This window comes from Passer montanus, unplaced genomic scaffold (genome assembly GCF_014805655.1).
Source record: "Passer montanus isolate IOZ18808 unplaced genomic scaffold, ASM1480565v1 scaffold34, whole genome shotgun sequence".
Lineage (NCBI taxonomy): Eukaryota > Metazoa > Chordata > Aves > Passeriformes > Passeridae > Passer > Passer montanus.
Genome location: NW_024368152.1, coordinates 5870332 through 5942420, shown reverse-complemented (window position 1 = coordinate 5942420; position 72089 = coordinate 5870332). Strand labels below are relative to the sequence as shown.

At 38.6% G+C, this 72089-nt stretch overlaps 1 protein-coding gene across 1 annotated transcript; it reads right to left on the bottom strand.

Annotated features, from left to right (window-relative positions):
- Positions 1–40303: 40303 nt before the first annotated feature.
- Positions 40304–43011, bottom strand: SOX11 (SRY-box transcription factor 11). Its single transcript, XM_039715613.1, has one exon. The coding sequence runs from the start codon at positions 42694–42696 to the stop codon at positions 41485–41487; it is 1212 nt and encodes a 403-aa protein (XP_039571547.1). The 5' UTR covers positions 42697–43011; the 3' UTR covers positions 40304–41484.
- Positions 43012–72089: the final 29078 nt, after the last annotated feature.

The window sequence follows — 72089 nt, the reverse complement described above, 5'->3', positions numbered from 1 at the left end:
TTAGTAGGGGAAAAAAAAAAAAAAAGTAATTAAAAAAAAAAAGTAATATCCAGGTTTTCACAATGTATAGGAAAGGAAGATCTATCTGACCTGGTCAAATATCTTTTTGATATCCAAGAAGCAGTTCAGAGACTTTAACTGCATGAAGATGGACAAGTGGATTTCATTACATTTTGCTTTCATCATTATCAGAAAAGTTTCACCATTTAATAAAAACACTGTGATCTCATTTTATTATTTCCAGGAGCTACTCCTTATCTAATGGCCAAATTTAGGGGCTGAATTTGAAGTCTGCTTTCAAGTGAAAAATTTGGCTAGCATATCTAGCTGCACAGAATGTTTGCAAGTGTTCATATATATCCTGGGCTTCCTGGCTGTCGTCTAGGAAATGCTGTCATTATTTGGCTGTTTTATCTGTGCCTACAGATGCTCTGAGTGGTGGAGTGTTACTACGTTCTGAAGAAGGGATTTTTAGGAAGTGCAACCAATGTAACATGACTTGGAGGGCTATTGTAGTTTTTAAAAATGGAGGATATTGTACTTGTAGGAAAAATAAACTACCAAAAAATCCAATTGAACTGAAAAAAATAAAAAGAAACATCACCAAAGAAACTTTAAGGACTAAATGATCACTGTTTATTTTGTTTCCTGATGTTAGATCATTCTAGCAGCCCATCCATACATATCTGCTCTTTAGCATAGTGGCTGCATTTATTGTTTTGCCTGTTACTGTGTTGTTGTTTTCAACTAGAATTGTAATCCAAAGCTCCATAACAAATGCAAGTTCTAGAGAAGCCTGCAGTTATTTGTACGTTTTCTGAACTTATTATTGTTTGTAACAAAGTAGAACAGTCCAGCTTTCTGTCATAGTCCAGTATCTTAGCAGCAGTATCTTAGAAAACAAAAAAAATGTGGCTTAAAATAATTTCTCTACCGAAGATATGAATGTGGGTCTCCAGGTGGATGTTTTAAACAGTGTAGCTGGAAGGGCCAGTCCATCTCCTTGTTTCACTCTGAGCATAAGTGATGGTGTTCAGTTGCTTATTGCCAAAGGCTCTGAAACCAAAGAGACACCAGATTGTCTCCCTGTTGCTCAGAGTTATCCAAGTATTTCTTACATTTGTTTTAGTGGCAAAAGGTTGTACTAATAAAAATCCACAGAAATGATCCAGTCTGCCTGTCCTGCTTCAGGAATATTGCAGACTGTCCCCACTGGACAAGTGACTGGTTTAGTTCTGGTGGTTCGTAACAACTTCAGGAGCATCAAGTAAAAGTACCTCACAGATACAGATGTAGATATGCTTATATATGCATATGTATACGGACACACACTTTGTATAAACACATACATATACATCTATCTATCTATCTATCTGTCTATCATTGATTTGTATCTATCTATCTAATCTATCTATCTGTCTTAAAGGAGGGAGCACTAATTACCTCTGATAATCCGGCTGGAGAGCATCCCCACAATGTTCAGCTGTGTTCTGTGCCTGATCCAGATGTACTGTGCTCAAGCTCCCTTTCCAGGACTACAGCAATTTTGCACATTCGGTTCAGAATGCAGCAGGAATAACTTCCATCCTGTTGGATGTTCCTGTCCATGGCAGGGGGTTAGATGAGAGGATCTACAAAGGTCCCTTCCAGTTCAAGCTATTCGATGATTGATCTTATTATCCACGCATTATGTAATCTGAAATGTGAAAGTAAGGGCTAAAACAGAAAAATTGAGAAAGTTTGCATCTCCTGCCAAGATGTTAAATCAGTTACCCAAATCTGGTTCATATTGAATTCAAGGATCTTCTCCCTACACAGGATGTGATAGCACTGTAATGCTGCCTGATACACAATACCATATCTTAATGCCAAGGCATTCATGCCAGTAATCTTTGCTTCACATGAGAGCTCTCTTACCTTTCTGACACACACAGTTCCTCCAAGTGAATTAAATCAGGGTTGTGGATGCCTCACAGGGGACACACTCTCCTCACACCAGAAACTAGATTTGCAAACTTGGGCTGGAGATTCCCAGGAGCACCACTTTTTTCCATATCAATATATAAGTAAAATTCTCTTTGTGGGTCTAAAGGAAGATTTTCAAAGGTGAAAACGTCAATTATTTATGTAACTCCATGTGAACATCTGCCTTGAAATGACCTGTTTTGTAACATTTTCCATTAACAAAATAAAAAAGACCACATAAAACATTTTATTTCTTGTAGTTGATTTGATATACTGAATGTGTTAAGGCACTTTTATCAGTGGGAATTATTTCTAATGGTCTTATAAGGAATAATTAAGTGACCATTAAGACCAAAGCAGAGACATCCTAAATAATCTTAATCTTCTGCATAGTCTTATGGGATGCCAGCACTTTGGTTTCAAGAGTGAGGACCACTGTCAGACTAAGAGAAGAGTTTGACAGCAAATTGATAGATCATCACAGTTGCACAGTCTGTTCTCCCTGTTGACAGAAGTATTTTAGTCTTCCGAGGTGCTGCTATATAATGCAACTCTCTTGCTGCTGAATATACCAGCAATTCTACACTCATTTTCTGAATTTCAATATTTCAGCAATATTTCCAAAGAGTTAATGTTACATGCACTGTAAGCCACAAGTGTTCTATAATTTTATGAGCTACTTGAGGAATGTTAGTCCCTACATGTTCATACACAACTTACTAATCTTTGCCCTTGCATGTCTTTGTGTTTTGATATAGAAAGCATTTCGTCTCTGAGTAAACAAGTTATGGAATTAGGATAATGCTTACCATTTCAGATGCTATTATAGTCAGTTTTCCAAAGAAGAATAAGGTCCCAAAAGATGCTATTGGCTTCACGACTATATTTTTATGCTGCTTGGATATTGCTTTGTGGAATAAAAGTTGCTGCTAATAACAAACCAGTATTTCTTCTCAGCCTTTAGTGATTCTTCAAAAGCATATAGGAAAAAGCCTGGGGAACATATTTGCCATTTTTGAGGCTTGTGTATAAAATAAAAAATATTGTGGTGATAGTTCTTTTTTGTCTTTGTTCAATGAGCACCTTGTGACTCACTGAATACATTCACTAATCCCAGCAAATGACAAAGCAGCTCAATCACCTCCATAGTCTCTTGCTTTGTAATTATCCTTCCATGACTTACTTCAGCTCAAAAGGGGAGACACACAGGAAAAGATTCTCGTCTGTCATTCATCTGTCAATATAAGGAATGTACAATAGCAAGGAAGTATTAAATATATTAAACAGTGCAGTCTTCAAAAGTGACAACAGAGTCACCTTGACAGCACAATTCTGAAACTAGCCTTTTGCATTAAGGGATCATCTACAGCAAAGGTTTCTCTTTGAATACTCTGCATTGGTTTTCCTATTGCCAACAACAAATGCTGCTACTTAGTGCTTATACATGTGTGCCTTTGACTTCTGCCTTCATCCCATTTAACTGGAAAACTATTCCAGGCCAACAGTTGGCAGCCAGCTCCTCATTCAGGTTGTGTGGTGCTTTCTGATGTTATGTACTAGTGCTGAATTGCTTTTTCTTTCATGTTAAGCCTTGTGTCTTTATCTGTTATATATTGGCATTAGGATCCAATTCTATAAGAATGATGAAATTTAGTGTTAGATTTAAGAGAGTGTTTAAGACCTCACCTAACTTTAAGCTCATTAGTTCTAAGCATTAAAGTGTTCATCAATGCTGTAATGATAAGGAGTAATAGGTGCAAACTGAAAGAAGGGGAATTTACATTAGATATGTGGAAGAAATTCATTAGTCTGAGGGTTGTAAAATACTGAAACAACCCAGGGATGGCCCAACTCCAGCAGCATTCAAAGTCATGTTGGATAAGGCCTTGAGCAACCTGGTCTAGTGGGAGGTGTCCCTGCCCATGGCAGAGCGGGTTGGGTTTAGATGGTCTTTAAGGTCACTTCCAACCCTGAACATTCTGCAAGTCTATGATCCTTTAAGGAGAGCTAAGATTATATATATATAATATATTATATATTTGTATAATATGTACCTCACTCAGTATGTGTAATTAAATCAATAACACATATGATTAATCCCCTGTTGTATTAAGCAGAAGCAAATCCGATGAGAAGCATATATCTCTGAGACTAAAATGAGTTGTTCTTCCATTTGTTATATGTTATTGATAAAATACAGTTTTTTCCACACTAACATAAGGATTTTATGTAGATGGTGAAGAATATTAAAATTATGGATAATAATTAGAACTGGCATTTTACCGTTCAATCTGGCAGAAGAAATTTGAAGTGCAGTTATCACAAAGGAATTTAGCAGCAAGAAATAAATATTTGAGACCATGAAATACATCAGTTGATCTTGTGCAGAAAATCACACTAGGAAAAGTCAGTGTCCATAAAGGAGACAGTGGAGTCCTGGAATTTTATTTGACTAAAGGGTGAGATAGTCCATACCCTCGAGGGGTTTCTCCCTAGAGATTCTGCAGGACGAAGCCTCCTTTTATCCTAAACTCTGGGCTGCATATTACCCTCTTCCTTTCCCCGTTTGCTGAGGTACTAGGAAGGTACAGATTTCTGAACTGTTTACCACATATTCCTCTCTTGAACCCGTCATTTTCCTCCAAAGTTCAGAAGTTCAGGCTCTCTGCGTTCTGAATAGACTTCTTACAGACCCGTTGGTCTATTACCTAAAGTTCAGGAGTCGAACTCAGGGTTCTGTAACAAACTTGTGCAGCCTCAGGTTGGTAGAGACGTTAAGACCCGTTTCAAAAACATTAACACGCGTTTCTCCTAAAGACCTCCCATGGAAGTGTTTATAAAGACATTAGCACCATTCTTTCTTGTCAGTCTTGAGTCACGTACCAAATCTTGGAACATTACAGACAAAATCACAGTTGCAGTTCATGTCCCTCTGCTAGATAAATGAGCTGAAATTTCATTCATATTATTTTATTTAGTGAGATTTGTTTTTCAGGAATCTAATTCAAACAGAAATGGACATTTGAAATGTGCCCTTCTTTCCCACTCTTATGACTATAATTGATGTAGACTGAATTAGAGCTCCAGTCTTATCAAAACACTCAGCGGCTCCTGTTGTGATACGAACATTCCTCTTGGAATCATTGCCTCTTGGCAGGAATATTAAAAATAAATCTGTTATTTTTGTTAAGTGAGACCTTGATATAAAACAATGAAAATGTGGTAAGTGACTGACCAGAACAGCAGTTCTCATAGCAATAAAATCTTAGCAATAATATAATAGGGACAGAAAAATATTTCTGCCTCTGTACCAAGGGATTTTTAACTACTTCCAAATCAAACGAGATAATGGTTGAGGTGCCCGAAGTTGTGATATAAGAGCACAGATACAGCAAGCACAGAAAATGCAGTACTAATAATTGTATTATGGTGGCCAAAATATTATTTAGAAGAGACAGAAGCAAAAGTTCTATAAGAACACTCAGAAGACCTTAGCTACTTCACTTGAAGCCAGAACAATATTCAACTTAAGAAATAAGAGTAGAATGTATTTCTCATTGTGATCACAAGTACTGAGGGTACAGCCCAGGATTCAAGGTACGTGTTTGTCATGATTTAACGTAAAATAACCCACATTAGGCTCATATGAATAGCAAGAGGAAAATGAACTCCCTTTGTTGTTTTGAAAGTTGCTGTTGGGTCACTCTCCAACATTGTATACTGTTATTTTCTTCCTCTTTGATCTAGATTCAGCTTCTCTTAAAGATAACAGAAAGCAGTGAAAACTGGATCAGGCCAGGGTGTTATTAGCACCAAATTTCCTCCTTCATTTGCAGCTTCCATCATGTGCATACTGAATATCTCCTCATCACTTTGCAATTTGAGGGCACCCGTATGTTAATTTGCTCTCCAGACGCTGTTTCAGGATGTTTTTGCTATTTCATGCAGCCTATCATTTCAGAGATGCTCAGACTTCATTTTGGCCTCTTAGGAGCTGAAGGAGCCTCTGGAAGCTGTGGAGGAGGTTCAGAAAGAGAAGAAAGCCTGAGGGCAGGGAGCGTGGTTTCTGGGCAAGCTGGAGGCAGTCAAAGGATGTGGTTTTGAGGATGGAATACGAGCTGGATGGAGTTCAGGAGATGGTCTGTCATAAAGAGGTCAGGCAAGACCCAGGGCTATGGCTAGTGATAGTGCTCTAGTTTTGATGCTCTTGCAAATGTAGCCATATATGTTGCTGGTGTTGTACCAAAGGAGCTGTTTAGTAAAAAAAAAAGGAAGAAATAGCAAAGGAATCCTTTCATGAAATAATGAGAATAAGGCCAAAATATTTATGAAACAAAAAATCAAACTTTTTGTGATCTTAGAAGAAAATGCAGTACTAATAATTGTATTATGGTGGCCAAAATATTATTTAGAAAAGACAGAAGCAAAAGTTCTATAAGAAAACTCAGACTTTTTGTGATCTTAGGAAGTAGAATAAAATCACTGTTTGAATTTGTATTGCAATGGAAGCAATACAAAGTGGAAAGAATCCTATGCAGGGACTGTAATAGAACTTAAAAAATTCACAGATGTCTAAAAAATGCCATATCAAAAGCAAGCTCTTTCAACAAGAGGACAACTTCCCTACACCTTGGCTTAAGCAATAAACACACATTTTCTCCCTCCTTTTCATATAGTGAAGCTGTCTGGCTGTCCTAAAGTTCTGGTTTCAACAAGAGTTTAAACCACAGAACAATACATTTTCTTTAGAGAAGACATGGAACTTAAAAATTAAATTAAAGCAGTAAAAAATGAACAGGATTTGTAGCGTCCACTTTTGGCCATCTGCATTAATTGCATGTGTGTGTATTAAAATCAATTAAATGAAGGCATGCCTTCCTTCCAACACAAAAAATAATTAGGTAATATATTAAAAGCAGATAACCTTGTTTGCCTCCCACTCAACCCTTCTTCATCATTCTTAATAGCAAACATCTAGCTATTGATCGGTTCATTTTAAATGCTACCAAGGTAAATGCTGTACTACTTTGAACTGATGAAAGAACTGAACAAAGACAATCATAGTAATTGTGGCATCTTGAGGAATGTAGATTGCAAGAACTGAATACAAAAATTCCTAATGCAAAATTTTCTATCTTGTAAAATATTACAAAAGAAAGAAAACACAAATATAGGACAGTAGAGAAATTTAGTTTAACTCAAGGCAGATCACTCTCATCTCTTTCATTCTGCCTTTGTAGTAAAGACTGCAATTTCATTCTAAATCAATACATTTTCTCAGGCAACATGATTCTATTATAAATCATCATTTGTACGATGTGTTTCTGTGAATAAATCTGCAGCTAGAAGGGATAAAAAGGAAACTGGTTAACAATAAACTGTGCTGTTAAACTAGGACAGAAACAATTTAAAACACAAGGTTATCACTGAAGCCTGTATCAACAATATGCTGTCAATGTCAACTGTTGTGGAATTAAATATAGCAAATAGCTGTCTATAAAGTTAAAGTTGATGCTCAATACAATGAAAATGCCGAACTTAAACTATTCATGAAAAGATGAGGTTTAGTGTGTATAATTTAGCTGCAAACCTGACCAACAGCATTTTGAGAAGATTTTTCAACAACTTCATGTAGCAAGGCAAAATTGGACAAATACATATTTTGTGGCTTGGATGTAAACCCTTAGGTTTAGGAACTGATTACCCAATAGACTAAAAATTTCTTTTCAAACTTCAAATGCATGCTCAATATAATCTGTTCAAAAGCTAAAAAACCAAACTGGGTAAAAAAGAAAAAAAAAAAGGCTGATGCTAGTATAAACTATTGAAAATCCGTGGATTCTGGAAATTTGGGGATTATACATTTCTATTTGAAACAGAAGTACTTTTAAGTATGTTTCCATCCTGACAATTTTCTCTGTGTTTCATCATCATACTCCATCCCCACAAATTAGGAACCTAAAATAAAATTGCTAAATCCTAATTTAATAAAAGGTTTACAAAAGCATGACTGAAAACTGTCTTTTAGTGACATCTGAACTCCAGTTTTCAGTCAAGAGCAGAAAGAAATATCTGCTATTGACAGGAAGGCTCAGAAACCCCCCAGATTGGAAGAGATTGATACAAGTCATCAGTTCTTGTCTTTGAAAACCATTCTTGTGGGCTAATGCATCCCAAACAACTTTGTTCTATGCCTTCTCTCCAAAATAAGTTCCCTTTTTGACACTTCCCTTCCTGATTATTATTACCCTCACATTTTCATACTTCCAGAACTGTGAGCAAAGTTATACAATAACCATATCCAAAATGTCAGAATATGTAACTCCTGAATAAATAGGCCCATTTTCTATCAATTTCAGCATATTTCAACCTTAAATTAGTAGAGACATTTCTTGCTTATGAATCTGAATAAACTTGGGAGGTTGTGGTTTTTTTAAATCTTAAATAAAGTCTCCTGTCTTGGTCTTGGGATCCATCAGTAATACAACTGTGCATATTATAAAGTGGATATTATTTAAGAAAAGAACAGATTCTGCTAAATTTATCCACATAAGGGAAAGGTATTGTGCAAGTAAACAGAATGTATTCAGTTTTTTTCATTAAGACTTCTTCTATGGTAGTCAATGAACAGAGCTCCTAGATTAATTTATTAGTGTTAACATATCTATTCACATTTCTAGTTTGTTCAGACATTATGAGCGCTCTGATACTTTTGTGTCTAATGTCACCATGTCTGCCTGAAAAATCTCTGTGTCAAGGAAGTTCTGTGCAGCCCCTACAAACACTTTCTATTTCCTTATTCAGGAACTGAACAACAGAAGTCCAGTCCTGGGCCAAATATTGCCCTTGCTTGATAAATTTGTTAATCACCTCTCACATCTCGTTGATTCAGTGTCAATCAAAGGCAATGCTACTGCTCACATACTTGCAGCTGAATTGTAGCTCTAAGCGTACGCATTAAGTGCTTTTTTGGATAGATGCCAGAGTTGCTTGGGTCCTTGCCATGTCAGGCCCCTCGTGAATACATTTTTCTCACATGAACAGTGCTTTCAGGATCAGACTTGCATCTTTCAGCACATTGACAGCTATGCAACTCGGCACAGGTGAGTGGGAGCTCTCCTGTGATGAGAACATTTGACTTCTTGCTGTGTGCAACATTTGAGACTGGACCTACAGAAATTTCAGGATTCAAAGGTCAGTGAGACTGGAGAATCTATCCTCAAGTGAATACAGCTGTCTGTGTTACCACTAAATACCTTACAGACACAAAAGACAAAGTATTTGATCACTTAGAGGAAGAAGCAAGGCATAGAAATATAAAAATGAAGAAAGAATGTGCAAAAAATACTCAAATGAATAATTTTAAAATTGTCTGGGTAAGATAATTTTTTTAGGCTAATATCTGATTAAATATTTTCCTTAGACTATCCTACTGTGCCTGTTTTGGCAGTAAATTAAAAATGTATCAATTATCCACAACCTTAGATGTATTACCTTGTATTTTCTAAATAATTTTTGAGGGTCTGGCAGCTTTGTGTGAGCTTCTGAGCAAAGCAGCCCAGATCACTTCTGCACCATATGTGCAATGGGACTGCATTGGACTCCTTGTGCATGTGCTGTACTAGTCTGATACACCACAGAACTGATCTACACGTGCTCCTCAGAGGTACCCAGGACACAGCAGATTGATTTAGTGTCATGGCAGACATTTATCCATGTCAGGTACACCCAGCCACTAGCTCTGTATACATTGGGAATTGCATCCATGGCAATGCTGTGTAAATAATGCATAAATAATAGAACAATTAAATCTAAGGTTTCAGATCTGGACCCTGAGGAACAGGGTCTTTGAGCTTCTAGCAAAATATTCTTTCATGTATATATTCCCCTAATGCAATCTGTGAACTTAAGGCTGTTTTATATGGACAAAGGTAGGGAGATTGCCTTCGGTGCTGTAGTGGGTAGTACAAGCCATTCACTCTGTTGGTGGAAGAAGAGCTCAGCTTAGGCTCCACCTGAGGCATGCATATTATGCTCTCTTGGAGGGAAGGCCCATGTGACATGAAAAATGCAGAAGAAATGCCTTTGGGGTTTGAATGATTACTGAAGAAAAAGAATATTACCATCTTACCAAATATCCTCCTCTTAGTATGCTCAGCTGCTAGTCAAAATAGAATGTTCTGTAAAATATTTAAACTGCTTCCTTCAGCTGGGGGAGTGATGCTTTATAATAATGCATTAATTAATATACAGGAATGGCATGGCAATAACTTAAGCAAATAACATTTATTTTTAGAAAAGGTCAGTATAACTAAAGCAGTGACATATCTTACAGTGTAGGAAGATAAATTTATGCAAATATTACTATAATTTTTATAAACCATGAAGTATATATTAAGTTATTTTGCCTACAAATTTGTAAGCATTTTTTTAAGCCAAGTCTCCTCAGTGTGCTTTTGACTGATAGGATTCCCTGTTTGTTCCACTTGCTCATGAAATGTTAACAGTGCTAGTGCATAATGTTTATTCTTTACAACAGAACAGCATCAAGGAAGCAAAAGCTTTGGAAGGCTCTGAAGCTAGAAAAATAAATTACAGTGATGTAAGGAATGTCATATATATATATACACACAGGATAGAAAAGAGGACTGAATACAGTACATTTCTTTTTCAGAACAGCAAATTATTCACTAGCTTCAATGTGCTGTTGCAAAGGTACAAAAAAGACATATGTATTATAAGTGCACCTGTGTGTTCACAGGGTGCAGTGTATAAAAGTTATTGCTTCAGACACCATCCTGATATGCAGTGGTGACATTTCCTTCTCCCAGAGGTAAATGCAACTACCATGTGAATGAGGGGAAGGCAGGAAGTCAGGAATGAGAGGAAGTCACAGGCCACCCAGTAAACGTGCCACTTTGAAGTTCACCTAAGCCTCCTTCCTCGCTGTATCTGTATCTCACAACAATGAATCTGCTCAAGTGGGTGCTTAACAGACTGTGAATCCTGGGAGTGAAGACTTAACTAAAAAAAAAAACAAACCAAAACCAGCAAACAAGGGTTAAGGTACATTACTAGCATGTGTTAGATATCAGCAACTTATTTAGGAGTCTGAGCTCTGAGTCCATGTCCTTTGTGCTAGGAAACTGCTGTTCCTTCACAACTGGAGCTAATACCTTTGTCAGTGCAGCAGCAACTTGAATGGATGTGAAATACTCAGGCCCTCTTTCTGGCATTCTTTCACCAGGACAGAAACCTGTTGGGAAGATCATGTGGTAAAGTCTACCCTCTTCTCTTCCTGGTGTTTAGGGAGCACTGATATATCATTCACGTCAACTAGGTGACCCTTCTGAAGGTCTGATCTGAAATTTGTGTTTGATCTTTGATGATAATTTCATCTGATTTCTGAAAACACTGGTCACACAACATTAATCAAGATGGGGAGAGGGAGGAGCTTTAACTGTCAAAAAAACCCCTTATATTTGAAACCCCTCAAAATTGTTTCAGCATTTTAAGCAACTCCATTTTATCCTGGTCATCCCTAAAATCAAAGCTGCTTTCCAGGAATTCTCTGCTTTACCAAAAATGACATCCCACATACTTTTAATCAACTTCCAAGGTCAAAATTGATGTAGAAAAAGCTTCAACAAGCATTAATGAAATATTATGAATTTATTTAAATTTGATATACATCTGCTAAATGAAATAGAAAAAAATTCTCATTTCTGTTTTAACAGTAGGAGAAAAACTAAGACAATATGGGATTTAACAGTGTTCATTTGAGACAATGAAATATATGGTTAATATATTTCTCTGAGCTTTTATGCATTTTTCATTGTTCTGCTGGACTGTAATAGGGATTTTCTTTCCTTGCCTCTTGTACTGGACAGTAATATGCAGCATATAACCTCATTCAGTAAGCCAATGATTCATTATGATTAAGATTTATCTTACAATTGCATTAGATTAGATAATGAATTTTAGCTCCTTGTATATTTTCTTCATTTTGAATAGCTCTTCACTTTTTAACTTTGCTATGCAGGAGGATTCCACAAAAACTGGTCTCTAGTTTCATGCAGATTAACCCCAATGAAAGAGCCTCCCTGACAGGCACTGCCCCGCTACCCTATTCAGAAAGTTATTTTCTCTTTCTATTATAACATACCCATAGAGAGGGGTCTAAGCCACAATCATGAATTTAAACACTCCCTAGTTTGGGGTGATCTTGGATCCAAACCAAGATTTGCAGCTGGGACCCATCTGTAGTTAAAATACAATATCAAATAAGTCTGCAGTGGTGTAAATTGGCACAGATTCACGGACTTCAAAGGAAGCATGCCAGCTTGCAGGAGCAGAGAGTATGGATAATCCTACCTCTGTGACAAAAGCAATAAAAGGGTTTGGGGAAATCAAAGTAGATAGAATAATTATGAAAAATGCAGATGAAACTGAGAAACAAAATGCCTTGAAAGTTAGAAGTGTAGTGTTATACATACATGTTTGAGATACTTTACAAGGATACTTGGCCTTGTCTGCCATTATTTTTGTTGCATTTTATGTCCTCAGGAAGCAAAGAACCTGACATCACTTATACTGAATTTCTCACAAAATTATTGCTTTAACCATTATATTTCTTTGAGTAAGACAAAAATGGTCCAAAGCTTTGAGAATCCATCAACAGTATTCCCTCTCCAGATAATAATTTGGTCACTGTTTAATTCTCAGAGCTGGAGTGCATGTCACTCCCTCTGACCCACTCCTGCCATAGGGCACCACAACACTCAGCAACTCTCATGCTTCAAGAACTCTTGGAAATATTAACTAAATTCCTATGAATTCTTATGAAGAAGATGGGTTGTCATATCCACGTTTTTGTAGTCACCAATCCCAAACAAGGTGAAATAACTTGAATGAATATAGAGAAACAAAAAGACTTTCATCAGGTATGAAATTCAGATGTTTTGTCTTACCTTTTCTGACATCACTGAAATATTATTTTCTTATTGAAGATGGAGATATTTAATTATTTGATCTTAACATCCTGCATTTAGATTTGGAACATTAAAAATATTTACCAGGATTTTATGATTTTTTTATAACAGAACTCAGTCTAAAGGAGACTGTGTATAATCTTCACTAATGATATTTTGCCATATTGTTTATCATGTGTTGTTTGAAAGGAAGACATGCCATGATTATCTCACTTATCCCTTAGAACATGCTTGCATAAAAGTATTTTATTTCTGCAGAGGTCCCTTAGTAAAATTCATTCATATAAATTAAGTTACTTTATATAAACAAGCCACTGTATTTTTAACAGTCTTCTTAAAGTTCTGTAAAACACTTTAATTGCATCTTAATTTTTTTTTGTTATTTTGTAAATTGTAATTTCAATTAAGATAAGAAAAAACAAACAAACAAACAAATAAATAATAAATTTTAAAGAAACATAAAAGCCAAAGGGTCCTTTGGAGTCCCATTAAATCAGCAAGCAAGGGGCATAGAGTGCACATATAAGAAGTAGCTATATTAAGTCTGACAGATTCTTTTTTTTCTCAAGTGTTTTTTTAGAGCTTTGTTGAATATGAGCTCTCTTATTTCCTCAGTTAAATACTGCCAGCTTGGTTCTTCCCATTACCTTTGTCCTGTAAATTCCACCTGGCTGCCATCCTCCTGCCTGGACCACTGCATGTGCTCTGCTGCACAGCAAAGCTCACATGCAGCAGGGATGCCTTGAAAAAGACTCATGCCTGCTGCTCCACAGCATCAGCCCCACAGCACAGCTTCCACACACTCATTTCCTTCAGGATGATACCAGCCACCACACGAATGCAGCAGCATTTTGGAAATAAAACTGTGTGAACAGCAAGGTGATCTGTGCTCAGGTGCCTGCGCACTCACAGCTGAGAGGGGGAGATGTCTAGAGAATTATTTAAAGTTAGGCTTGGATTAAAGGTTTCACCCAATCACTGCACAGTAATACTTAGAAGACACTGCCAGGAGATCACAGAGCTGTGTGCTGGTGAGCATCAGTGAAAGCGGGCAAAAATAAGCATTTTGTACAAGTCAGTTATAACCTTTCCATTGTCATAGAACTGCCAGTTGATCTAATTAAGCAGAGACAATGAAAATGCAAAGCTGGCACCACAAATCTATGACAATATATACCATAGCCTATGTGTCATCTCCTCTGACTATAAAGGTTTGATCTGAACCATTAAAGCCTTAAAAAAGGACTGGTTTGAGCAAAGAGTAAGATAATATTTTATGCTTCTTGAAATATCAGTTTGCTGTGAATAAAATAAATTTTAAAAAAAATAAATGATGCATTCTTATTCTCTATATGATTTAAGAAAAATAAAAAAGTTTCTGTTGAACTATTGAAATGTGTCCCAAACACTCCTTGAAATATGGAGATTACTTCCATTCCTATTAAGTATATCCACCTGGCAGCATAGATAACCTCTGTGCACCTGCTCAAAGTGTAGCTTTTTAGGTTACTCTTTGCATTCTGTTTTCCTTGGTATGTGCCTGAGCAGTGTGCAATGCATGCAAGGGCATGAAAAAAGGCTCCAGGCAGCAGCCCTGTGACACAAGTCTGCCCTCAATAAGTAAGAAAAAGAAGCATTTCTTCATTTGTGGCTTAAAGCAAACTGCACAGGGCACAGCCCATGGAGGCAAGGCTGGGTAGAGAAAGGTGAACTGGGCTTCTTCCCTTGTTGTATGCCATCTAGCAAGGGCTGGATACACACACACACAGAGGAAAAAAAAGGCTGGAGAGATTAATAACCCATAGCTGGAACAACTTTAGGTGCTAAATTTTAGGTTCTAAAAATTCTGTTTAGAAATACAGGATTTTTAGATTTCCAAAAAAGACTTAGATATCTACTTCTTTATCTGCTGTTAGAAGTGCAGACCCTTAGAAATTCTCATATAAGCCTGCCTGCAAATATGTGAGCAAGGTACAGACAGCAGACTAGAGTCTGTTCTAGAAGCAGAACTCTCACTATGCTCCATTGAGGCTGTTCCAGCATCCCCAGGTCTGAAGATTGTCCAGGTGAATTTATTTTAAGGATTCTTTGTAGCTGGGACTTGGTGCAGAGATAAACATGTAAGAAGCTGTTAAGTGAAATGGGTGTTTTGTAAGAACATGGCCCTGCAGAAAATGGGACTGCCCAATGGAAGGAAATGGGTAATTCTGGAAGACTACTGGATTCACTGAGAGCACAATCACAAAATAATTCCAATCTTTTTGGCAAATTATCTAGTTAAAGCAGAAGTGGTGCCATATGAATGTTGTATTAAGGAGGAGAAAAATTGATGTACTGCAGGACTTGCTAGCCACCCAAATGATAGGCAGGGTTTAAGAAAACAAGCATTAAGAAAGCAAGGAAAAAAATAAATTCTCTATGGATATGTAGAGGTAGGTGATAGATAATTGCTAGATAAATAGCAGTATACATTTAGATTGAAATATCTGTTAATTTTGTATATGTATTCTGCCTTTGAAAAGACAACTTTCCTAGGAAACTGTCATGTGTCACAGCTACTTCTTCTTGATCTCAGTTAAGCATGTGACACTGTAATCTTCTGTGTGATACTATCAGGCTTTTTTGTTAAACTGGAGAAAATAGGGATCACAACAGGACAAGGGCATAAAAGAGGACTAGCCAACTTTTAGTGCTGATGTAAGAAATAAGCATTGGGTGTAAAGTATTTTACATCAGGGAGGTTCCTACTCTTCTTCCCAGGCATGGATTCTTAGTGCTGATTTAGTGTGCATTTTTTAATGCACTTGGTAAAAAATAGTTGGTGTGGTACTGATATGTCCTAGAGATACCGGGTTGGGAGGGAATATGACTCTAAAGGATGGCTGGGATGGAACACACAGGAAGAACCGTGTGACGTTGTAGGCTGGAGTAATTGAAATTCAATACTGTAAAATGCAAGGTCATGCACTTACGGACTAATAACAAAAGCCTCTGCTACAGGCTAAGAGCTCATTTGTTAGAAATGACTGAGGAAGAGAAAAACCTGGGCATATTAACAAGTCACAGGATAACTATTAACTATTGAAGTAATGTACTTGCAAAAAACCAATGCTGACAGGAGCAGTATTTCCAGTGTGGATGAGGAAGCAGGTTCATGCAGTAGAACCCAGCTCCAGCTCAAAGACAGTGACAATATAAAAAAAAAACAGTAGCACCCATAATTTTAGGTTAAAATTCAAATATATGTGAAATCAGTAGCGCAGTGAAGTAGTCAAACAATTTCTGTCAGTAACAGGATCTGCTGAGATGGAAATTGACCAAATAATGAAAACACTTATGTAATATGTATATATAAGGTCGTTTGTAATACGAGGAACTAGACCTGATAGCCCAGCAAGACTATTCCAGCCTTCAGCTCAGAAGGATTTCTTTTTCTGGCCTCATGAGACCTGCAGTAGCTGCTTCCCTTCCTGTGCTCCCCAGAAGGGCTCACTGAGAAGCAGTGCTGGTGTAACATGATGCAGACCTCCATGGCTCTGTGCCCAGCACTCTCCCAGGACAAGCCCACGAGTTCTCTCTGGTAGCTGTAGCCAGGAGGCTCAGTGCCACAGAGGCACAGAATCCCAATGTGACAGGGAGGGAAGGGTGCTAATGCAGGAGGAATCCTCTGCATGTCGGATGCAGATGGAGAGACTTCCCCCACAGCTGGAAAAAAATATTCTCTTTTGCAAAGTGCTTGCAAAGGTGTGAATCAGAAATCTCTGCTGGCTACTTTACATATATACATAATTTCCAAGTAATTTATAGCATCAAAATAATTATAATTGTATATTAATAGGATTTTGGTCCCTGACCAATTATTTTCAGAGCAACACTTTAGTGCTGCTTTCAGTTTCCGTTCCTTCTTCATATTTACCATGATATATATATTATTTTTCCTTTTATCACAAGCAGCTCATTTGAAATTTGTTAGTATATAAGATTGGATATGTTGCTGAAGATATTTATTTTTTTTTGCAAAGTAATAAGTATTCATTGGATATGAGTATGCAGACCTAACAGACTTGGAAAAGTAATGAGTTTTCTTGGTATTAAATGTATAAGAAAGTACTGTTCAAAGTAGGAGACTTAAAATCATGATGTGAAGATTTACAAACACCAACAAAATAAAAGCGATTCCTCTGGTATGGGGGAATGTTAGTTGTTAGACATTGTGAAACAGGAATGTACTGCCAAGGAGTTCAGTGTGAGGTTTGGTTTATATGTCTCTAAAGACACTTTGTTAGGAAGTGACTGGGGGGGATTAGTGAAAGGATATGAAACATTTTAGCTGTAAGTCCCTAGTTCAAATCCTCTCGATGCCAAAGTGAATAAGGACCTAAAGCACTGGAATTGATGGAGTTGGTGCTATGGCTGATCTTAAAGTTATGTATGTGCTTAACAGCTTTGTTGGACAGAGGCTGCAAAGTCAATGTTATTTGTTGGCCCATGTGAATAAGTTGGTGTCCCTGATTCAATCCCACTAAGTCAGCACCAAAGGATTAAACAGCAATGAAGTGCTTTTGCACATCTGGTGCTTCTCCCACTGGAGCATGGCTGAGTGACAGACAGGGGAAAGCCATACCTGCCTTGGGTAGAGAGGATTTTAGTCTCTAGTACTGTAAATCTGGCACCTGTCACAAGCACTAAAGCTCACATTACATAGGACAAACCTGGGGCTTTGTTTTTTCTTAAATGTTTTCACAGCTACATCTAATCAATATAGCTTTCTCTTTGTTCTAGGAAGAAGTAGTAATTAACTTTCTGTCTAACACAAGCACCCTTCCAAGATGCCATAGAATTCTGAAGAAGAAAAACAGTTGTGCCTAAACTAATCAGTGTCTTTTGCCAAACTCATACAATTATTGAGAGTAAAAAAAAATAAAAATCAATGCTGCATATCTTCATTTTATTACAGGGAAACACTAAGGCAGACACAGAAAGTCCAGAGAGACCCTGGTCAAGCATTCATCAAGGTAACACTTTCAGGATTACATGGGTGGAAATAGGTACTCATTGTAGGATTAAACAGCAATGTCACAGTTTTGTGATTTGCCTCTGGAGAAGGAAAAGAGATCAAGAGCTTTTATCGTGTTCAGGTGCAAGCCACAGGAAATTAGGCTTGCTTTATAGACCATGATTTCCTGACTACACAAGCATAACAATAATTAGAAATCTTGCAGAGGAGATTATATACTGCAAATGCAGTTGTTTACCTCTAGGTTCCTCTTGTGAGATGAGTTTTCCAATACCATTAGTTATACTGTATATTTTCCTTAGCTGAAACAAGTAGAAAAAAGTCTACATATTATGAGACTTCTAAAGCTGTATGACTCATGAAGTCAAGTAGATGTCATAGAGCAATAAAAAAAATTAATTACAATAGAGGAGGTGGCAAAATCAGAAAATAATGTCATTTTATGGCCATGACAGTGGTATCCATCTCTCTACACGTGTGTATTTGTCTATCTCTATGCCACTTCTACCTATATTCTATTTTCTGTAGCTTTTTGATTGTAAAGTTCATGCAGATCAGAGCCACCGTAAGATCTCAAACTTGTGCTGTCTTTGGAAGAAAAATCCAGAGAAATTTGAAAAAAAAACCCCACTCAACATAAAGAAGATAAATATGCAAAATTATACTTGGTTTATAAAAAGACTGGACATATAATGGATTCTAAGGTGATGTTGTCTGACTTTGAAACATCTGAAATGCTTTTTATTGACAACTAGAAATATTATTTAGAAGATAATCCACCTTGAGATCTTGTGTTAATCATTCACAGATAAGTGAAAGGTAGAAATGCCAAAGGCACATCTCCTGTTTAAATGGAAGCTATCAAAAGTTTATTGATGACCACAACATTTATTTGCTGTACCCACCACACATGGATGTTATCAGTTTTTCAACCACCACGTGCTATTGTGTTTAGAAAATGCACAAACTTAAAATCTCATTACTGCAACATATCATGTCCAGCACACTTAAGACAGCCTGTCAGCTTTCCAAGTGTTGTGTTGCAAGCTCGTTTTAGTTCAGCTGAGCCATTAGATTGTTTCAGAAACACATTGTGTGTATTATTTAGACACATGCCAACAGCAATAAGACACTTAGGCATAACTGACAGCTGCCTTATCATGCAATGAATGGCAAGGTGTATGTCAGAGACAGACAGTCTTCAACAAACAGAAGCCATTGTACACAGTAATGATAAGATTTCCACAGAATAAATGACACAGTTGCATTAAAATTCTATCTGATTAGATTAATCAGTGAGTTTGAATTGAGAAGGTAAGTTCTAACAGCTTTCCTTTCTTTGATTAATATAGTGTTAGTTATTTATCAGCCTTTGTTTAATATTTCACAATACAGATTTCATTGCTCACTATATTTTTCTTGGTTTTAATATTAATTATGAGCTAATCATGATATATATATAAGATGGGATTAATTTCACCTTCTTTAATGATGTAATATCTAGATATCCACTCATGTCACCTCAGAGTTCATTATCACTCTCTGGAGGACAATTCAGACTCTCTGCTTTAGGTACCATTTTCTCAGGTGCAGCAACCTGAATGATGCACTTTGCTAAAGTGAGATGAATGCTACCCATAGGGACAGTCCTCTCATCCTTTAAAGGTGAAGATGAGATGACCTCTAGAAAAGAACTCATTTAAACTCAGGTTTATAGAATAAGGATAAAATAAATACTGGTGCCTTCCAAACCACTGAGAGTTTCAGTACCATCCTCACTGGAGCCAGGAGGTCACCCTGGGTCTTGGTATGAAAGGCCACCACACACTGCCATCTTCCTGTTGGCAACATCAGATATGAAGAGAACTGTGACTATTGTATCCATTACATTATCATGGAATCAAATTTTTTATGCCTTTTTGGCAACAAAAAATGACAATCAATATGGAAGTGAGACTGCATGGTGGAATTAGCAGTGGAAAGGACCAAGACCGCCCTGAGCTTAATTGCTTTCATGTGCAGTGCATCTACAGACAACAATACATTACTGATATTTAAAACTACCTAGAAAATATGCTGAATGTTGCATTACTGGAAGACAATGAGAGAAAAGCACAAGCTCTTACAATGGGAGTTAGTATATGACATAAAGTTTCATGCTGGACTTGATTTAGACTTCAGTTGTGAGGGGTGGTGATATGGTGAAGAGTGAAAATGATGCATCATGAACTCATAATTGAGATATGTAAATTAATATATCCTGTATAGTGGAATTACATTTTTAGTCTTCTTTTGATAGCTCCAAAAGCAGTTTTGTGTGCTTCTCAACTGACAAAATTATTTTTACATTGGTCAATACTGCAAGGTGAGAGGCTCAAAATTACTCTGGTGCATGTGCCTGTTCTGTCTGCTGGAAGGAGATCTCTTTCAGTAACAAATTAAAAGAATTTATCTGATTTTTTTTTTTTCTAGGAGTACTAAAATGATCTATGGCAGTACTGTTGTTGTGGAGATGGTAATCTTCAGGTGACTAACAGTAGGCAGCAGCCAGGTCAACTTTTAACAGTTGCAAACAGATCCACAGTGGTACTTTCTTTGTGACTTGGATTCCCAGAGGAGATATTCAGCTGCCAAGTGAACAAGTCTTGGAAATATTGCACATTCAGACTTGTTTTCCTGAGAAGCCTTCAATGGAAGATTCAAAAGTCATATGAACAGGACCCTCTCATTTTGGCTCTGCACTATGGAACACTCAGCACCTAGAAAAAGCTATTTACCCTTATGTCTAGGGAAATAATTCCTTTATAAGGAAAATTGTACATCAAATTCATTTTATGAAAATGAATGTGAAAATCTGAAAATTGTTATTTAAAATTTCTCTCTCTCTTTCACTTGTGTCAGTAGTTTTGTACCAGGAGTTCTGTGGCTTAGGAAAAAAAATAAGCATGACCATCGTAAACAACTCAGTTAACCTGAGGTCTGAAGCATAATTATTGTCTTACATGTGGTTTATTGATATTTGTTTAAATTATTTTAATTAATTTCCATTCAGGTACAGTATATCAAATTCTGAATAGATTAATTCTCAGCTAAGAGAGAAGGATAAAATGATCAAAAGGAAGGAAGGATTATTCTCTTGTCATCACTATTAGTGGGTTTATTCACTAGACAAATTTTGTATCTTACAGTTTGTTTTATGTAGAAAGAGAAATAAATTATGAAAAAAATAACAGTTAAAAAAGCTGTACATAATCTGTTTCCTCGAGCATGACAAATCTGAACACAAAATTTCACCATTCACAGTCATCATGGTTTTTAGATAGCTTTCTACTTTAAAAACCTTATGCTTCATCCTATCACTGTAAACATGGCCCGAGAGCCACACAGCAGTTTCCTTCCAGCTGTGCCAACTCTCTTCCCTTCCTCTGTCTGGGGACTTCTCTTTACTTTTCAAAATTCAAACACGCCTATTCAGGTAAGGATGATCCCTGAGCCACCTTACATTTGTCTCCAGATTGAACAGTATTTTGTGTTTATGTTTTGTTGTTTGAGATTTCTACTGCTTCAGCTTCCTTCTCCTTTAACAGAGGTTAATGACTTTTCAAAGTTATCTTAAATGAAAGGTAGTGGTTAAGCCTAATAGTTCCACTGAATTTTAATCAAAGCTATAAGAATGTTTTAAGACTTTCTGAAAGTAAGTTTAAAGTTTTACAGGGCTATTAAATGTTAACCTGGCCTTTGACAGCAATAGTGTGGTTTCATCAGCTCACACTGCAAAGAATTAAGGAAGCTGGAGTACAGAATGAACTTCCCATTCCCACTCCCATCCACCAGTACTCATTTAGGTTTTAAATACTACTTACATATTACTGTGAGATCACTGGAAACCACAGAGAATTCTACTAGTAATCCTGCTGACCTCCATCACTTCTTCCCGTGCTCTAAAAAAAAAATTGGCAGCAAATGTTTCTCTGTCTTTCTGATAAGTTCGACAGGTTCATTACTGCTCTTTAGTTTACTAAAGCTCAGAATAAAAGTAGTAATAAAATTCTTAAGCAGACATTCAATTTCATTCATACTTCTTGATAGTACTGTGTTAACACACATACCATTGCACAAATATGCTAGCAGTTTTTCAACTTGAACTATTGAAATTAAAGCAAAGAGAGGTGTATTTGGACATGCTTTATGCCAGTAGAGAATGCTTTCCTAGAATAGTTCTTTGTCAAAACCAGCTTTTAATAGAAGTGGTTGTAGAGCTCCCTTCATCTAGTAGGCTGACAGGTCTGGTGTTAAGTTTCATCCTGTCATGCTTACTTATAATCCTTGTGCCAAAATAAACCATTCCTTTCAGTCATGGCATTTCCGGTTTGCAAATAATTATGATGTTACCATACCCATCTTAAGTCTCGTTTGGTCAATCTAAAACCATGTAGAATTCTTTCCCTCTTTTCTTGTAAAGCAAATTTTCCAGTGTCTTTTCCCTCTACATTATATTATTTCTGAATTATTTCAAATTAATCAGCATTATTCCAATATTCATTTTACCCCAAGTTTTACACAGTCTTTATTAATGCAGTGAGAATTGTTTATATGAGGAAGATGTGTACAGTACAAACCATCACAGAAAAGAACTAAATTTTATCCCCGCTAAATAATTTATCCCAGAATACAGAGATAAGCCCTGTTTCTTGAGTAAGATACAAGAAAAATGTTTGTCTGCCCAAGTCAGCAATTCCCAAACTCTAGGTCACAGCTGTGAGCAATTAAGGTTAGTGGGTTCAGGAGCCCCACAGATATGTGGCAGGGAGTAGGGAGGGTGGTGGGTCAAGGAAAAAAAAAACAGTTTTAGGAGTCATTGATGTAACCTATGCCTACCATGCCTTCCAGACTCCAAGGAGCACTGCCATGAGCAGGGAGTGTTTCTGAAGGCTCTCTGCTCCCCATCAAACCCCAGCCTGAGTTCAGACAGCTGAGTCTGGTCCAGCTCATTCCTGGTATCTGTATTACTTGGAGAACAGAAAGAACATGAGGATCATATCAATCATCTTCCACTTCTTACATGCCTTCATCCATTCCTTTCTAACCCTTTCCCTCAGATATTTCCACAGAAGGACAGGTTACTGATTTTTCAGGAGCAACCTACTTGGTGTCTACTCTGAGTCAGAGAAGGGACAACAGGATAAATACATGTGTGACACATGGGAAGGACATTAAGTCTCAGTGTGCCTCATTCTAGTTGTTTCTAGGTACACAGAAAAAAATCTGCAGGGCATTTATATCACTTTTCATGATATCCATTGGGGAACAGGCTCTGTTAACCATGTCAATTTTTTGCCTGTATAATGGTTTTTCAAGTCCTGCCCAAGCAAGTGGCAGCATGCATTCTCTTTTACTTTTCTATCCTTGTGATTCACATGAGCTCTGAAATCTACCAAAACTTGAGATATTTTAATTTTCTTTGAAAATTAACAGGGGTCCTCTGTAGGAAAGATCCTTTGACTTTGGAGAAATTGAGCTCCTGTTCCTGCATAGCACTATCACAGCCTTACATGAGTTCATATAACCATGATTTCTCTAGCAAGACCACATGTAGGGCAAGCACACAAACTCCTTATCTTCATCCTTCTCCTTCTGCCAGACTCTTTCTCCAAATGTCCTGATTCCTGACTGTACAGGAATGTTGTTTTAGAACCACTAAACCTTCTGTTTAGTTGTTCATGCTTTAAAAAAGACTAGTACATTTTAAGTGGAATCAGGAGCATTTGGAAAAGGCTGGAGAAGAATCAAAACCCCTAAGAATCTCTTTTTCTTCAATCTTTGTCCTCAACTTTGCTGCAATCCTAGCCCAATCCCGGCCCTTGTCTTTGTTCTTCGCTTGCTGACTCTTGCAGCTTTGCTTTGTTGTTATACATGCATTTCATCTAGTCTTTAAATAAATGATATTACTCCCCTGATTCCTTTTCTTTTATAATATAATAGTTTACTTCCCAGTCATCTTATATGTCAGGTTCATTCTTCTTTTCACTACTTTTAAATTTACATGCAAGACTGCCTCGTATTCATCCTTCTGTTTAGTTCTAGCTATGCTTAAGAAGGAAAGAAAAACTGGCACATTTTAAGTGAAATTAAGAGCCTGGAAAAGGCTGGAAGAGAAGAATCAAATAATATAAGAAAATAATAGAACCATAGAATTTTTAAAGCAAGAAAAGACCTCTAAAATAATGGAGTCCAACTATCACCCAGCACTGCCAAGTCTACCACCAAACCATGCTCCTAAGTGCCACATTCATAGTTTTTTTAATTACTTCCAGGGATGGTGACTCCGCTACTTCCCTGGGCAGTCTTTTCCAGTGCTTGACAACTCTTTTGAGGAAGAAATTTTTCCTAATATCCAAACTAAATCTCCCATGGCACAACCTTGAGGTCATTTCCTCTTGTGCTATCACTTTTTACCTGCAGAAGCTAATCCCTACCTGGCTGCAACCCGCTTTCAGGTCTCTCTTGAGCCTCCTCTTCTCACACTAAACAATTCCATCTTCCTCAGTCACCTCACATGACTTGTGCTCCAGGTCCTTCGTTGGCTCTGTTGCCCATCTCTGGACTCACTCCAGCACCTCAATGCCTTTCTTGCAGTGAGGGGCCCAGAACTGGACACAGGACTGGAGTTGTGGCCTCACCAGCACCAAGTACAGGGGACAATTCTTGCCCTGGTCCTGCTAGCCACACTACTGCTAATTCAGGCCAGGATGCCATTGGCCTTCTTGGCCACCTGAGCTCACCCTGGCTCATGTTCAGCTGCTGTCACCAGCATCTCCGGTTGCTTTTGCACCAGGCAAAAGCCCCAGCCTGTAATTGCAGGGCTTTGCTGTGAGCCAAAGGCAGGACCCAGTGCTTGGCCTTGTTGAACTTCCCACCACTGGCCTTGGCCCATCGATCCAGCCTGTTCAGATCCCTCTGCAGAGCCTTCCTGGCCCCTGGCTGATCGATGCTTCTGTCCAATGTGGTGCCATTTGGAACCCACTGAGGATGAACTCAATCCCCTTGTCCGGAGAATTGATAAAGATATTGGTATCTTTACAACCCAAAGGACACCATTTCTTTGTCAGAGAGATCTGTGTTTCACATGAGCATTGCCTAGCACAACAGAGATCACTTAAACCTTGACAAGTATTTTAATTTAACCATTTCACAGTGAAAAGAACTATTGGTTTTTAAAATAAAACTTTTGTACTGTTTCTATGCTTTTATTTGTCCAGATTCTTTAACAACTTTTTTTTTGTCTCTTCCCTGATTTTTTTTTTTTTTTAATCTGAGAAAATGAGCAAATGAAAGTGGTCTGGGATATTTTCTTACATTTTGAATTTTGTTTCTGACACTTTGTAACTTTTCAAAACTTCCTCAACTTTGGAAGAACTAAAGATCAAACAAGTAAACTGAAATTCTGTAACTTTGTCACTTTACAACTTTTAAAAAAAGTGGAAAAGGTATTTAAAATGTAACAGAAAGAATTACAGAGTTTCAGTTTTCTATTGCTGTACACTTTTCCAGCGCTAAAAAGGTTTTTTTTAAATGTGCAGAGGTGCAAAAAGGAAAATGTAAAAAATAAGGAATAGAGGTCACAGTTTTTAATGCACATTTTATAGAATGGGGAAACTTTGGGGCAAAAACACAGGACAAAGAAAAAACAAAAGTCAGATCTGAAGCTATGCAAAGAAAATTGCATCATTTGATACAATATAAAATAAAATATTATTTCCATTTACTATTCATGCATTTTCTTAATAAATGCATTCTACCTTATGACTAGGATCTGTGGATCAACTCAAAAGCATTCTACAAGTCCCCAGTTCAAAGAAACGCATATCCATATTTATCTGTACCTTTACCAGGTTGCAGTGTCTGGCACTTGGTTGGAGGCTGAAAATAGCAGTGAAGCTCGTTTGTGAAGGAGACAGAGCATTCTCAGAGGTCTCTGCTGTGAACTCACTTCCCCAGGCACTAAATCTAAACAGGAATCCCATCACCCCCTACATTTCTTTGATGCTGCCATGATTTATACAAATAACTGTAGGACAGTAAATATCACTGTGCATATTTTTGCTTTGTCTGCCTCCATGAATCTTGTGCTGAGTGCTCATGGTCCAGCTCCAGCAGCAGAGACGTGGATCTGCCCAAGCCCCAGGCAGGTCCCAAAAGCCCAAGATCTGCAGCCTCAGAAAGGTGCCAGAGACAGATCTCTCATAGAAAAGCAATTTTTCTAGGAAGAAACTATACAAATTTTGTAACTTTATGCTAATCATAGTGATCCAATTGATGTAGAGCCCCTCTCCTGTAACCTTCCTGAATTACTAGAAAGCCAAGACATCTGCTCTTCATGGTGCTCACAGCTGGGCAGGTTGTGCAGCCATCCCCTCCAGTGCTGGGGGAATGTTCTGTCCCTGCACAGAAACCTTCCTGAATTACTAGAAAGCCAAGACATCTGCTCTTCATGGTGCTCACTTAGCCACAGCTGGGCAGGTTGTGCAGCCAAGCCCTCCAGTGCTGGGGTAATGTTCTGTACGGGCACAGGATTTTAACCACCTGCAGTGTTAGGCAGTGATGAGCTTCCTGACACCAAAAGCACTTTACCTCCTCAACAGGGATCTAGTTGTGTAGATACTCTGAATAACACCTGAAATCTGGAAAGTCCAAGAGATGTAGGCATCTAAATCCCAAAGTAATTTTTGAGACTTGCATCAGGGGAGTTTTCAATGGGCAGGAAGGTTCCCTGGGGCTCACTCTGTGGCCTGGGGGCTTGGGAGTGGTGGCCTTGTCTCCCCAGCCACACAGAGCCTCTGTGCACTGGGTCCTTACAGCCCACACTATCCCATGCCCCTGGGACTGGAGGACTCTTTCCATCTTGCTCTTGAAAACAAACTCAAAACTGTAGTCACATATGGTTCCATAAAAATGACAAGTGACTACGTAGAGCTGGATTTATTCAAATGAATTCTGTACACATTAGCTGCAAACATAAAGAAACAAATACAAATAGGGGGCACAGCGTGTGTGTTTGTTTTTCAGATGACAATGCTTATTGTATTTACCTGTGAAACTGGAAAGACCATAGGAGATGATTCAGATTATTGGGTAAATAATGCATGTTTAAGAATATGACCCTGACTGTCCCTTTTGCTGTTTCTTCATTTTGTTGAATGATTTATTTATAGCATGTCTGTGAATCCAGTCCCTTCAGTGGGTGATGTCATCTTTCTCATGTATTACACATGCTGCACCCCAGGGGAAAAGACAGCAACATGATTCAACAGTTTACTCTTTCTCCTTCCTCTTGATACATATACTTTATATACACATTTGTTTCAAATGTCACTGAAGCATCTATTTAAAAATATACATTTATAGAAAGAGAGGAAAAAAATTACAGATGCCTGTTCAAGTTCATTTTCTCAGTTACTGATGTCTCAGATAGAAGGCAAACTATTCTGTTTGTGCCATTCACTTAAGCCTCATTAGTAAAGAATTCCCATAGTACTTTAAGTGTCTGATGGCTAACACTTAGCTTTGGAGAGATTAATGAAGCCAAGGTGAAATGGTGATAGGGTGAAATGGTAGCAGAAAGGCTGTAAAAGAGAAACAAGTTCAACACCTATCCTCAACAAAAAACAAATGAAAAAAACCCCCACCAAACAAAAAAACCCAAGCCCAAGCTGCTGCTATTTTCCTAAAAATAATAAAAAAAAAGTTCTTAAATATTGATATTTTCTCAGTAAGAGGTTATTTTTAAGGTTTTTTATTTACATTTGTTTGTATTTATTACATATATGGAATATGCAAATCTTTAAATCACATCCAAAATTTACTGGAAAGGAGGATGACAAAAACTGATTAGAATAACTTTCTGCATTTTGGAGGTAACCTATTTTTCTGCAGTGCACTGGGAAATCTATCCCACACATCAACCTCTCAGCTGAGTACAATATAAGCGGCTCTCAGGAGGCAATGAAAATTTCCAGTCCCTGACAACTTTTATGAGCTGGGATTTGGTGTTTGCCCTTTAGTAAAAAGCTGTGGCTTCCCTTGAAGAAAACATTTCTATTCTATTGCTACCCTGTCAGTCCTTGCCAGATACTCCCTCTGTTTAAAAGCTTGTCAAAACTTACAACGAAATCAAACTTCTTTTTTTCTGCAACTGTAATATTCAAGTCAGCTTATATAGATAGAACTAAGTGCCTGCTTCTAACCACAATCCATGTAAATTAAATTGAAAATAACTTTTATAATAATGTATTTATGCGTGGTATTTTGAGCACTTGCTTTATGTTTCACACAAAAGAAAAAAATTCTGAATTCTGGGAATCGTTTCTCAAAAAGCCTTTTTGCTGTATATCACCTCAAACATCCCAGTTCTTTTACATGCAAAAAGGACATTAATATGAATGAAAGTGATTTGTACGGCAAGGAGACTCGGAATCAAGATGCATTAAAATGTTCTTAGAGGAGGATTTTAGATAGAGGGAAAAAATCATGGAATTATTCAGTTCATATGCATTTGACTAGTGTATCCTAATAGAAAGTATACAGTAAGTAGTTTCTGACTCTTAATGCAATATTCTAAACCAGTGGCTGTTGGACCAAGTAGTGAATATCTCTTTTAAATCATCTGTGCCTGAAAATACTTAAGTTAAAATTGATTAGTGCTTTATTTCTTATATATTTATAATGTTATAGATATGTATGTGTATACATATATATATATATATAGATAGATATGTATGTATATCTGTGTATATGTGTATAGATACACTTCAAATTTTATAGAGTAAAAATATATTTGGCCAAAAAATTTATGTATCATCACTGAGGAAAATAGCGAGCTTCAGATAAATGTATAAGGTTCTGTCTGGAAAGACTGAATCCATTAGTGAACTGAACTAATAGGTCAAGAAAAGTAATAGCCAAATAAATATTTTATTAGCATTTCGTGAAACTTGCTAATGGTTAAGGCTACTAATCCTGCACTAGTGGGAATCTTTATTCAATATCAGGTTATTATTCAATACATATTGTCTCCAGTTTCATACCAAGTGACTTTCTGAGTGTGACTGGAGGAAGGTATTTTCACATTAATTGAATACTCTAGGATACAATGGATGAAATCTGCTGCTCTTCTAACATTTTGCTGGTTAAATGACTGGGGGAATCAAACAGAGCTGTATGAAGATACATTAAAAAAAAGTCAGTTTTATTTGCTATAAATTTTCATAACTGATTTTTTTCTTGAAATCATAAGTTATGAAAAGGCTGGTGTCAGGCAGTGGGAACATTCCTTAGCTCAGGATCTCATTTTCCACAAGTGCAGTGTGGAGAGCAGCCCTCCAAATACCTCCAGTCAGTTAGGACAGGAGTTGTTTGTGAATGCCAGCATGGATGGGGAATTAGCACCCATGTGGGATTGCACATCTCACCCTACCCTCACAACTTGTAAATCCAAGTTTTGCCATTTACTTTTTGTCTTTCCCTTGGAGTCAAGTCTCTCACCATGAGAATCTGGTGGAGGTGGGAGTTGCCTTGTGCCCCGTACAAAGCCGGAGGTTGCACAAGGCAGCCGCAGTATCTCTTGCTGAGTAGTGCTCTGGGCACACACATTTCTCAGAAATTGTTTAACTAGGACAGATCCTGATGGTTCAAGCACCAGAAGCAGCTTCTCTGTGTTCAGGGCACACTGGAAATTATGCTGTTGAGGCAGCCCTCTCATAGTGGTGCTAAAAACCAGAAAACACAGAGCTCAGTGGGCAGCCCATGACACTGTCTTGTCTTTCTCTTTTAATTTTTTTAGTTTTCTTCCTGTTGTTTCCAAGGCAAGCCTACTCTACACTGTTTTTCTTGCCTGTGTTTAAGTTTACTTAGATGGTATTTATTCTGTCAAAACCACCATTATCACCAGTGGGACATTTTTAGATTAAGAAACCCTTGAATATCAGAAAAAAGAAAGATCTGTTGCAGTGCAGATGCACTATTTCGATTCAATACCAGTAAAACAATCCAAATGAGTCTGAGATTTCTATCATCCTTTATGCTTTTCAAGCTTTAGTTTAATACCTTATCCTTAGCATTTGCAAAAAGGAGAAAATAATGCAAAAACTTTCATGTTTGAAGATAGCACTTTTTATGATTCAGTAATGACTGAAGTTAGACCATGACACAGATATACTGACCAAGGGAGCATTCCTTTCTCAGGACATTAAATCAGTTTTACTAATTTATGTTAATATCTTTGAGAAGGGAAAAGACTTAATGATTCTCTCTTATCTAGTCCAGATAGATTGATTTCTTTTCCTAAGAGTGCAGTTTATGAAAATATTGTCTAAACTAGCTGTGAAGTGCTAGAAGAACATAAACTGCATGATTCTTATGTATAATTTAAAAAGCAATTTCAAGGCTCCAGTTCTATAGCTGTTCAACATATAAAATTCTCACTCAGCTCTGCAGTTGGAGGAGATTCAATAGAAGTGATTTTACAATTGATTTCAGTAGGTGTTTTGACTACAAGGGAAGAACAAAATTGGCCAACAATATTTGTAAAGTGATTTTGGATTCTTGGGAGTGAAGGCACTACAGTGTAAATTGTTATAATTTTTATGAGCTAGAGCACTCATCCTATCTGAAATTCTCTAAGAAATTCCTGAGTTTTAAAGAATTTGCATCCACAATCTTTGCTCCCCCCGTTAAGAATGATCACCCATCTGAGCAGGAATGCCACAGCTGTAGAACTGACACTGTATATAATGAGAAGTAGTACATGTCAGTAATAGAGCAGAAGAGGTTTTAGGGCAAATTCCTTCTTGCCTTGCCTTTAACCTCATGATTTTTGCATTCCAATCATACACAGTGGTGACAGCTTTTCTCTGGGACTATTCCATAGATTGAGGTTTAGGTATTCTCTGAAATTACAGAGGATTTATGGTCAAAATCCTCCAGAAATAGGGTTTGTAACCTGTAGCTGTAGTAAATTAAACCAAGGTCTGTTCCCTAGCTTGGAAGCCAGCTGGCATGGTCTGCCCACATCTATGCTATTAAACTCTCTTTCCAAAACAGAGTGTCTGAATCCAAACTGCCTGTTGGGAATGATCTTTGGCCCATGTTAATTTCCAAATTGTTCCAGTGATTTTTTGGAAGAGTGCTAGCATTCACCAGCCAAAACCATGTCAGGGATTTTGTCTTCTAGCAATGTAACAATACAGACAGCTGAGTTCCAGCGCCTGGACTATGTGCTGACTCTGCTTTAAGTCTAGATGTGCTTTCTATCTGCTATCTATTCCTGGTGCTTTCTATTTTGCGAGCACATGCTCTACTACAGGATAACATATCAATAGAAAGTGTTTGTGATCTGTCATCAGAATAAAACTATTAACTCCTTGAGCCCTGGAATGGACAGAGATATCTAATATGAAATCCTGAGCTAGATGCTGGGGACACCAAACGTGCCATTTTTCAGTGAAGCTGCAGGCAGCTGCTCACCCAGCACAAAGGGTGAGTTCAGAAATCTACCATGGAAGGCCAGCTGATGCCAGGTGTCTAACTTATAGGTGCTGTACCATTTGAGACACTTGCTCTCATGACAGTATATGTACTTAAGAGGATTTCAGTAAAGTTGCAGTTTTTCCTTAACTTTGCATGACTGATACAGCAGCTTTAGTAATGTTTGCTTAATTTCATTTGTGCATGAAAGACTGTGATACCTATCAATATTTATATCTATTCATTTATGTAAAAAAAAATACATGCTCAGGAAAAGGCTAGTGGGAGAACATGTGTGCAAGAGATTGATATGGGAAAAGCAAAAATAAATATTTTTAGAAAACTACTGCCATGGTTGCTCAAATGCCTTTAGCATTATTGTAAATATTTTCCATTTGTATATGACTTTGTATATATTTTTTCTTGTCTTCCAAATGAAAATTACATTTGCAAAAACGTGATATTTTACATCCGACTGACTAATATAGTAGAAATATACAAAAATGTCTATTAACAAAAAGTTCTTTGGTGCTGGAAAAGTCTCAGGTCATCATAGCTACATCAGGATTCAGATTTCAAACAGGCAGTTATCTGGAGGAGGTGGTGATGGTATTTTTGCTGTGATTTTCCCCTTTACAGACAATAACACTTCACCATTCTCTCTGTGGAACGATTCACATCAACTTCAAGCAAAATGAGGATGGGTAGTTTTAGCAGTATAAGTAAAAGTTTTTCAGAAATCTAGTTGAATTCAATTAATCTTTTGCAACACTACCAGCTTTGATAACCCATAATTGAAGAATGACCAAAAACAGATGAGGAAAACAAAACTGTTTTCATGTTATGGCTGCCCATAGCCCAAAAGAGAGATGGTAGTCGAAGTTTCCAAGGGCAAAAACAGGTGGGCATTTCTCACTGATTTGCTACCCTTTTGTACTCTTAGGAAGAGTACTGTCAGAGAAGCATTTTTCTTCTGATTCCTGAAGAGTATGAGCACTACAACTCAAAGAAAAAGGTGAATGAAATTAGGTGAACGAAAGGCAGTCTATAAAGAGATTTTGGGAAAATTATCACAATAAGATTACTCAGACAAAATAAGTTTCATCAAGTAAAGGCTAGGCTCAAGTGTAAGCTACTTTACAGACACAAAATCAAAGTTCTTATAATACTGACTTGAGAAAGCAATCTCAAGATAAATTTGTTGCATATTTATTTATGCATATTTGGTGTCTTAGAGAAAGAAAAAACCCACCTAGCTTTACATGTGAAATGCCAAAATATCACATCAGTATCAAGCTTAGTAGGAAAATTATAACTGAGATCTAGATTTTCTTTTTCACTATGCCTTTCTTGGACTATCTTGTTCTTGTGTACAGATGAATCCCACTTCATTCCCTGTGTACACTTCAGTATTTGTTAACACTATATTTTGAGAAAGTGTGACTTGTATTTTAAAGTATATATGTGAGTTGATTTTGCTTGAAGATAATAATCTTTAAATTGAATTGGCAGAGTTATAGAAAAAACTGATCCATCATAGATATGCAAAAATCACAATAATGCCAATAAATGTAACGTGGGATTTCACGGGAAAGAGCCAAGATCTTTTTATTCTTACTGTTGCGGGAATTATTTCTAGAACTGGAGATATTTTTTGAGGGTGGTTTGCTTGTTTGGTTTTGTATGATTTCATTCTGGTTTGGTTTTGCTATACATTTGGGTGAGGGGTTTTGGGGGATTTTTTACTATTCTATCAAAATGTTAATATGCTATAAAAAGATTGTCTTAAAACTTACAAAACTCCAGGGACAACGCTTTAAGACAAATAGATGAAAATGTCATGAAATTCTCAGGACTTAAAGGATTTTAATGGACATTACATGTTAGCCATTTAGAGTGGTCAAGCCAGCAAGTAATTTTAGTACATTTGTATGTGTCTGTGTTAAGTCTGTAATGATGCAAATGTGTGTAGGTAACTGTGTGGGTCTGTGTTACCTGCAGTCCATGTTTTCACACATTTCTTCTAGGGTTAGATCTAACATTCAAACTTGTATCCAAAATTAAATACCAAGGTTTTTTTTTCTCCCCAACCATGTGCTTCTAGCCTTTCTTCCATAACAAATTGAGCCAACACCCAGGCTGCTCCATACCTCTACAGTGATAGTTTTAAGATATGATGACTTGTGGTTACCAATCCAAAAACACTTTCAAACACTAGATATGGAAAATTCCTGATATGTTATGCAGAAATTCCCTCTGGAATTAAGACCTGACATAAAACTGAAGCTTGACTTTCCAAAGCAGTAATAACTGTTCTCACTCAAGAGGAACCAAAGACTTCAGCTAGACACATTTGAGACACCATGGAGGTGACTTTAGTCTGTTCTAAGATTTCTACTTTGTCTTTGGTTAACTTTGATAGGACTTGAATAAAAAAAACTCTATATGAATTAAAAGAAACAAACAACCTCCACCTCCCAACCCCCGAACAAAAAAAACCCCCAAAGTATCATGGAATACTCTCAGAGCATTGTTTCAATACTTTCTAAAATACCTCAAAATGCTTTTTGAAACTTCTTTGATATTTACAGAAAGAATAGTGGTATGGTGGCTGTATATAAAGATTTTATTTCATTGATTTACAATGATCAGCTTAAACTTCCTATGTTTACTATGACATGTCACATTCAAACCCTTATTTCACATCAGTTACACATCTCCATTCACACAAAAACATTCTACTACAACAGACTCCTGAAATTATATAGATTGCTTTCAGTGTTCTTAATAGGTCTGATAAGTTAAACAGAAGACCTGTCATCCAAGAATTGCTTTTTGAAGAAATTAGTTATTCTGCTAACTGTTGGGATAAGGAAGGAACGGGAAAGTGGGAAGAGCTGTGCTCAAGAGTCATACAAAATTATCTGGAATTTTTTTATTTATTGAGATGACTCTCTCCAGGTATAAAGATTTCTATCAGGTACAGTTGAAGCTGATTAGAATTTTTCTATTATTTCCTAGGTATTAAGGGTAACCAACAACCTCCACCCCCTCCCAGCAGAAAGGAAGGAATTATCAGTGGATATTTTCAACCCTGTGTAAAAGCTTGCGGAAGTACAGACATTAAATAGAGTTAAGAGAAGTGTCTTGTATATTTCCTGGGATATGGGCATATGTCTAATGTCAGGAGGTCTAGAAGGTTAATTTCTGCAATAGATGGCTTGTATTAATTACAAATTTTGAATTTGTAACAATATAACTCCATCATTTCTATAAAACAATATTTAATATACAACAAACTTTCACCACATAAACACATTAAAAACACCTTTTTATAGTTTAAAGAATTGATTACAGGTTTCTCATAAAAACATTTTCATAACTAGAATCTTAATACAGAATGATTTTTTCTATGCCAAAATACATTTAGATGGTAAATTGTTTGTAGAAAAGATACAGAGAGAAATGGGGTTTGCTGGCATGTAATCCATTTTATTTCATTCTTTCATGGTCAACTTTAAAGCAAAGTTAAAAATGTTTGTCATAAAATATTTTATTGTTTTATCCAGAGTCTTAACCAGAAAAGAAGGAAGTTAATTGACTTATTCTGCGTTTCAGTGTCTCTCAGGCATGCCCAGAACAGCATTTAGTACACACTACCTGGACCATAACTACCTGTCAAGGGTTTTTTTGAAAGGTATAACATTCCTATTAATTTTCAGCTTTAGGCACCCACAGAATGAGGAGTGGATTCACTGTCATAGCTGAATTGCATTTACCAAATGCAACACCAGAAAAAGAAAAATCCACGTAAAACCACATAGGAAGATTGATCACACATTTTTATTAGAGTCTTTTGAACAATTGCATTATGTTGTTCCTTTATTTAAAAACTCTTGCAAAAAAAGACATTGGAGTGGACTGGTTTCAACCCTGAGCATTAACACTGCATATCAAGTACTGTAGTAAAGAAGCTGGTTAAGTTTGTAGCACTAGCACAAGTCACTGATATTAATCCTCTAGGTGATCAGGTTTTTACAAAAAAAATACATAGTTTTCAATAAATAATGCTTAATTTTACAACTTTGATACAGCAATGTCATACACTGTTTTGACACATACTAAACTCTGCATGCTATATAGTCTACTAGAAGACAAAACTTTGCCATGCATTTTCTTTTTCTAGTGCTAGAAAACACTTTGTCCTCCAGTGCATTGCCTCAAGCAGCCTTACCATCTTCTTCCTCTCACAGCAATAGGCCGTGCACTGGCATGCAAAAACCTCAAGAAAAGGTTTCCCCCCCACCATCACTCAGACTTCTAAACAAAAGTACTTTTCAGCTTTTCCCCCCAAGACCTGGAGTGGCTATGAAAACTAATTTCATGTGGCCTTGAAAAGTCTTTGAAATTACATATTTTAAAAGTGTCATGCTTGAAAAACTGCTCTAAAACATTCAATTTCCCCCACCTGTGGCCATCATGCAACATCATTGAAATGTTGTAACCATCAAAAGTCCCACACTGGAAAACAGGCCTCCATTTTAAAACAGCCCACCAAAAACCAAAAGGAAATAAGAAAAAAAGTATCACAGCATTTATGTAAAGACTCCAAAACGCCAACATATATACAAGAGCAAAACCAGATACAAATTGTAAATGAACTAACAATGGCATATAACTCTTCTCCCTGGCTTTGCCAGGAGTTGAGGCAAATTGGTTTTGGAGATAAGCAGGATGATGGAAACAAAAACAAATTGTGACAATGGGAGTTCCCGGATTAATCATTATTACTTGATCAAATTTCTTCAAGCAGTAAATCAATGTCTTGATTTTACTGGAAGTGTGAATTACCAAAATCTAAATCCTTATTCAATAATTCTAAATCAAACCTGCTTCTGAACTTTCACAAGTCTTAGAATTTTGGCACCCTTGCACTTTTTCATCCTGCAAGATTGCACTTCACAGAAAATCCAGATGTAACTAACCACAAAAGAAGAAATTTGATTAATTAATAAGGATTGAAACCTCCATTCTCACACTTCCAGGTTGTTGTTCATCATTGAAAACCATTCACCCCTTCTTATCCATATTGCTTTAGGGGTTTCCTTGTATCTACAGAAGTCATTCCTTTTAAATTGCTGTCAATCACAATTTTTTTCTAAGAGTTTTTAAAATATTCCTATCTTTGCACTGGCATAAGTATTGGGTTTTCTAAGAGAATCTCACCCCAAAGAAGGTATTACTTTTATACATGAAATATTACGAACTTTTGCTTCCCTTTTTGTAAGTCATTCTACATTTTCTGCACATTTGTGCTTTATATTGAATATAAAAATAGGTCTTTAAAACTCTATTTACTTTAAACTCACTAAAAAACTACTTGCATGTGAAATTCTCTTACAAATTCACTGCATCCATGTAGAGAAGATAAAACTAATTAGGCAGTTAATTGGTATAGGTAGTGTGCAAAAAAATTTAAAAAAAAAACAATCACAGCCTTGGATGTGAGTGAGGGGAAAGGAAATTAATCAAAGAAATACAACTGTATAGTAGGGGAAATGTAAGGCAACTCATTGTATTAAGTTTTTGTTGTTTATTTTTTCCTGGCCATTCTTACAAATGAAGGTTAGGAGGAGATAAGACACCTATCCTGCCAGCAGCCCTTGTGGCAAAAACTCCCATTAAGCTCAATGAGAATTTTTTTTTTTTTTTAACCAGAGCAGGTTTAAGGCCTTACTAGGCAACAATTGTGAAGATGTAAAACAGAATCCATGAACTGTCTTGATTATCAAACACCTAAAACTTATATGGCCCTGACTTTGACCCCACATCAGTTTCCCCTGGGTAACAACAGAGTTGCACTTTCCTCAAAAAGGCAGGAGTGCAGGATCATACTGCACGCATGCAAATCACATTCAATAGACTTGAAGTTTCATCTGAATGTCAGTGAATGCCTAAAGAGCACAAAGCACTTAAAGGATGCTTGGAATGAGCTTTTCTACCACATTTGTAAAAGACTGCACTTAAAGAAAATATTTCTTAATTGTGGTTATTTTAAAAGGAAGGGAAAAAACAGAATAAAAACATCAAAAGGGGGAAAAAAAGCTTGCAAAAAACGTTCACCTTAAAGATAGAAAGAATCAGCATGTTTGATTAGGTTTTACATTGAGTTGACATCCTCAGTGTTAGTAAGGAAATTTCCTCCCTTCTATCACTGAGTCCTCTTACACATAGAGTAGTATTGTACAGAGACACATGCAAGGAATGTGGGGAAAAAGGCCACGGGAGAAACCAGGCCTGCAACAGGACTGCTCTAGCAAGTCAACAAAGATTCCTATGTACACAGAAAACAAAAAAAAGGAAAGAGAAACAGAAGGCATGAATATTATTAATGACAAAATAAAAAAGAGTAGCTTAGCAGATGCTATTTTTCATGAGTAGAAGATTATTTTTCACTCTCACTGAGACCAGTAGGAGCTTAGGCATTCAACAGCATCAAACTTCAGCCCTAACTATGCAGTGGCTTAAACAGAACACTGGCTAGTTTTTCCTTGAACAATATGCAATAACAAACTCTAAAATAAAAGTAACTCAAGTGATTGGCCAAACAATTATTTCCCTGCACCATATACCTTCACTCAAAATATTTCTCTGATATAGTACAGTATAATTCCCATTCAGAAGAAAGAAAAGATATACTTTTGAGTGGGTATTATATTCTTTGACTAAAGTAGACCTGTTGCTCTTTTAAAATATGCCTGACTGCTCTTTAATTGGATCGTTTAAATAATCTATCCTTGAGTTATATTTTAAATGGTAATTTTAAAATCAGCTTCCAAAAATATATGCAAGTCAAAACTTTTGTAGGCTGAGACACAGACCTTATTACAATGCTAACTAAATGCAGCCTGTATTTGACCATAATCATTCATAACTCATTGAACATCTGTAAAGCACAAATGTTTAATGACACTGCCTATTATCACTTTAATAAACAAGGATGCATATCAGAAGAAAGGGACTGAAAGAACAAGTCACCCTACCCTCATGATAGCTTGAAGAATTACTAAGAGAATTTTGGCTCAGTTTTAAGACTTAGAACCTGATCAACTTACTCCATCACCCTAGCCCAAGACAGGATTTTCAATAGCAGTGAATGGCTAGACTAGAGCACTTCAGTGTAACTATTTTCTTTCAGTCTTTTGCCTTAGAAGAGATAAATGTCATTTGTTTTCAATCTGATTTCTAAGTTATTACATGGAGAACACACTAATCATTTGAGACCAAAAACTGAAAATTCAAGAAACTCTGTTTTATTGAGGACTATCCATTGCCAAGGATATCTTGTATATTGTAATTAAGTTTGTTTTAAAACACAGTTTCTCATAAAGAATTATCACAATGCAAGACATAAATTTGAGTTCCCAGATATGCTATATCTCTTTTCTGATAGCAAAGATTTAGGCCAAACAACTTTTATTTAGAATCATGAGTGTTTTATTATTATTATTATTAGAAAGAGATCAGATTATATTAATCATTTTACTACCAGTTTAACTAACCTAAAGTAAGATATCTCACCACTTAAATGCCTAAGAGTTGTCTTTGATTAAACATAACATGCATGCAGGTTTTAATGTTATGTTTTATTATGCCTTACAAATGCGTATGCAGGATTTTCATTTCAGCAAGTCTGAAAGCCTGTAGCAGTGGTTGCCACCAAAATACCAGCACAGTGAATTGTCCCTGTAAACAGCTGGATCATTAATTATCGGAGAAAAAAAAAAAAGTAGTAATAATTTACCAATGCCTATCAGATAAAAAAGTAAACTTCTTGAGAAACAAACTTCCACCTCGTGAGTCTGTTTATTGCCATCAGCAGCTATTTCAGAGCACACAACTGAAATCCGATGGCTGCTAAAGTCAAAAAAAAAAAAAAAAAAAAAAAGCACACTGACAAAGTCTGCTTACCTACAGCCGAAGCTGGTACCCCCTGCCCTGCCCTGCCTGCCCGGAGCGGCGGGCGGCTCTCCGGGGCCACCCCGGCGGGCCGAGCGCTGCCCGGGGCGGAGGAGATGCAGCACCGCTACCCTCAGCATCTCCACCTCGAGTCCGGCCCAGGGTATTCATCACAAACGGGAGAGGGGAGGAAAAAGCCCAGCGGGGAGAAGACCGGGAGCATGCAGAGGGGGGAGAGTCGCCTTCCCGGCGGCGGCGGCGAGAGCGGCAGCCGGCCCCGCAGCGGAGCCCCCCGCCCCGCAAAGGGCTGCGGGGCCCGGGCCGCCCCCAGGAGCGGGGCTCATCCCCGCCGCAGGGCGGGGGGAGGCGGCGGAGCCGAAAATGCCCGGGGCGAGCCAGCCTGCCGCTGCCCGGAGCGGCCCCGGGCAAGCAGCAAGCAAACCCCGGCCCCGCGGAGCAAAGCCGGTGGGAAAAAGGCGACGAGAGGAGGGAAAAAAGGAAAAGAAGCAGTCCTGACTCTCCTCCCCCCCTAGCTCTGCTCATGCACTACAGCCTACAGCTACCGCTCCTCCGCGGGCGAGGGGTGACAACACGGCATCTCCAGCGTCACTGCTACAGACACTAATTGCGATACGAGTTTCTATCAGTTCCAGCTGATTTATTAAAATTGTAAAGATACAGACTTTCAGCATTTAAAAAAAAAAAAAAAAACAGGCTATGATGTTGACAGTGCACAAGTCTGCTTTTGCCATCATTTGCTACAAAATATGCAGATGGTCTGTACTTTAGATTATATTGCACAACATGAGAAACTTTTTAAACTATGTGCCTTTTTTCTTTTTTTTTTTTTGCTAAAATCGAGAATCCAGTTTCATACCTTCCATCTGGGGCCCCATCCACATATCACAGCGTATGAGATACATAAAATCCTACTATAGTACAGTACATATACAATCTTTTAAACTAAGATAACAGCTCTGAGGTCTATATCACCATTTTCAATAAATCTTTACCTACAAATATTGAACAAATCTGAACTATAGCTGTACAAAAAAAGTGTTTGTTTCTTTTTCTTTAAACCACAAGGCCTTTAGATGCAAGGATTATTTTTTAAAATTTTAATCCTTTTAAAACCAGGACGTAACGTACCAACAAACTTGCATGCTAAAAACAGAGAAAAACAAAGAAAATAAAAGGGAAGAAGTGCCTGAAAAGTCTTACTGAAAAAACACAGCAAGAATGTTCCCTTTTCACTGTACAAAAATACGCCTGAAAATATATTAATTTTTAAAAAAGACTGAGGTCTGTTATGTATCAAAAATGTTTCAATACCTTTTTGTACTGAGGTCTAGGCTGTCTGGTATTCAATCAAGGAGGTATAAGGGAACAAGTTACAAAAAAAAAAAGTTGGCAAGTAGAAATCACATTTGTAAAACCATAAACAATTTGATCTGAAAAGTAAACTCTGATCTTAAGTCAGTTCAGTTATTTGTAAGCGTTTGTACAGTCTGCATTTTTTCAAGCTCCCTGCAGCTTTGTTAAAAATCGGATGCATAGAAGACATCAGTTTTCTCCCTCCAAAAAAAGTTGCAATGGTCCCTTTCGGAAAAAAAAAAAAATCATAACAGTTCATTAAGATCTCTCACGGGAAAAAAAAATAAAAATCCACAAACCCCCTTGAGTAACAGTTGTGCTGCCAAAAGACTTCTTTGCAGACCATCTTCCAGACTTCAATCAGAGACCGACAAGCTTCAAACAGCGCCTTCTGTATCATTTTTCCCCCAGTCCCATTTGCCTTTGCTGTTGTTGTTGTGATCACCAAACATAATAAAAATTAAAAAAAAAAAACCAAAAAAAATTTAAAAAGAAAAATAAAATCACAACTCCCGGGCTCGGAACTAACTTCGAGATTTTTTTTAAAGAAAACAAGACTTTTTTTTTTAATCATGATCATGATCATCATCATCATCGCCGGCGTCGCGCCGCTGCAGCTCCGCCGCTCTCGCCGCCCGCCCTGGCCGCCGCCCCCGCTCAGTACGTGAACACCAGGTCGGAGAAGTTTGCTTCCAGCCAGTCGCCCGCGATCATCTCGCTCAGCTCCGGGGTACAGTAGTCGGGGAATTCGAAGTGGGAGCCAAGGCTGCCCTCGCTGAAGGAGTCCAGGTCCTTGTCCACCAGCGAGAGGGAGAGGTTGCCGCCGGCGGCGCCCGCCCCCAGCTCGGCGGCGGCGTGGCCGTGCTGGGAGAAGTTGAGGCTGAGGTCGAAGAGCAGGTCGTCCGCCTCCTCGCTGCCGGCCGACGAGGTGGAGATGGACCGGGAGGAGGCCGGGGAGAGGCCGGGCGGCTGCTGCGGCGGCGGCGGGCCCTGCTTGGTGATGTTCTTGAAGCTGTAGTAGAGTCTGCTGCCGCCGCCCGCCGCCGCGGCGCCGCCCCGCACCTCCTCGTACAGGCTGGCCCCCTCGGTGGACTCCGCCGAGGAGCTCAAGGTGGGGCTGGCCGGCACTTTGGCCACGTTGTACCGCCGCAGCTGCTGCGGCCCCGGCTCCTCATCCTCGTCCTCCTCCTCCGCCTCCTGCTTGATCCGCAGCTGCAGCTCGTCCTCGTCCTCCTCCTCATCCTCCTCCTCGTCCATGAAGACGCACTTGACCGTCTTACTGCTCACTTTCAGGGTGCCGAAGACGTACTCGTCTCCCGCGTAGTCCCCGTGGTGGGCGGTTTTGGCTCCCGGCTTGGGAGGCGAGGAGCCGGAGGAGGCTTTCAGCTTGCTGCACTTCTTGCTGGAGCTCTTGGCGCTCTTGCTGCCGCCGCTGCTGGCGGGCGCGTTTTTCTCGGGACTTTGGCTGGCGTTGGGCTTGGCCGACGGGTCCATTTTGGGCTTTTTCCTGGGACGGTACTTGTAGTCGGGGTAATCAGCCATGTGCTTGAGCCGCAGCCTCTCCGCCTCCCGGATGAACGGGATCTTCTCGCTGTCCTTCAGCATTTTCCACCGCTTGCCCAGGCGCTTGGAGATCTCCGCGTTGTGCATGTCCGGCGACTGCTCCATGATTTTTCTCCGCTCGATCTTGGACCACACCATGAACGCGTTCATCGGTCTCTTTATGTGCCCCGACGCCGTTTTGCACCAGTCCGGGTCGCTCTCGTCTAAAGCGACGGGGCTGCAAGCCATGAACTCGCCCTCTTCGGTGTCCATCGCTTCCCGGGGCAGGTTGCTCTCCGCCTCCGTACTCTCCGCCTGCTGCACCATGGTGGGCTCTCGCCGAGGCGCCGCTCCCCTCCGAGCCAACAAAGCCGCTCCGCCGCCGCCCCCTCCCACCGCCGCACCTTGCCCCTGCTGCGAGCTCCCCAGCGCGCCGCGCAGCGAGGCGGGGCCGGGCGGGCGCCGCGGCTGCGGCTGGGCTGGTGCGCTGGGCGCGCGCTGTGCCCGTCCCCGGCCTCGCGCCGCCGCCGCCCGCCCTGCGCGCGCTGCCCGCTCTGCGAAACTCCCGGCTCCGCGCCTCGCGCGTTATCAGCGCCTCATATGGGTGACATCACTGCCGCCGCCGGCCAATGGCGCCGCTCGGCGCCGCCCGCCGCCACGCCCCCCTCGCCGGGCGCTGACACACCCCCGCGCGGGGAGGAGGCGCCGCCGGCGCTCCGCGGCTCCCGGCGGACCCGGTCCCGCCCGGCTCGGCCCAGTCCTGTCCTCCCCTCCGCCCGGGGGTCGGCAGTGCCGCCGTGGGGGGACTTCGTTCGCTGGCCCCCGCCGCCGGGCGCGGAGCGGCGCGGGGCAGCGGCTCCCCCGTGTCTCGTTCCCTCCGGAGGCCGCGGAGCCCCGCGTGGCTCGGGCGCGCCTCGGCGGGCATGGCGTGCTCCGCGCTCCGCACATGGCTCCTGCTCCCCTGCACCCCGCGGGCGCCTCGGTTCCCTGGCCTCCCAGGGCTTGTTTCGGTGTCTGCTCGGTAAAGAACGGGGCTGGGGGGACGCAGGGTAGAGCCTGGTGCGCTCCCGGTTCCCTGCGGATGCGGACGGTGCCTCGGTGGCTGCGGCCTGCTGGTCGGCGGTGACCGGGCTGGGGGAGCTCCCCCTGTCCCCCGGGGGGCCCGGGCTGTCCGCAGGAGGGACGTGGGAATCGTCGCACCCACCTGGAGGCACTGAGCGCGTGGGGTAGGCAGAGGATAAAGACACCTTCCCCAAAGCATCAAACAGTGATGATTTTCTGTTTGTTTGTTTGTGCGTTTGTTTTCTCGGAAACACCGAGTTATTCAGGACGCTGTAGGGGATACACCTATCCGGATAATCCCGTGTTTGATTTTATCACAGAATATCTAAAATCCAAAGGTTGACAGCGTGCTGCGCACCTGTGGTCATTTTAATTGCAAAAAGTATGCTGGAAACGAGTTCACATACTGTTTTATGCATTCCTTTGTGCTTTTCCAGCTACCTTTGCAGTTATTAGAAAAGGGAAAGTTTAATAAGTTTTGTGATGGTTGCTGTCTGTATAGGGACGTAATGACAGTGAGAGGAATGAGCGCAGCCTCTCCTCTGCCCGAGCACATCTATGAACTGGTGCTAATGGGGCAGTACGTACCCTGTCGCATCATCTAATTGTCCCAATGGTTCATTTTCCTCAGTCTACAGCAAAATTACTGTGTTTGGATGATGTGACTCTGATATCATAGGGCTGCAGAGTGGCTAGTGCTGTTACAGGAACAAAACCAAAAAAACCCAAAACGTCACACACCCCTTTTAGCTGTGGGGATAGGTTAGGGCTGCGCTTGTCAGGAGTCAGGTGGAGCTTGAAGGATACATTTGAGACAGATACATGGTGTTGTGTCACCTTCCTTGCCCGACCCCAGCTGGGTGTACAGAGCAGGGGGAAGGAAAAGGGCAGAGCTGAAGAAGGTTCAGTTACTTCATTGTAAAGATGGGGTTTGAAAATTAGTGCTCTGCCTCTCCAGGACTGTGCCCAGCCATGATTTCTGCTCTGAGGCTCGTTGCCACCTTTCTCTGTTCTTCTGACTGCACTTCATGGTACAATCTAGCTCCATAATAATGTCCATCCTTTAAGACACAGGGGAAAAAACGGAAAATTTGACTGGCAGGTTTCTCAACCTGTCATAAAATGTTAAAATGTAGAGAAACCACATGAGAAGAGGGTGCAGTACCTCTGGGAGGGAGTGCCCGAGTTCCTGTCGCAGCTGTGGTCGCTGTGGTCTCCGGGGAGGGCTCTTGGCAGGACAGGGCATTCCTTCCGAGAGGACTGTGAGTGTGGCACTTCCTGCTCCATCTGGGCGAGCAGGAATCTCTATTGGCTCAGACTGGGCACACTGTAGAGCCTTCTGTGTCAGCAGGATTTTGTAAAAAATTGAGAGGATGTTTCTTGTAACGATGACGTGGGCAGGAGTCTCGGGAGTGTGTAGGTGCCTGACTGCCTTGGGAAGGCAGCTTTGATACTGCTGGGACCTTTGCAAGGTTGACAGCAGAATACCAATGTCTCACCTAAACCTATTTCTTACTAATACTTACAGTATTCCTCTCTAAGTACCAGTATTCAGATACCTAGTGAGAGAACTGCAGTTTTTACATGCATTTTAAATCCAGATAGAAATAATAGTGTAATTTTGCAAAATGAAGAGTGTCAAAATGTTTTAATTTGTTGTTGGCATTTATGGGAGATTTCATTATGTCATATAGTTGCATAAAATTCAAGCTGATGAAATGAAAATTGAATCTTTATTTCCTGTGAAATGAATAAAATCAATGAGTTTTCACAAAGTACTGCTATTTTTTTTCAAATCATTTTACAAAAGCCATAAACTATTTTGGAAAATTTTCACTCAATTGCAATGGAAGGCATATAATCAATATTGATAAGACTGGGACTCAATATGCCAGGGTGACAGAATCTGACATTTAACACATTAAGATCGGGTGAGATAATTTTTAATAAAGCTTTGGTGTCATTTGAATCCACTGTCATTACACCAGACTTCTGGGATATTTCCACTCCCTCATGTGTGTCCCTGTGAAGATGTGTGTTAATACTATGGGCATCAGATAATTTTCATAAATCCTACTTTTCTATTTTTGTGTTGGCAGTGTCTTGGCAGCATTTCAATTTTTCCTCAAAAGTGATCTGTTAAATATAAACAGCATTACTGTTTTCTCATGCTTATTCATGTTATGTTTTGGTTGGTTTTTGTTGTATTTTAAGGGTAGCGCTAGGAAGATAATGAAGCTGAAAACAGACCGACAAATAATAGCCACACTCTATAAAACAAAAAAAAAATCTCGAGGATTTTAGAAATCTGATTAAACGCGTACATGAATAAGTAGATATTACTGTTAAAATTAAATAATTTTATGTTCTAAAAGCTGTTCAGTAATTGTATGTATGCATGTATATTCTTATTGGAGTGCAGCAGTTAGAGCTAACAGCCCACTACTCGTTCTTTTGAAATTCAAATGAATAATCATCTTCCCATTATCTAGGTCAATAGGAGGCTGGGCTACCCCAGAAAGTGGGAAAAAGCCAGGTAAAACAGGATTCACTAAAGAGCTTAATGCTTTTCTCCTTGGATGGAGTCTGTTTTTGTGGGTCTGCATCTACCCTGGGTTTCCCAGTACTCTAGCTCGGGAGGTGGGTTATTCTGAGTGACCTGAGGCATGAGAATGGCAGTGGAAGCACTGAGATGTCCTGGCAGGAAGCTGGTGAGGTGCCTGCAGGGGCCTGAAGCAGCAGGGAACGTTTCATGCAGGAATACATGTCCTCTGCATGTGGCCCAGTGTGCCTACATGTACCCCCATCGGTGCTTAGAAAGGTGAAGTGAGGCGTGTTTTTAAGAGACTGACCTTACGCAGCCCTTACAAAGATTTTGACTACCAAACAGGAATTAAATATGAGCAAAAAAAGGTTTGTTATTCAAGAAATAGTGTTTTAGAAAAGTGGAGGATATGAGGATATTCCCTCTCCTTACAGGGCCTGCTCTCTGTGTTAAATTTGAGTAAACTGAAAGCCTGTGCTAACTCTGATGATAAACAGTACTATGAGTGCAGTGTTCTTTGGGCTATTTATTTCTTGCTTGTTCTGAATTGTGCTGCAGATTTTTGCCTGGAGAGCCCAAAATGACTTTGCCAGGGGAACGTGTGGGAAAGCCGGAGTTACGCACCTTCTGCAAGGTGTGGGAAGTGGTTTCAGTCACAAGCTGTGGATTCAGAATGGAAGAAGAAAGAATTACAGTGTCAAGAGGGTTTTGTCTTAATAGAAAACATATGATGAATTCTGAATGGAGGGGTCACACCCAAGGTTAGTTCACAGACACATTTCCTAGAGCTCTTCCCTGGAATAAACATAAATTCCTTGAGTCTTGCATTCATGAGGAAAAAAATAAGCTGTGGTCTTACTTCATGTTGGCTAACACAGGGTAAAATAGTGAAAAGGCACACAGGCTGTGCTTTTTAAGATTTGGTAAATCTTCTCTGCCTTAGTATTTTTATCTTAAGCTGCTAATTCACATGAAAGAACCTACTTCTTATCATTGCTAGGAAAATGGCATCCTCTCCTCTCTTTTCAGCATGGTATCCATGCTCTTGGATTGTGTAAGGCTGGTTTACAAAAAGTCTTTGTTTTGAAAATGAAAGTGCCCAGAGCTGACAGGCATCACAACCAAACTTCAGATGAAGAGGTAAAGTGGATTCATTTAATTGAAAAAGAGTAGCCATTTGAGAGGATAGACTAGTTTAACCACAATCTAGAAAAAATTTACATCCACTTTGAATGGATGATAAATGCAGATAAAGGTATCCAGATGTATTTCACCTTGATTTTATTTTGCAAAAAAAATTTTATTTGTCAAAAGTATGTGTATCAGATGCCACTCTGGTGATGGCAGTCTGAGGGTGGTTTTCTGACTTCTCAGCACAAAGTGTGGCATCTTCTCAGGCTGTGTGGTCCTCTGCTGCTGGGGGGTCCAGCTGGAGCCCACAGAAGTTGGTAGTGGGGGCAGGAGCAGCTCCTCCTAACTCACCTCCTGCCAGACCTACGTGATCCACTTACTCATCATCCAGTGCCCAGCTCTGCTCCTGGCACCCAACACTGCCTGTAGGTAGCCCTAGAAACACTGCTTACTGTTTGTAAACACATGATCAGCAAAGACATCTAGAGACAAAGTGATTGTGTACCTGGGTTGAAAAAATCCAGGACTTGAAACTGGAGCAGAAAGCAATCCTATTCTCGCAGCTATGTGGTGAGTCCGGGTCTGGCATCCTGGAGCATGTTGTTGCTCCAACACCCTCCCCTAGGGCATTGCTGCATGACAATGCTGTCTCACTGGGACAATAAGGACAGGCCATTTCCTCTCAGCCCCAACATACTGATCTTACACAACAAGGTCTTTTAAGATACCAAGATACATCACTTACTGATTTTTTTGTAATTTCTTAATGGGAAAGTGCATCTTATTTTAAAAAATCCAAATTATTATTGGAGCAACATGTACATTCAAAACCATTTTATGCTGTAAGAAGCAGCATAAAAATAGTGTTGGGATGTTCCATGTACATTGCACCCCTCTCAGATTTTTGTTTTTGAGACAAATACTTTTCTCATTGGTTGTGAGATTGAAACCTGGCTCTGTGAGTCAGGCAGGATCCCTTCCATCCCATGGATCATTGTAGTACTGGTAGTTTTGCTTGGAGATAATTTCCTCAGCCACTTGTGTGTAACCCTATGGATTTGAACGTCTGCCCCAAGCAACACCTGTGCAAATTCATGGATGGCACTGGGATTGCACAGATGCCATGGAGGGCATATTCTGGCATATAGGACATTTATTACTGGTGGTGATGCATGAGATGGAAGGGGTCCAGGACTCAGGCTGAGTTTGTGCAGCTGGCAGTTAGAAATTTACTTGCAAACTGAGCTCATTGGGTAGAAAAATCAGTGTGATAATGAATCCAGAATCCCCCATGCCATTTTTACCAAATCACTTTAGGGCAGAAGAACAATTTAGAAGAGATGTGTCTCTTATTAAAAGTGTCTGAAAATCATGCTTGAAAAAACATGGAGAGAATCCCATAAGAGATTATATTACAGCTATTTGATATCAGAAAATACTGTTTCTAGGCTTGTTTAAATGGAAATGTTTACTTGTTTCTGCTGAAAAATTGATGCAAGTAAGTTTAATGTGTGAATTTAAAAGAATTTTATCTTAATATTAATTATTCAGCCACCAGTTATACAAAATGAAAGGGAAAACACTTATTTTTAGCATGTTTTATTTTGATTGATATGAAATCTTCCACAAAAATCAGAACAATTCAAAGTGACAGAGTTTATTCATAATGCTGTACATTTCTATTGCTGGCCTATAGACATTGAAATCCACAGTGTTTTAGCAAGTCTCTCAGGAAAAAGTGTTTTACCCTGAACCAATTATAGACCCTTTCTGGCTAAACTGCAGAGCCAGTTTGCTTAATATGGGTAATTTGATGTTGTAAAGTATTTGTCAGTACCCTAGGGTAGTGTCTTAGGGCGCACAGGTTTCACTGTGTAATATTTCACACTTGTGTGCCAGTTAACCTGCTTAGTTGCAGAATATTTACAACTCATATAGGATTTATTACATCATGTACTTAATTTATACAATATGCCTAAAGCTTCTCTTCATGAAGTCTAGAATGATAATCATACTTATTGTAATGGATTTGCTTACTATTTTGGGTGGGAGAGCGGAAGGAAGTATTTTTAGTCCATCAGGTTCTTTACAATGTGGAAATTTAGCAAGGATGTGACAAAAATACGTAACAATGTATTTATTAGGCATCACACCAATATAACTATTAGAGATATAAAGTATGTGCACAGTTGAATAGGCACAGACACAGAGACTTCTCATTTAGCTTTTCCTTCCTCCTAAAGAGCAGCTGGCCTAGCCCTCAGTGGCAGCCAAATAACATTGGAACCTATAAAATGGACACAGGGTGTTTTCTTTGGGTCTGCTGTCATGAAGGAGGCAGCAACATGGCCTCCTGCAGGAAAGACACTTAGCAAGTCTCATGTCCCACATGCTCACTGGATTTGGATCTGTTCCTCACTGCCCATTGGATATACCACTATAGAGTAAGTGAAAAGCCACTTTGAGGTATATGCCTGAGAGATTTTAATTTGCAGGACTCACACTGTGAGCAGGATTCTGCAAAAATCTGCAGGGGTTTTGCTTAGAAGGGCCTTGCCCTAAATACCACCTAAGTCCTGTGCCATTTTCTAATCAGAAAATGGAGTATGCCCAAGGGCATTGCCATGATGTGACCTGTGCTCTCAGGTCAGCATGGAGTCCCCCAGCAGGGCCCAGCTCAGGGGTTTGAGCTGTGCTCCCCACAAGTGCCTGAGCTCAGTGCTGTGTGCTGCCTGCACAGGGACCTCCTTCCCACGGAGCTGTGAGGCTCCTTAGCTCCTGAGCAGGAGCCGCTTGGAGCATGGAGTCAGCACATGCTGCAGGTGCCCTGGCTGTGCTCCCCTCTGAGCCACTTGTGCCCGGCTGCGGCAGAGCTCAGCTTGGAGAAGCTGGGATGGGCTTTTTGGGCTGCCCTGACTTCTCCCTCCAGACTGTTCTTGCTGGAGCCTGGGCTCGTGCAGGCAAAATCCAAGTGAAAGAAGTGCAACAGCTGTACAGTGGAAATGGAAATTAGAGCTTCATTATTGAACAAAGAAGCAAACCACATAATATTCCTATTGGTTGTATAAATTTAGAGAGAAAAAGGTTATATGAAGGTCTTTATAAAGCTCTTTATGTCCTTGTTTTTTTAAGTCCATGTAAATCTTTGTATTGCCATTGTTTTAAAAAGAAATAAATTTAACAAATGTTTCATTGCCCTTTTTTTTTTCAAATGGAAAACAAACAAACAAATCTCCTAGTTATAAATAATATCAGCAGTCAAAAGAAATTGTACAGTAGCTAAACAATGAAGGCACATAGAAATGCTGTTTATTTTATTTCTACACAAAGCTCCACTGAATTCACAGGAATGAATTAAATATACAGAATGTGACTCTGGGCAAGTAGCACTTCAGTTAATACTGGGTTTAATTGTATATTTTTATTAATTTACTATAAATTTGGTTATTAATCTATTATAAATGTATATGCATATTAAAACATGTTAATAATTAGTAAAATAAAAAACAAAACAATTTTGTGTTCTTTCAGTTCCTAAAAGAATATTACTAAATATTCACCAAAACCAGATAACTAAAAAAACCCAGGCATACTGTTCCCCCTAACAGCCTTTGCTTTATAGTGAAAATGAGAAACATCTACTTATTCTATCCACTATTTCTTATTTATGGCTATGCTAGGAGATTTGAGGTGCATGCAAAACCCTGGCTGTACCAATCACTTAAGGATGGAGAACAAATTAATTTGGGGAAGATTGTTCACCTTAAACCAAAAACCCAAACCGTCTGTCCTACTCCCTCCTCCTTCCCTTACATTGCAAACTGTGCACTGTTAATATGAGCACCACCAAGATATTCAATAACATTAGAGGCTTGAAGGTTTCCTGATGCTTTATTACACAATGATGAAAATATCATAATGCCTCTAACTTCATCAAATCAGGCATTTCATTACAGCATCCTGCAAGTATAGAAAACTGATTGTCTTGTGTCAGCATGGCCCGAATCCAGTTCTTGCATACAAGACATGGTTACTAATGATCTTTGTAAGTCAGATGAGACTTGGTCTTATTTTTTCTGTTTTGCTGTACTAGGAATTGTTAAGACAGAGCAGCATATAGAAAGAGTTTATTACAGGTTATCATACAGTTTGTTTGACAAAGTGGTCAGTCAATAATAAACCAGAAATTAATAATTAATTGTACCTGCTATTTGCACAGCAGTTGATATTTTCAACAGTGTGAAGTCTGAGGTAAGAAATTATTATCGTCAATTTATAGAAGGGAGCTGCAGTTTTGGGGTTCTCCCTACACCATCAGTTCTGGTCAGAAAAGGATGGTACAGGGAGCCAGAAACCTCTTCCTGATTTCTGTTTTCTGCTCTGCCTGGAAGAGCCTGGCTATGGGACCCAGGGAGATATCTGTGCTGCCAGCTAAATAGTGTGTAGAGACCACCATTTATTAAGCACAGACTTGCCCCACACACTGAGTACCTGCCCAAACCCTTCATTCAGGTACAGACAGTCCAGTATATGCCTCACCTTACAGGGTTAATTCACAATAAAGAATCCTATTCCTTGAGAATAAGATTAACAGAGCTCTGTTCAACCTTTCTGCAGTACCTTGCATCTCCTTTCTCCTTCACTTCCCAAACTTCGAGTCCAGTATATGCCTCACCTTACAGGGTTAATTCACAATAAAGAATCCTATTCCTTGAGGATAAGGTTAACAGAGCTCTGTTCAACCCTTTCTGCAGTACCTTGCATCTTCTTTCTCCTTCACTTCCCAAACTTCAAGAGAAGCAAGTGGGTAGCTAAGTAGCTACACACAAGTTCAGAGTGCTCTCCAAGCTCTTCATTTGGCAATTTACAGATAAACAAAACAAAGCAGGAAAGGAAGGTCTGAACTAGCCCTAAGATAATTTATCTAAGGCTACACTATGAGCTTGGCAGGACAGGAATAGCCCTGGAGTTCTCCCCATTAGAGTCCTGTGGACTCTTCATTGCAGTCCTGAGACTAAATGAGTAAGTACACCGAGGAGTCACGTTTGAAAAGACAGCTTGTACCATTCAATTGCTCCCATTTGGGGACAGGGTAAAGATCAAAACTGTAGCCAGCCCAAGGAGAGAGATATATGAAAAGGAAGCATGGGGGTTTTTATATGTGAACAGTTTTCTCTTGAAATAGATAATTACTTGGGAGAACTATCTACTTCTGTTCTCTAGCAGGGAAAAAAAAATTACTGTCATGTTGTTCCATTTCTGTGTTATTCTGGTAATGTATTTTAGTGACTGTATGCATTTCTGATTATTCACAAGTGCTTCACAGAGAGATTGAATTTACATTTTATCTAGACACTAGTCTTACCCAGAGAGATCTTTTTCATTTCAATGCTAGTTTGAAAATCCATTATTTGGTGTTCATTGTATGCAGGTTTTTATTTCCAGCAAGATTGCTGTGGCAGAAAAAATACAGACAAACTCAATGTCAAACTTTACTGAGTATGAGTTTTCTTGCAATATAGAAAAAGTCTTTCTATATGTTTCCCAGGGCACTAAGCTTGGAAAATGTGGGCCTGATTCTTGTTTCCTTTTGGAAGACAGTTTAGCATCCTCACCTCCCACTTGGAATCTGCCTCTCTCCCACCTGGGCCCTTCTGGCTTTCAGAGTGGCAAATATTGTTTCCTTCAAGAAACAAAATAATTTTGTATTTAAATCTAGGTTTCTGGATCAACTGGAAGTGCTGTTCCTGAAGCTCCTACCGGTGTAATCTCAGTTATAGGATCTGCTTTACCACTATTCATCTTTATTGGTTTCTTAAACTAACACTTGAGTTAAAGTTATTTCAAATATCTTTTCTTCCTGCAAAAAAATTAGCATTAGTCAGTTCTGGTGGTCATGAGGGAAAATCAGTTCTGACTACTCTCTTAAGCCATCAAGTCCAAGTGAGGTAGTCATCACTCCACTGTTTCTCTCAGGAACCCAAAATATTTATCCATGACCTGGTGCCTCTGTCTGGCACTCTGCCTTGCTCAAGGATTCTTTGGTCTGGATCCAGGGTCCTTTGTTGTTCCCAAAGTGACAGTACTTGTAGTCACTGTGAATTTTGAAAAACTACCTAGACAAAACTGGAATTGCTGGTTGAAATACTGCTCATGAAGAGTGCTATAAAAAACTTTTGGTTTAGAAATGTTGCATGAGAGCATAGGTATTTCAATTTGAGAGAAAGTAATATAACTTTCTGTCAACTGTTGTATTTGAAACAAACTTTTAAATTAAATGAACAGGAAATGTGAATTTTAAGTTTATTGAGATTTTCTCATCTGTAACAGTAATTTCTCACTGCTATTGAAAGTAATGCATTTTCAGTAACAGTGTGATTTTGGCAAAATCACTATTTCTGAATTTTGCTTTGAAAAGAAATTGTCAATCATTTATACAGCATAGCACTATTAATTGGTGGTCAATTCTACAATTATCCAGATCATTTTGGAGACTATCTTGTGTTGCTATTACACGTTTTAGAGGTGAGCTAAGGAGGAATGAAAAGGGAATCAGGAGCTGATGCAATTGGCTAAGGGGCTGAAGAGGAAAAGGTGCAACATGGAAAGAAGGAGGAAAATGCAGCGGTCAAAATGTGCCAAAATAGGAGTTAAGTGTCATAGTTCACTGAAAAATACTAAAATTTTATGGCAAGGCACTGAGCACGTAAATCACATTGGTAACATTTACTGCATATGGATTGTTCACTCTAATCATTGTGCCAGTTTTCCTGCTAACACTGGCAAGATGACCTCTGTAGTCTTGAGGGAATGTAAGAAACACAGAAAGCTGGACCATGCTTGTAATTCCCAAGGGAATGCAGTCCTTCACATTGGGTCTTGACACTTAAAGGCTAGAAAGTAGAAGAGGGAAAATACCTGAGGAACAGGAATAGATGTAAGCTGCTGCAAGCTTACATCTAGGTCTCATCCTACCTCTCCTCTTTGTACAAAAGTTTTCTTAACAGTAATGCAAAAAGCTTGTTCAAAATGTGTAAAACCCCTAGAGGGTCTGAGCTGCAGTTGCTGTTTGGAAGGCATAGACATTATGCAGTGCTTCACAGCATTTCACTGCAGTCTTCAGATTCATCTGGTAGTGAAATGCTTAAGGAAATAGCTACAAGAAAATGAGGTCTTAGGGTAGCTCCAATGTCACCCACAGGTGCAAGATAAAGTCAGCAATTGCTCTTCTCTTTTAAGTGAAGATATTCTGGTGCTCAAATGTGATGTTAAATTGCGACTGCTTCAACACGGGCCATAATTACCTATATTTACAAAAAGACAATGCACTGTTTTGAAATACATTTCTTCCAGCTTGCTATTTTTCACCCACCATCAAAAAAAAAAAAAGGTCCCTTTTATACTTCCAGTCCTTCTGCTTTTCCTGGTTGTGGGCATTTGCTGACAAGGCAATGAAATCTATCACTCTTGCTTTCCAGAAATGCCCCTCTGCCCCCACTTCTCTTTGCTCTTGACAAGAGCAGCACAGAAGAGTGCAGCCTTAAAACAAAATTTTCTACAGTGTGTCATGTTGCTGCTGAAATTTAATGATATTCAGGCCTAGGAAAAAAGAGCAGCTGCCCTCCAGGTGGTGTTCCATAAATGCTCCCCAGAACCCAGCAGGAAGCTGTATAAGTTCAATTCAGTGAAGCAAATTCAATCATTTGCCCCTTTGTAAATGGAGCATAAGCAGAAAAGAAAAATTCTTTGAAGGATCCTAACACAACAACTACACGTACCTAAAAACTTAGAAACACATTTTTTGCTTGCATTACTGTATTTCAGATAAGCTTAATAGGAACTTACCTATCCAGCAACAATTTCCCTTTGTAGCACTGTAGAAAGGACAACAGGAATTCCCATAAATATCCAATACTTGTTTCATTCACAATTCAAAAATTAGTGGTGACTAAATTGCTATAAGTTTAAGGAGTTGTCTTTGTAATGCTTTTTTTACAAACATTGTACAGCTTTCCCAAGAAATTATCTTTTTGTGGCAAACTTAATTAGTGGAGCATCATTTGATTAAGTATGAAGACTGTTGTGAATTTGCAGTTCAGGTTATTATTATTTCATTATAGAATGTACCTACAAATTAGAACTACAGCAGTAAATTTCTGAAGCCACATCTCCTTTTAATACTAATTGTGTTAGCACCTAATATTCGCAATTATCCATCACAGCCACCATCCCAATTTACAACTGGCTTTATTTACATAATATTCAAAATTACGTGCAACCATTGTGTTACAGCAGTCTGCCAGGTCTATTTTCTAGATGTAAACAAATGACAATATTTTTACCCTAAAATATTTTTGTATGTTTGAAATTCACCTTGTAAACAACTTGAAAGTGAATGTTTTTCCTCTAATTTGCTGAACGTTTGGCCTGATCTGCTTTTTATGTGAAATAGGTAGGAAATATTTTAGAAAGTGATAAAAGACATTTTCTGTCCTCATGCAACTAAATAACTAAAAATAATAGACAGCTTGGATTTAAAAATAGTATTTTGACAAATGATTAATACATTATCTCTTCTGGCATTTTGAAGGAAAAAAACCACAGAGCTAAAACTGTGTACTGGAAACCTTTGAATTTTCCAATACATTTTCTGCTGGTAATGTTTTAGAAGAGCTCTTATATTCTCTGAATGTATATATGGAGAGGAAGCAGCTGGATTCACCTGATATCAAACTAATGATCCACTTTTGATGAGTGCTTTTAGAAAGGAAGAAGGTCTGGTTGCATCTCATGAAAGGCTGTTCAAGGTCTCAAAATCTGGTTTTGGTATTTCTGAGTGGCAGAGCATTAAGATGGCAAACCACAAAATCTCTAGTCCAGTTCTTGAAACTGTGTTTTCTTTATGGACTATTATGCTGTCACAACTCTACTTTTATAAGGTGCCTAAGTACAAATTTATACAACCATAAAATTTCTAAAGAAGCCATAAATGTCTAAGGGATAAATACGATTGCTATCACAAAAGTATGCATACTGGAGTATGTATTTCACAATATATGCTCACTTGCCTTTACCAAATCAATAGTCATCTATTTTCACACCCTTTTTCTAATGCACCACTCTTTTGCAATAACAATTACTCTGCCAGCCAAGCAACCAAATTCAGGCTAGCACAGGGTACATGCAGATTGCCAAATCACTTGGAGCTCCAGGTCTCTCTCAGGCCCAGGCTCCTCCAGCATCCCCAGAGACACCAACCTAACAAAGGCAGGAGGATGAGCTGTTTGGTTCAGACTGAGCTTCCCATTATCACCATCTCAAGCCAAGCCTTCTCAATCCACATTCCCATTTGGCTTGAGTCACAGGATGGTACAAGGTGACGGCATCGTCTGGCGCTCTTACATTAGCTCTTCTGCAGTATTGCAGTAATAATGTTCATCTGGGGTTGTAGTAACCTTGCTCCACTTAATGGAGAGGGAGTTATGACCATTAGTCTGAATTTCTTTATCTTCTTTTTCTCCCTCACCTTGTTTCCTGTTTGAATGTGGAGTACATATGTGGGGGTTTTTTTTAGGAATTCCCTGTTGCAAAGCACACAGAAAACTGCCAGATAATGAGAATGTTACCCAGTCTGAAATTGCTTCTGTAGCTGCTGGACCATAAGGCTTCCTGTACCTCTGCTGCCAGGAAAGAGCTCTGTTTCTCAAAAGAATATTTCTGGTCCTGTCACAGAAATCACAAGTTTTGTAAATTAAATGGAAAATATTTCTCCAATTAGCTGAGAGCACTAAGAACAACTGTTTGAGCATTAAAGCTATGAACTAATAACTTTGATACAAAATTCATGATCACTGGTCCAAATACTCTTCTCTTGCAAGTTGTCTTAGAAGATGAAGAGCACTTACAAGGAGCAGGAATAAATATTTTATAGGATCTGTACCTTTTTGCTTATGAAATTGAAGCTATCAAAACCCCCACAAAAAAAAAAAAAGCTGCAATTTATGAGCTATTCCCTTAAATTTTCCATTTTTATTGCATAAAATTCATGGAGATATGCCCAGTTTGAGTCTTGTCCTAGTAGGAAGTGGAAGGAGACAGAATTGTTTAATGTAATTAGCAATGCAGTCTGAATACAAGGATGTGAGCTGTGGCTCTGTCTGTGGAGCTGTATTAATTTCTGCAGAACTGTTCCTAATTTAAAACATTTCTCAGGATAATAGAGTGATTTGAATGTTTTGAGGATATTTTTGTGTGTGTTATCTGGGAAAGCATATGCTTGAAACAGGGACAGACCCTGCTAGAGGCATTGGAAAGTAGCTGTCTTTTGGAAGTGTCTTTCAGTGTTTTAAAACTCTAGAAACTAAGCACGAAAAGTGGAATTGTCAAGCAATATTATATTCTGAACCAAATATTGGATAAATGTTAGTTTTTGAGGAATATGTGTTTGAGTCAGGAAACATTTCACTTCACTTATCTGCAAATTTTTTTTTTTTAATTTTTTTTTTGGTTAAACACCTTTACAGTATTTAATAGACTTTACTGCAAAAGGGTTTCAGTAACTGTTTTTCCCCTCTCACAAAATCATTTATTCTACTACTCCCAGCGCTGATGCAGGGTATGGAGACTGTGAAAAACAAGTGACTATTTACATCAACACCTTTACAAGCAGCTCTTTAAGGCAGAGTGCAGAGCTAAGTGTGCCTCTCTCTTTTCACCTTGTGCACCCACACTTGCTCACTCAACCTTGCCTGCTGAGTGCCCGACCCTCCACATCCTGATGGGTCACAGTTATTTCCTTCCACATGGGACCTGAAGGGTACTTCTATTAACTAAACCACATTTTTTCCCAATGAATTTCATCAGTGAAGTTGTATTGATACAACATTATTTTTGTTTTTGCTTTTCAAATCAATCTACTTTTTTTTCTCCCGCTGGTTTGTTGCTGTTTGACAGTCTAAAGAGAATTAATAAGCCTATCCTATTTTCTTGGTTTTTACTGCAAATGTTTCTCTGTTTTTCTTACTATTTATTAAAAGGTTGCACAAGCCAAATATATTACACTAAATAATAGCTCTGAATAATTGATATGTTAAAAACATGTCACCCAAAATACTCCACCAAAATACAAAAATACACCCAAAATACAAAATTCCAAGCAAAGAAACATCACATCATTTGTCTGAAACAGCACCATTTTGATGTAGCATGTCTGAACACCTCTGTTGATTTTAGAAATTATTTTCATACCTGGCTACATTTGCTGATATTCTCCTCCTGGCAGTCAGGTTTTCCTGACTACAGATGATTACTACTTCTCTACAGTTTTTTGAATAAAGCGCCAAATCATAAACAGAGAAAAATCCCATTGTACTTGGGAACTGAACAATGCAGAGATCCATTTGCCTTTTGCACCACTTTATTCTATAATCTTTTGCACCCTTTGTTGCATCTAGCAAATCCAAATGCCATTCCATGATTTTTAACATGTGCTTTTTTTCTCCATTTGATTTAAATTGAATTTATGGAGCAGGGTTCAGGTATTAGGCTGAGAGGACAGTAGAAAGAGAGGATGAAGTGCTAGTCCCTCTGCAAGCAGTGGTAAATACTCAGTTACACAAACAGGAGCTGCAGCAGGAACAGAGAACACATAAGCATGGTAGCTACCATCTCCTGAGATCCCCACAGATGTGTGCTGCTCCCACGAGACCTTACTGCAATCATCAGGATGACTAAGAGCTTCTTCAGCTCTGAAACCTGAGCAGATGCTGAATGCCCAGTTCCTCCACCACCTGCCAGGTGTGGTGTTTGTTACCTGCCACAGGCTGTGGAGGAGGGTTTGTCCTGGCCACTGCATGGGCTGCCAGACCTGGGCTTTCTGCACTGTTAGAGCAGAGGTAACAAGCCGTGTCCCTGATGGTAGCTGCTCTGGCTAATTTGGAAGAACATATAAAGATACACAAACCCAGAGACTCAAATATATGTCCTCTTTTAAAAAACAGTGGTTTTGTTTTAATATTCATACCTTTTCTTTAGCAGCAGATCTCTAAGTATGGACAATAATTACACTCCTGAACCTTTCTTTCAAGGGGAGTTACAGGCTGCACAGCTCATTTCCAGTGCTAACACAGAGACAGTGGACAGGCTTGTTTTCACTGGTGGCCTACAAGGCACATAGCAAGGAATTCCAGAATTTCAGGTGTGAGAATTTTTATTTTTTAAAATATGAACCACGATTTAATATGTAAAGAAAGCAAATCTCAAAAATGGAATTTTTGAGTTAAAAATATTAGCTAACAATTTGAGTGTATGTCCTGTGTCTTTAGAAAGAGTTCCTGAAGCCAGTATGACATGTATTAGACAGATGAATAATGATAGATAGAAAATTATGGATTTACAAATAGAGATTTCTTAGATATATCTAAGCATTTACTCAGTAAAATTTATAGCTAAATTTAGTATTTTTCTAAATGTTATCTGGAGTGGGTTTTTTTAACATCTAGGTTATAAATTCCTGAAATTAGGGTTCATAATATGGAATTATTTTAAGTTTTTATTTATAGCAGCACTGGAAGATGCTGTAGTACTGAACACTATCCTCTAAGCTGTTCTCATTCCAATCATTCATACCAATTTTTATCGTGAGCCCTTTAATGCAATGCAATGTACAGTGTCTCTGCCACACAATTGACACACACATTTTTCTCATGTCTGTGTGTGAGCAGAGCTCTGTAACTGAAAGCATTTTATCAGCTCTGGAGTAAAAGACATCAGGGTGGGAGGGAAGGGATTTAGGTACGTAGCTCTTGTTGATAATGAGAGCTTCACTGTTACTAAATGTTTACTAAAGATAAGAACTAAATATATTTGTGGCATGAACTTCAGATAATAATTTACCTACTCTTTGAGTAGGTAAGCAAAACAAACACTTGGCTCTATCATTTTCAGTAGTGAACAAAGCAATAATTTTCAGAGAAAGAAAGAAAAAAAAGAGCAACCTTGACTCTGCTTAGGCTATGCTAAGTGGTGATATTTAGAGAGGGGCTAAATCAGGGGTAGGGCAGCGCCACACTTCCTCTGGGATATTTGAAAAAAGACTGCACAAAATGCCTGTGATGACAGAGATTGCTCCTTTGTGTGTTCTAGACATGCTTTGGGATGGGTGGGGAAGGGGTCTCATTGCTTCTTTTTTCTTGCCAGTCCTCTTCCTGAGCATGTTTTCTTGGAGCTGCCAAATTCTGACTGCTTGCTTTGCTCAGCTGGGCTCTCAAATCCCTCTTTTATTCTGTGCATTCATCACAAACATCCACTATCTTAACACAAGCATTATTTAGCTAGTTCTGACACTACCTGAGACAGTCTGTTAACAAATACTGCAATCCTTGGTCACTGCATTCCCAGGGAATGCCCCCGCAGCTGGAAAGCCCCCAGGTCTCAGGTTCCCTCACAGGGGGGGTGAATATCAGACACAAGAAGCTTTTTCCTGTGCAGAGAGAAGGATAATTTATTGTTGCCATAACACTGTCCATGCTGCTGTTCACAGCTGGGCTTGGGGGCACCCCAGCTGGCTGTTTGAGCTGCTCACAGCCTGACCCAGCTCATCAGGGACTACTTTGATGGGGTGCCCATGAATACCAGCATGTGTCTTTTCCTTTGTGCCATGCCAGAATCTGAATTAGATGAAACTGTGATCTGTAAAATCTAGTTTCTAAATTTAATTTAGTCCTTTCAGTGGCTCTTTAGAAACATGGCAAAACAACCAGCAATGAGCTTCTCTGCCGCTGGGGAGCCTTACCTCCTCACCAGCCCTAGAAGGTCTTCCTCTGCATCCGGTGAAAAGAGCTGCTGGGGCCACATGCTGGGCAGCCTTATTTACTCAAACATTTACCTGATTACTCACATGACAGTGATAAGGAGGGTATTTGTTGGCAAACAGGTGTAACTCATCAATAATGGTAGCAGAAGGTCATTTGATGACATGCTTGGACACACTGTGTGTTTGTTTAGTTTTAAAAGTACTCATCTGTCAGGGGAAGGGCAGTTAAAGATGCACACTGCATAAATCAGAAGAAAGCCACTTTAGCAATCCTAAAATCCAACAGAAATTTTTCAGCGCTCATACTGGCCATGACAGTCACTCACCTTCATCACTTACCAGGTATGTTGATTTAGTCTGGAAATGGGCTTTTCTCCACTGCTGCGAGGTCAGAGCAAGTGTGGCTCCTTGGGCAGGGTGAGTGGTGGTGGGGACAGACACCCAGCTGGTGCTGTGGGCAGCACTGAGAGCCAGCAGGGCTGGGATGTGCAGGGGCAAAGGCCATGACCCACTGGAGCTGGCCAACACCTCAGAGCTAGGCTGGGCTCAAGCCTGAAGTTGTTTCTGGGGGCAAATAATTTAGAATGTGTTTCTCTATGTATGAAAACAGCAACTCACTATGGATGGTGGTGTCCTATCAGCTATTCCAAAATCATGGCTCTGTTCCTGGCATAAATTGGATCTATGATGGGAACAAACACTCTAGACCTTTACACCCTTTTCAGATAAGTTGTATTTGGTCTAATTCCAAAATCACATATGATTGCAATGGACTGAGCAACTCTTCTTCCACAGAAAGTGCCACATTTCTCCTTGCTGCAGTACAATATCCCTCTCATTTTCTTTCTATGGCCAAAAAAGCATAACAGCTTTGCCATGTATGACATTTTTCTCATATATATTGACAGTCAATCCCCACCCTGATTCTGTAGGCAGCTGCATATTTAGGATGCTCTTTCTGTTAAATGCCATTGCACACCTACTCTTCCACATCAGTTTTATGTGAGATCTGTCAAGATTCTGAAATATCCTTTAGAGACCAAGCTGGCATTTGTAGATACAAAGAGGCTATTGCAAGGACAATGTTTGTTTTAATCTTGCCTTTCTTTTTAATAAGCAACTGAGCCCTTCAGGTTGAATACTAGAGATCCTTCTTATTTTGTCCAAACACCATTATCCCAAAGAATGAATATGTATTATTTTGAGGCTATGATGAGAGTAATGCAATACTGACACTGATTTATTTACAATATAGACATGTGTGTATGTTTGTGTATGTGTATATATGCAAAGAAAAACATTTTGATGTCAATGTTGCTTAAAATACAAAAATAAGCAATTGAAAACAGCATGTGTGTGAAAGGCAAGCAAGAAAAAACAAAAAAAGCCCCATACCAAGTTACATTTTTGGTCAGTATCTATTTTTAACAATAAAAAAAATTTTCCTACTATGTTTTATTATGTCACTTGCTCTACAGTGGGAACAAAAAGAAATTATTTTACTGTGTGATTATCTTGGAAAGATGGAAAGAATTTTAAAAATGGGAAGTCTGTCAAGATGCAGTCATGTTTAGTATTTTGATTTTAAAGATCCCATTTTAGTATTTCTTCCTCCACAAATTTCCCTCTCCTGTTCTTCTGCACAACTCCAGTCCTAGAGAGATGTAATCCTGCTATAACTAATAATATTAAATCTGAATGGAATAAAGCAGAGTTTAAGACAGAAATTCAGTACATACAAATCAAAAAAAGCTATAATTTAAATGTGCCATAACAGAACCTTGAAAAAATATTTAACTGTATGTGCTGCCTTCCCTAAAAGGAAGGTACCTTTTTTGCTTTAATAATTCTTTTTTAAAATTAGTTTTTTGAAAGTAGCTATCAAGCTTTCTATCAAAGTCAAATTTGCAAGAAAAAAAATTCTCTTTTTCATTTGTGTCTTTCAAGGTTTTGACTGTGTATTTAAGAAGCCCTGTTCAGAGCATGCAATTGTATAAACATGCATACATGTATACATACAGAGGGAGAGAGATAGAAACAGGGAGACAGCATCAGTCAGTAATCCCATTCAGACATATCAAGAAAATCATATTCTTTTCTTATTTGTGCAGTCCAGAAAAGAGTTCAGAAAAATTAACAAAACTACAGAAAGGAGTTCATTGTTGATTCACATTGTGGTGAGCCAGCAGCTCTCTTTTCTCACTGGGGAAGTCACAGAATTGTTGCCATTGCTTCTCTCGTGGCAAGGGAAGCCAAACCTCTGGAGTGCCAGTGTCAATACAGAGGTTTGACACAGCTGTTTTGGCTGAGGGAGACCAACAGCCAAAAGAAAGGAAATGGTTTCAAGCTGGAAACAGAATTAGTGTACTTAAGTGTTTAATGTTTTCTCCTTGTGGATTTTGTCATCAAATTGTGTAAGCTCTTCCTAATCTGGTGTCCTTGAAGGGGTTCCTCTCCTTCATCTTTTTGATTTACAAAACAATATTAAAACAGAAAATTTAAAAGTTCATGGACTACCTTGCCAGGTGTTTATATTTTTTTTTTCTCACAATTGTACTGATTACCTGAATTTAAATGATTGGCACCATGCTTTTAATGTGAAAGCCTATATACATACATTATGTAGGGCAATTGTCATACTTCCGACAGATTTGCCCCTTTTCTGCTCAGTCCCTGCATATGCATGTTTTATGCACCTTGCAGCAACGGAATGTTTGTCAGAAAACGTCATGATGAAGCCAGGAAATGACACAAAATTATGAAAATCTGAGAGGAAAAAAGATGAACAGGAAGCCACAAAAAATGATAACCCCAAAAAGGATTGTAATGTAGATATGAATAGGTAATGTGATTTGAGCCACACTAAACAAACTGCCTGGATTTTTTTGTTATTTTCTCATCATTTTACTTGGAGAAAATTTAAAGAGTAAAATCAAAACCTTCCATATCATTCTTCTCTAAAGTACTGTTCAAATTCTCTTGAATTCTCTCATCTTGAGCTGTAATTAGAAATGAATCATGACAGTGCAGACATCCTAGTTGATAACTGCACAGTCAATACAAAATTCTTTCTATAAGAGGGGATGCAATTGCCTCTAGCCCCAAACAAACCTGAGAAATTCTGTTTCCAAGCTCATTCAAGTTCATGAAGCTCACCAGTATCACAGCTAAGGAGAAAACCTTATCAGTCACCAAATGTCTGTGCACAGACCTGGAGTGTTTGCTCTGAAGAATCATTTGTGATGTCTAAGTTGATTGCATTTGAAGTGTTTGCTATAATTTCCATTGTTTAGCAAATCTAATGGCTGGAATAGACTGCTTTATTTACAATGTGTAGGGATTACATTTTTGTTTCCCTTGAGACCTAATTTAAAGGTCTGGTTTCCCCTCAGTTCTCCATTTACTCATGTTTCAAACAGCAAACAGAAGAACCGTTCTGTTAATATAAGACATTCATAATCTTGAATTAAAATCTTCTCCTCATCACTGCTTTGTTCACAGAGTAACCAGTGGGACCTTAAAGAGCAGGAATGATTTCAGGATCTCTGTCCTGTTGTTGGAATAGAAAATATCAGAGAGTTAATTCATTTGGTCCCACCTTGCTAACACAAGGCTCTCTAGCAACAGATCACTCTCTGAGGAGGCTGTTTACTTGCCCTTGGATGGCACAGATATGAGATAAAAACAAGAGGAAACACAAGTTACAATTGCAATTCCCTTGTCTCAGTTATCCACAAAAGACATTCTTTACTTGCTGGAGCTTATTTTCATTGATTGATTTTGTGTTTGAGCAAGATGCCATCTTGAAAGATTTGGTGACTGGCATCTTTCCTAAAGGGGATCCAGGGCTGATCACCAGAGTGCACATTTCCTCCCTTTCTGGTACCAACTCTACTCTGAAAAGGATCTCTGAGGAACCATGTAATCTTTGTCTTGGTTAAAGGTAAACCTCACTGTTGTGCAAGGAGAACTCACTTATCAAAACTGGAATTCAATGATACTTAAAGTTACAGTCTTCTACAAAGGATAAATTTCACCTCAGGTTCTTTTATTTTTATTCCTTTGAGGGAACCGGGAACCAACAGAGATGATGAATCATGCCACCACAAGTTTTTTTTCAGATGAAGTTCTAAACCCAGAAACACAGTTCCAAATTTCTTTTGCAGCTATTGTATGGATCAATACAAAAGTGTGGAATGAAAAGGATGATGAAACAAATTTGGAGGAAAATTTTGAACTGATGTAAAGCAGTGCTCCAGCACATCAGAAAAAAGATGATTTGAAAAGGTTCAAGGCCATCCATTTTTTCTTTCTCAGGTGAATGCATCTCAGGTTAATACATCCCAGTTTGCAATTAAAAAAACCTGACTTTTACATCAGAAGATTCCTAGTACTCATAAGGAAGATTCCCTTGCCCTGTAGATATTATTAGTCCAAAACTACCTAAAAAAATGAAAAAGAGTCAACCACAATGCAATCTACAGTCATTAGCATGACTTACAGCTGTTCATTAAAAATGTTTCTGCAAGAAAAAATGTTAAATTTCAATCTATATTAGACCTTTTTTTCCTATATTTTATTTCTGTAACATTTTGGGAAATATTTTAGACAGAAAAACATTTTCTCAAGCTCTTCATAAGTAGAAAAGCTGTTATGGAGAACAGCATAGCAATAGACTTTACTATGATTGCACCTTTCATGTGATGAATTTAAAGTGAAATTCTAATAAATAACATCTATATTGCTCTTTCGAAACAAGCTGTATTTATTAAAACCACATCACTCACTAGAAGAATCTGAAACAGGTAAGTTCAGCTATATAACAGTACACAGAAACAAAGCTCAGTACCTTAAAATAAGGAAGAAAAATGGATAACATAAAATTGAAACTTCAGGAGTAATTTAAAAAAGCAGAATATAATTACATGAGCTAGAGTCTCACTGAAAAAAATTGACATCAACACCAATTCTGGTGATATGTCATGAAATATTTAACAACAAGTTGCTATCCCAGAAGAAACAATCCCAGGAAAAATATCTAGTCTTATATTTTTTAAAAAAATCTTTTGAAAATGTAAATGCAGAACTGTGATTTTGATTAAGGTTATAAAATATATTTAACACATTTGTGTACATTATTTGAAACTCATTCCCACTGTCTCTGAATTTGTCTCTGCAAGGAAGTGGATAGGGATAGCTCTAGTGGAATAAATGAGTCAACAGTAGTTAAATTGGAATAACTCCTTTCATGAGCAGTGTATTCTAAAATAGAGATTATTTTATTCTGGAATAATTGTAACATTTACAATATTCACCAAGTGATTAAAAAAAAAACAAAACCACCAACAACAAAACACCCTGTCATGCAAAATTGATTGTTCACAGATGAAACCGCAAAAAACTATTCCAAATAGATATTGTATCACAAAGTATTGCACAAGAGCTATTCTAGCCAGTGCTGTTATTGGAAAGAAGTCACAAAAATATGCTGCAGAACAGACAATACACATTCTGCATCTAGTGTAGCTGTGTAAACTATACCGAGTTTCAGGATTTAAATAAATGCTTCACTTCATCACCTTCACTTTTCTGAGGTTCTGTACCAGAAAGCTAGTTTTAGTGTTTTATCTGGTCTAATGCAAAATATCACACCTATATACAGCCCTTTTAAGACCACTGGTCTTATATCATGACAGCTACAGCAAATTATTACTAAAGGGTTTAACTCATGAAAATTGTCATGTTCTTGATTGTCCTTCAGAGTATGCTTTAATCCAGAATGACAATTCATTGTAAGAACAATAACTCCTAGTCTGCAAATCTTTTCCTCAAAAAATTAGTAATCACAGAAGTAAATAAAGAAGAAGTGAGGTTGATAAATATCTGCTATTTAGGTACAAACAAAATTTTCCACGTCTTGTCCAAAGTTCTAAATCTGTGAAATCTCTTACCTGGCCTATGAGCAGTTTTAGATACACACATATCTTAAAAACTCAACTGTGAAATTATGCATATCTACTGAGAAAGCCACCCCTCCTGTGCAGCTCTGACTGTCCTGCAGGCAAGAGTGAAGGTGGCAGAGGCAGAGAGAGCCCTGAGTGTGCAGTGCCTGCAGGATGATAGATGTACGTGGAACTGTCAGCATTCAGAGTCACTTGGCTATGCACACCCTACTTAAATCTTCCTGCTGCTAGAACAGAAATTCTCTGCTGTCCTATTTTTAGTGCAGAATCACAATCCTTTATTTTGCTTACCCTGATAGTCACTTTAGATGTGTGCTGTGCTAGGGTGAGATTGCTTTACTCAGATATTGTAGAAAACCATTGTTAGCATTTTCACTTCTGGAAAAAAGCTCTGGAGCCCCCAATAGTCACAAGTAACCAGTTTTATATCTCATGGAGGTGATAGTTCCAGCAGTACACTGATTCTTGCTATGGTGCTCCAAATTGACTCCACAAACCTTGTTTTCCTCAAGCTCTGACCAGTTCTTTTCACATTCTGAAGAAGTTTAACAGTCATTATAGTGCGATTTGGAATCACACCAAAACAGAAAGGGTTTTGACTGACAGCTTTCCTTTTGGTTGTTTAGGTCTCTTGGTACATAAAGACCTTGGTACATAAATGCTTTTGGCAGTTTTGGGAAAAGAACTGCAAGCTACCCAAAGACAATGCTCACAGGAGTATGGGACACAAGTGGTGGACACTCAGCTGTGATGGTTCAAGGCAAATCTTAACATGATACCAGTTTGAATGTGAAATAGTCTCATAATGGAATAGATTAAATTTCTATAATCTCATTTATAATTAATCATCACAAAGGCTCTGGGAGTACATAATCAACAATACTCCATTGGAAAGTGATGAATTTGTTGAGGCAAGCAAATAATGTTTCAGCAGAAAGTGCTTGACTTCTGCAAATATCTTTCAATTATTTCAGAGATTCATAGTATAAATGTACCTATTTAAATAGGTACTGGGGGATTTTTAATAGTCAGTAGAACAAAGTAGATGATTTTAGGATATTACTCATCAAGTACCAATGTTTTTGTGCTAAGGTAAATATCTAAAATACATTGGAACTTTTTTTTTTCCAGTAAGTGACTCTATCTTTTGAGTATTGCATTGTGTTTATGTATCAAAGTTTGGGTAGCAGGAGGGCATCATCGCTACAGCTCAGCAGAAAGTTAAATTCCCTGTAAATAATGATGTTAAATAACATGAATTGCACCTGTTGTGCTTACCAAATTTGTAAGTTAGGAGAAGTGGAATAGCCTATCCCTTATCCACCTGCAAAGGAGGCAGGTACAACTGGAATTCAGATATATTAGGAATATTTCCTATCTGAATGAGAACAGATCTGACTCATCTTATTGGCTGGGGAATCTACCAGAGCTCTTAGCTGCTGCACACTATAGAAGGAATGGAGCCACTTATTTGGTCTTTGTATGATCACAGGAATTTCAGGATTAATTTTTCTTCACACAGTCTCAAAACAAAATATTTTGGAAAGCTTAACTTACCTTCATGTATGTGTATAAATAGAAAGTAAAATAAATAAATTTGATCTTCTATGCATTCATAATTTTGTTTTGCATCTTCTGTGTAGCTATTTGCCTGTAATAAAGAACTATGTTTGCCTCAAGAATACTGTTAGATAATTTTGAATTCTATTTTCAGTTTACAGTTAAAAAATTAATACTTTGGAATTGTCCAACTTAAATGATTTTATCAATTAACACTGATATGTAAATACTTTTATTAAATAATTCATAACACTTGCTATTTCTTAAAAAAAGTTCAGAATAGGCTTTTGCAGGCTTTTTGTTTGTTTGTTTGTTTTTTGATATTGAGTGTATTAATATTAATCATGCCTGCCATGTTTTAAGAGGCTCAAACTGGTTTTGAGTTTTTTCCTGTTTTTTCGGTTCTCTTTGAGAAATACAAAAATGAACATCTATTCTACATTTTCTTGCAGCTGGGTATAAAGTGAAGATTGAAACAAAAAAACAATTGAAAATAATTTTTAAGTATTCTGTTAACTTTCAAAAAGGTAGATGGGCCAATTTGCAGTTCTTTGTTTTGTTGTACTTTTGTGGGTTTTTTTCTTCTCCATAATTTTTTTTTAAGTAAAGGAAGCTTGTGAACAGATGAGATGGTTAAAGGAAATAAAACTGAGATGTGAGGTGGGAAAATCTATCCTCAACAAGAACAGTGTTGAATACAGTTTCTCAATAGTAACCAAAGGAAAATATAAAAGGGGAAATGTTTATGATAATTTAAACCTCTTCTAACTCAAAAACCATGTTGTGAAAAGGAGCAAATTCATCATGGAAGTACAGCTCCATGGAGGTCAGTTACTCAGTGCTCTGCTGCAGAAGAGCCCATTACGTTGATGCAAGCACAGTTTTGCTGACTGTGGCAAAACACCACTCAGTGCAGAACATCACTGATGAGGACAGGCTTAAATTTAGCTTTAGAGCCCTCACAAGGATTATTAAGAGGGTGATGCTTCTGGGCATTTTCTAGCTCATTGCTGGCCATTTTGCACAACTGCCTGTTCTCTGTTGCAGAGGGCAAATGCCTCTTCACAGGCTGTTACTTTTTGTCTGGCTTATTTGGAGAGAAGATGATCAAGCAAACAAACCACTACCAACTTCTTTGCTTTGGGGAGGTTTCTGGAAAATCTGCTCTATTTACTGGCCTCCTAATTCTCTGGAGTGGCATTGCATTGCTGGAGAAATGCTTGGGGAAAGCTCACACAAGGGTGATGAACTACAGGATGGAAAACTGCTGTGGGGTCTGTTGAAAACAACACAACAAACTTGTATGTTTTAACTTAATTATCTGCTGAATGCCTCTTAGTCTGGTTATTAATGCTATTCAGAACATAATTGCAATCTTGATTGATTCACTGTTTTCCCCTTTGCAGGTCATAGTAAGCACTAACACATTTTTATGATAATCATCTGCAATTAGTGAAGTGAATGAGGTTTTGAGTGTGACTCTACATTTGTCTGTTATAGCTGTCTATTTTCATACACCTATTCATAGAGTTTGGTTACTGTGAAAAGCAAGGAAATATAATTAGAGCTATTTTGCTTAATGGAAAGCAGAAACAGCCTTATAGCAAAAAGGCCAAGTACATTTATCTACCAGGTGAAAATAATTGCATATCTTAAAGGGTGGATATTTTTAAGCACAGGGTTTCATACTGGTCTTAAACGTTGAGCGAAAAGGGGAGTGTGTGTATTTTGCTTTATGATTTTTTTAAGTTGGAAGTTTTAGGTAACTCTTCTGCAAAATTTGTTGGTTGTCCTGAACATTCTTTATGGTAAACCCATTTTTAAAAATAAATATTTTGAAAGCAAATGCTGCAGAAAAGAATTGTGGAAACTTTAGTGGATAATTTTCTTTTGAAAAACCACTTCTAAGGAAAAGAGAAAAGTGTTGTATATAAATAGTTGATTGCCCCTAACTTCATATTGTTAGAAGACCACTTCAAACTCTATCTCCCTAGGAGACAGTATTGGCTGAGGCAAAGTGCCTGGAGTTATGGAGTGAGACATATAGCATTAGTCATTTTGAGTGAGTTCTGCATCAGTGCCCTACAGGGCAGGGCTGTTGTTAAGTCACAGTATCAGTATTTCAGTGTAATATTTTAGTATCTCTGCTGTACAGAGGGGATTGTAGTTCTTTCTCCTGCCCATGTGGTGACAAGGCACATCCTCCCCACATTGGGATAGGCTTCTCCCAGAAGAAAGAATTTTCCACTTTTAGCCAGATGCATGAGTACTGCTCCTAGATGGATCTGAAAAACCCAAAGGAAAAAGAAAGGCTGGCAGTTTATGTAAAAGCAGGGAAAAAGATGGGCATCAATCTGATGCCCTGATCTTGGAAAGGACAAATGATTCCTATAAGGTATTGAATACACCTAATTGACAGGACAACCTTCATGAATGGTTACATACCCTTTATAGTGCTTTCTGAAAGTTGAATATTAATTAAAGTTCAAATTATGTTTATAAGTGCTGCAATAATTGCAGTATTTCTCATTTGCAAATAGGAAACTGGGGGCCTGCAAGAATCAGGACTGGATGTATGTGAGAATGCAAATGTAAACCCCACACCTCTGTGCACATCTGCCTAATGAAAACCTCCCAAATCTAGCTGCTCACAATTTGTATAGGGTACAGCAATCTCCTGCGAGGTTGAGGGACAGAGGGTTCTCCTGCAGGGCCAAAAGCAGACTTGCTGTTATGGGTTTAAACTGCTTCTTTTCTGCTACTTTTATATACAGCCATTGCACATAAAAATGAAAAATGATTTACAAAGTCATTTAAAAATGACTTTGATTTACATATCTTCAACATTTGCCAATACTTTAAAGTGCATGGACAATCAGATGGAAGAAGGCTATAAAATCACTTCTCATGTAAAGCCATAGAAAATAATCTAAATACCAAGGGGAAAAAAAAAAGTCTAACATTTATGTGGGTGGTTTTTTATTGTTGTAGTTGTTTTCTTTTTTCTTTCTTTCTTTCTTTGGATTTTTTTTTGTTGGTTTTTGTTTCATTGTCAGGCTTGGACTGTGTCCATATGAAGTTATCAGGATTAGCACCTATGTGGAAGTGTCAAAACACTTTTCATTTAAGTCTTTTTTATATAAAGCTGTTATATTTTTCCGTAATTATGAGAAATTCTACCTCTGCAGACATGAGGATATGATTAACAGATGTGAAATATATAATGCAAGCAAACAAACACAGTATATCCCCCAAACTAGATTTAGCATCAGTATTATTTAACACTGACTTTGTGCAAATCAGCTTTCATTTACTCTTTTCTCGCATTTGCATGTTCTTATTTCTTAGATTAACTTATAAGTTTTTCAGAGTTTCATATTTTATTACCTCTAAGCTGTTAAAAGCTTTTCTGAAATTGTGTTTGTGTTTGGGAAAAAAGTGTCACTCTGTCTTCCACCATTGTGTGTTGTCACTGTCTCAACAGTGCACAAAGCCTTTACAGGGAAGCTGTATGTCCATGTCCAGTGAAGAGTTAAGGCTTGAAGCCTCTACTATTATTAGGTTCACAAGTCCCTACTACCTAAACCAATACTATAGGATTCCACAAGTCTGCCAAAGTGGCCTTTGCTCTTTATTAAATTCAATA

Coding starts and splice junctions, on each gene's coding strand:
- SOX11 (XM_039715613.1), bottom strand. CDS start 42,696: ATGGTGCAGCAGGCGGAGAGTACGGAGGCGGAGAGCAACCTGCCCCGG.